General features: G+C 34.1%; 3 protein-coding genes across 3 annotated transcripts; 2 read left to right on the forward strand and 1 right to left on the reverse strand.

Moving 5' to 3' along the window:
• The first annotated feature begins 20,133 nt into the window (after positions 1-20,133).
• On the forward strand, positions 20,134-23,743 carry LOC136229807 (beta-glucosidase 12-like). Its single transcript, XM_066018696.1, has 13 exons — positions 20,134-20,301; positions 20,407-20,476; positions 20,574-20,632; positions 20,707-20,782; positions 20,883-20,960; positions 21,752-21,839; positions 21,945-22,194; positions 22,501-22,616; positions 22,723-22,937; positions 23,010-23,047; positions 23,213-23,309; positions 23,384-23,486; positions 23,563-23,743. The coding sequence occupies exons 1-13, from the start codon at positions 20,134-20,136 to the stop codon at positions 23,741-23,743; spliced, it is 1,539 nt and encodes a 512-aa protein (XP_065874768.1).
• Positions 23,744-26,043: 2,300 nt separating this feature from the next.
• On the forward strand, positions 26,044-32,282 carry LOC136229808 (beta-glucosidase 12-like). The gene is made up of 16 exons (XM_066018697.1): positions 26,044-26,211; positions 26,317-26,386; positions 26,484-26,542; positions 26,617-26,692; positions 26,793-26,870; positions 27,668-27,755; positions 27,861-28,110; positions 28,417-28,532; positions 28,639-28,853; positions 28,926-28,963; positions 29,129-29,225; positions 29,300-29,402; positions 29,479-29,655; positions 31,762-31,864; positions 31,951-32,114; positions 32,174-32,282. The coding sequence occupies exons 1-16, from the start codon at positions 26,044-26,046 to the stop codon at positions 32,280-32,282; spliced, it is 1,911 nt and encodes a 636-aa protein (XP_065874769.1).
• Positions 32,283-33,982: 1,700 nt separating this feature from the next.
• Positions 33,983-41,309, reverse strand: LOC136229809 (cyanogenic beta-glucosidase-like). The gene is made up of 15 exons (XM_066018698.1): positions 41,142-41,309; positions 40,967-41,036; positions 40,811-40,869; positions 40,661-40,736; positions 40,484-40,561; positions 39,600-39,687; positions 39,245-39,494; positions 38,822-38,937; positions 38,501-38,715; positions 38,296-38,333; positions 38,034-38,130; positions 37,857-37,959; positions 34,736-34,985; positions 34,313-34,428; positions 33,983-34,205 (listed from the first exon to the last, which is right to left on the reverse strand). Exons 1-15 carry the CDS (start codon positions 41,307-41,309, stop codon positions 33,983-33,985), a joined length of 1,947 nt encoding a protein of 648 aa, XP_065874770.1.
• Positions 41,310-72,089: the final 30,780 nt, after the last annotated feature.

The following is a 72,089-nucleotide window of genomic DNA, read 5'->3' on the forward strand; positions in this document are numbered from 1 at the left end:
TGTGAACTATAGATGACAAAATTCATGATCGAGAAAGACCATTTGATGAATTATTTCTCAAATTGACCTAACTTGTCAATGTTAGGAGTAAAATTGTTTGTGTCTGACTACATTCCGGATAAAATTGTACCATTTTAGACGTTAGAGGAAAAATTACTTCTGACTGTAAATGTTAAGGGTATTTTTGCACCTTATCTCTTTTATTTAATGTTTTAGCCAATCAAACAATTTCAATTATTAATTTGCGCTTTACTTATAAGCAGTAAATTACATTTTTAGTATCTGAACTTTAGTATGTTTACACATAGATACTTCTAATTTATTTTTCACTTAAAAAATATTTCTTGAAATACTAGTAATACACTTTTATTTTATTTTTATTTTTCAAAAAATATGTTCTCGCCATCTCTTTCTCTATGTTCCGATCTAATTTTAGTAAAATATAATTCAAATATTTTAATATGTACAAAAAAAAATATTATTTTCAAAAAAGATATAAAAAATAATAAATATATAAAAAGTGCATTTTTTCACATCAATTGCAACACTTTATAAATAGTGTTCCAAAATACAAGGGTCAAATTAGTTTAACATGTTTATTGCAACACGTTATAAATAGTGTTGCAAAAGATCAAATTAAATCATATAAATTGCAACACTTTTGAGGCAACACATGTATTTAGGGTTGCAATAGACCATCTATGGTGTAGTGTCTCCACCAAAGACTTATGTTCTTCCAAATGTCAAGGAGAAGCCTATTGTTGTCCTGTAAACAGACTCTAACAAGTGCACTAGATACAAATAATAAAGTGATAAGTGAGTATCGTCTCCACAGGGATTGTGATACAAATAAATATGGGAAATCGTTGCTAAACAGTGTGTGTTATAAAAGTGCCTTCCTTTATGGTTGTTTGTTTGATATTGGTTGTTAAATGACTCAGGCAGAATACTCAATCAAGGAAATAAGGTTACTTTTCAAAGATTAAGGGAAGAGAACATGCTTTACATGACCGAACACGGTGTGCTACATCTTACAACATTCGATGAATAAAAGATAATGCCAACGAAGCCAAAGTATCAGTTTTTAAGTGAGTTTAAGTCAACTGTCGTGTGTTCTCAAACTCCTAAGATTTACTAACATCTTTAGCGTCCTAAAGATACGCTCTTTCTAGCATTAAGAACAAAACTGCATCTCTAGATGAGAAAACCCTCGACACAACCTTCTAACTTGTCAGCTTCGGAGTTGGGAGATCAATAGAGATATCGGTGAAGATGAAAGCAGTGTCCTAACATTCATCTAACACATACATACATGCTTACGCAAGAAAGTTAAATCCTCATTGATCACAACATTGGCAAAATACTAAATATTCATAAAAACGTTGTAAAACTTACATCACCGGGCCGGCCATGCCATGCCCGTTCAAAATGTCTACTCACTCATATCGAGCAGTGAGCAGAAGAAGATTCTTGTTACAGCTTGAGACTCCATGAGAGCTCTCTTCTCCTTCTATTCTACTTGTTAAAAAAACTAAAACTAAGAAAATATCCGATCCCTAAAACCTTCTCTGCTTTTCCTATTTAAAGGGAAAAGACCGAGACTGTTCAAAATTGGTACAACTTTCGTACCCTTTTTATAAACAAAGTCAACTACTTACTACAATTAAAATAAACTAAAAAATGATTAACTTTTAGATTAACCCTTGAACACTTAAGGGGGTGAGACTTCAAATCATCATGCTTCTTTGGGCAATCCCATCACCACACACTTTCACCTGCTTTTTCTGCCGCTTTCCTTTCACTGCCACCAACGATCTATCGCTGTCCGTCATTGGATAATCCGGCGTTTAACTGCTGGACACAAGTAAGGCTCCACTCCTCATTGGCATTAGCGAAACAAGCTGTTTCCAGCGAGTTTAGCATTTTTCTTTGCTTATCTGCACAAGGACATTAATTAGCCCTTATTTCTTACAAAATGATATAAAAAATACCCGAATTCCCTTATAAATTATCTGTTAAACTTAGTCAATTTCATGCCTAACAAATACCCCCAAATTGAACCTTTGCTTGTCCTCAAGCAACAAATTGTAAGAAGAGATCAGAAAAAGGTTTAGGAATGAAATTAGTTTAATGAATGAGAACGACGAGTAAAGAAACATAGAACGCTTGGCATTATTAGGAGATGAACAGATGCATGTTAAGGTTTCATCGAAGAGTAAAAGCTTGTTTTAAAAGTTGTGTCCTTTTTGCTCAAGAAATTCCTCAAATCTTAAAATTTAGACTTCCTCTTTCACAAAGAGTTACCAACAGCCAGACATGCCTCACTAAGGAATGGAATAATTCACTCACTCTCGCATGGCATCTTTTTGGCATAGGAAAACAAATGCGATTTCACTCCTCAGCTCAGACACCACACCCTTAGGGTGCGAGTTTGCCTATTGGTCCCGAGTCAATGGGTCAAAGTTCCTCCTGACATAGTCCAAAGGACTTTATAAAGGTTGTAATGTTAGGCTTGGGCTCTGGTTTGACAGTGAAAAGCTATTTCAGTGTATGAATTCTGTCTTTTTGCACTTTATTTAACATTCGCAGCCTATAATGATTGCTGTTTACACATACTTTATCTACACAAACTGTTCCCTCATAACCCAGTACTCTTCTGACTATTAATAAAGGTTCCTTCCTCCCCACATTATATTCCCTAGTTCATTCAATCTTTTCCTTAAGCGATGTTTGCTCAATTGCTTATATTCGCATAACTTAAGCACATGAATTTTATTTTAAACAATTGGCAATTCAAGGCATAAGACAGAACTCAAGGTATTTTAGAGTTAAGTGAAGGGAGAGGGCTATTATTTGTGGTTATTCAGAAAGAGCAGGTTATGGCTCGACTTGGTTATCCTAATAATTGGGGTGCATAGCACAGGTGCCTTTTGTGTAGCGGAGGGAATAACTAAATGCCTTTTTCCTCCTATGAAATTCAGAACCAATCACCGTTTCATCAGGGCACCAAGGCAAATTCTCCCTAAAGATAGTAAGTGCTGGCCCACTCAAAAAACAATGCATACCATGGATGCATTATAAGGCTCAAATTCTCACTATTTTCGGGGAAAATTGCAGTAAGGCCATGATTACTAATTTTAACAGAGGAATTAAAGATTTCAAAATTTTTGGAACTTCCTGAATTAGAGAACACGAAGTACAAACAAGCAATTAACACAACCTAACACCAAAAAGCATGCACAGTCTGCTCTATGATTCCTACATAACACCAAGCAATTCTCTAGATGGAACAAACATAAGCGGAAAGAAAACAATGGAAGCAGACAATAATTACCAAGGATATGCACAAGGATTCTCAAGGGATGTTTGTTCTACATCAAATCACTAAATTAAATCAACCGATTTACAACATTTATCATGTTATTTCCGCATAAATTGTGATGCACACAACACAATCCCCACCCCCAAAAGAAAACAAAACATTGTCCTCAATGTTAATAATCACGGCAGCAGATTGTACAAGATAGGCGGACCAAAACATGATAGAGTAAGGGTGTTAGAGGTTACCAGATGCTAGGACAGCGAATATTTGGTCAGATCAGGCGTGATGGGAAAGAGAGGAGTTAACCTCTCTATCCACAGGGGCAGGAATACCCTCCTCCTTCGAGGAGGCGGCAGCGTTAGCCTTAACATTGGCACTGGCAGGTGTTTCGGGCACTTGTCTTACCGGACTTTTCACAGAGAAACCAGAGGGACTTTCTTTGGCATGCTCCTCAATGCAAAGGCTCTTGAGCATATCGATCTCACCCTGTTGCGATGCGTACTTTTGCTCCATGGCGAATATCATTTCGCGGTTTGCCAGATTCTGGGCAAACAGGGCATTGAATCGATCCATCACATCCTCGCAGGTCATCTTTGCACATTTCTTATAAAAGTCCAAGTCTTTCGGCTTCTCGACTTGCTCGGAATCTGACGACACTAATAGGGTAGGCTCGCTTTTCCTTTTCCGGCTCTCAGTCTGCCGAGATGTAACAAAATTAGACATCTAGACCCACTTCCCGTTCACAATTTTTCCGAATAACATCTTTTGGAGGCTCTTGAGATCAATTGGGTCAGGGTGATTCACAATCGTGAGACGAGAGTGGTCTTCAGGTTTAAAAACCCCGATTGACTCCGCAATTCTGGTGACAATGCTTCCACAACAGATGATTGACGAGTTTTTCTTGGAAAAAGCGCTGATGTACTCGCCAAACCAGAATCCCAAATTCATTCTCGGTCCAACTGCCATACTCCACAACGCGGTGAGATCTGCATGTGGCATGGTGGCTTGGTTTTCCCGGGCGAAGATTGTACCAGAGATCAACTTGTGCAAATACCGAACAGCGTAATCATCGATATTGGACGCCTTGGTCGAACTGCCGTCATAATGTTTCTGTCTTGAAAGTGATTCCCAGAAGGCCACAGGGTCGAAAACATTAGGCGTTGTGGTGAATGCCTCTTTATAGCTCTCGGATTCTAGATCGTCATCGTCGGCAGCACCAAGCATCTGGTTGAACAAGTTAAGCGAAGGCCTTTGGGAGTGACCCATGAGCCTGAAGCTAAATTTTCCCTCTTCGTCAGGTTCGGTTATCTCAGCGTTGTGCTTAAAGGTTGCCAAGAACTCGAGTGTTAGTTCCCGATAGGCCGGTTCCGTCATTTCAAAGAAACATTGAAAATGACCAGACTTCATGAGGGTGCGTACACGATCCTCGAGCTTTAGCCTTTTTAGGGATTCCCAGCAAACTGTTCGGATGGGTCCGAACTGAAGTTTCGCTAGCTCATCATAGTACGCTTAAACAGAGGCGTCTTTGAACTGGGAGAGTTTCTTGACCAGCTTCTCATCTGGGACAAACGCCATAGTGCACGGTTCTGCCATTTTTTCCTTTGCTTTTTCTTTCTTGGAAGAACCCTCAATTTTCATGTTTTTGCCCGAGCCTCGGGTTCTCATTTCGCTTTCAAGTTTAAGTAGGGTTTTCCAGTGGTATAGGGCACAGATCATGAAGTGCCTTTGTGAAAAGAAATCTCAAAGAAAAGAAAGAAATATGGTGATAGACGGACTGAACTGAGATAAAGCATCTTTAAGTAGGGGAAACGAGGCGTCTTCTTGCCAATCTGTCAGTTTGAGGCCGAATCAAAGTCGGCCACCTGGACAAATTGGCAGAAAGGCGCGTATTTTTGAATCAGAATGAGGGTAGATGAACGGTCAAGATTTTATTTTAGCATTTATATCCCCCCAACCGTTCAATCTTATCGAGGAGAAAAACAGGCGGTATGATTGCCTATTTGGCATAGGAGTGGACGTTCCACTTTTCCTAGCTTTAATAACAAATTCCTACCGCCCAAATTTCTACGATTTTCCCTTTCCCTACAACACAGGTACAATTGTACTACCTCACCCTTGGAAGGATTTTTAGGTTTTACAATTGTGCTTAGGCAGAAATTACTCAAGATGAAGTCAACTTCAAACACACTTTACACAAGAGAAACAAAATAAAAATAAAAAGTAAAGATAAAAATCAATAAAATGCAACGTTACTTGCGCTACAATTGGTGTTTGTAGCGGACACCCTGTTCTCTTGCTTTTACTGTCCTGGGGGATTCTGGAAATGAACAGTATCGATCTTCCTTGTGTGATCGTTCTCTAAATATGGTTTTAATCTTTGTCCGTTCACCTTAAAAGGATCACCCCCATATTTGAAAATTTCAACAGCTCCATGTGCAAATACATGGTTCACAATGAATGGTCCTGACCATCTTGACTTGAGCTTTCCCGGAAAGAGCCACAATCGTGAATTGAAAAGAAGGACGTCTTGTCCTTCATGGAACACCTTGTTCATGAGCTTTTTATCGTGCCACTGCTTGGTTCTGGCTTTGTAATTCACCGCATTTTCGTATGAGAACAGCCTGAATTCCTCCATTTCGCTCAGCTGTAAACTTCTCTGTTCACCAACAGCCTGTGTCTCAAAATTTAAAAATGTTAACGCCCAAAATGCGCGGTGTTCCATTTCCACCGGCAAGTGACAAGATTTCCCGTATAACAACCGAAAAGGAGACATTCCAATCGGTGTTTTATAAGCAGTATGATATGCCCATAGAGCATCATCGAGCTTGTTTGCCCAATCCTTTCGAGAGTTGCCAACGGTTTTCTCTAAGATTCTTTTTATTTCTCTATTGGAGATCTCCACCTGTCCACTGGTTTGTGGATGGTATGGTGTGGCAACCCTGTGTGAGACTCCAAGTTTTCCCATTAATTTTTCAAATTTCTCATTACAGAAGTGGGTCCCTTGATCACTGATGATCACTCACGGGACCCCGAATCTGGCGAACAGTCTTTTCAGAAATTTGACTACCACACGGGCGTCATTGGTGGGACTTGCTATTGCTTCGACCCATTTGCTCATATAATCCACAGCCACTAGGACGTATTTATTCCTTTGGGAAGTTGGGAATGGTCCCATAAAATCTATGCCCCAGATGTCAAAAATTTCGCACACAACTATGTTGTTTAGGGGCATAGCATTTCGATCTGAAATGTTTCCCGTTCGTTGGCACTCATTGCAAGTTCCAACGAATGCATTAGCATCCTTAAAAAGAGTGGGCCAGAAAAAACCTGATTGGAGAACCTTTGTCGCGGTACGGCTTGCACTATGGTGTCCTCCTGCTTCGCGGTTATGACAGTGGCTGAGAACATCCTGTCCCTCTTCTTGCGATATGCATCTTCGAATGATTTGGTCCGCGCACAACCTGAAAGGTAAGGGTCATCCCAAAAATAATATTTGATTTCGGAGAAAAACTTCCTTTTTTGATTTGTGGATAGGTTGTGTGGTTTGAGCGAAGTTGCAAGGTAATTAGCTATATCGGTGAACCATGGCGCAGACTGTGCCGCATACAGATGCTCGTCAGGAAACCTTTCCACGATTTCTATTTGTTCAACCCTGCCTTTGTGATCTATCATTGACAAATGATCTGCAGCAACATTCTCCGTTCCCTTTTTATCCTTAATTTCCAAATCGAACTCCTGAAGTAATAGCAACCATCGGATCAACCTTGGCTTAGCATCTTGTTTCGCGAACAAGTATCGCAACGCTGCGTGATCTGTGTGAACAATCACCCTGGATAAAACCAAGTAGGGCCTGAACTTATCGAAAGCATACACAACCGCCAGAAGTTCCTTCTCGGTAGTTGTATAGTTTTGCTGGGCCACGTTCAATGTTTTGCTGGCATAGTAAATAGGTCGAAACCTCTTCTCAATCCTCTGTCCAAGAACAGCTCCTACACAAGTGTCGCTTGCGTCGCACATTATTTCAAAAGGTTGCTCCCAATCTGGTCCTGCTAGTATAGGTGAGTTAATCAGCTTAGTCTTTAAGAGCTCAAAGGCCTTCAAACAGTCTGCATTGAAAGAGAACTCAGCTTCCTTATGGAGTAGGGCTGACAATGGGAGTGCTATCTTTGAAAAATCTTTTATAAACCGGCGATAAAACCCTGCGTGCCCCAAAAAACTTCTCACATCTTTGACGTTCGCAGGCACAGCCAGCTTCTCGATTACTTCCACTTTTGCCTTGTCTACTTCCATCCCTTTCTCAAAAATTTTATGCCCTAGGACAATTCCTCCATTGACCATGAAGTGGCACTTTTCCCAGTTCAAGACTAAATTAGTCTCCTTGCACCGCGTGAGCACCGCTTCAAGGTTGATTAGACAGCTATCGAATGAACTTCCATAGACCGAGAAGTCATCCATAAAAATTTCCACAGTCCGCTCCACCATGTCATGAAAAATTGACATCATACATCTCTGAAAAGTGGCAGGAGCGTTGCACAGTCCGAAAGGCATCCTTTTGTAAGCATAAGTCCCATATGGACATGTGAATGTGGTTTTCTCTTGGTCATCGCAATAAATTGCGATTTGGTTGTATCCTGAATACCCATCAAGAAAACAATAGAATGCATAGCCCGCTAGTCGTTCTAACATCTGGTCAATGAAGGGTAAGGGGAAGTGGTCCTTCCTTGTGGCTTCATTAAGCTTTCTGTAGTCGACGCAAACTCTCCACCCTGTTATTGTTCTTGTGGGTACTAGCTCGTCCTTTTCATTTAGGACTACGGTTGTTCCGCCTTTCTTTGGCACAACGTGGACAGGGCTTGTCCACACACTATCAGATATTGGGTAGATAATGCCAGCATCGAGAAGTTTGATCACCTCCTTTCTCACAACCTCCTTCATGTGGGGATTTAGCCTACGTTGCGGCTGAACAGTTGGTCGGTGGTCCTTTTCCATCAAGATTCTATGAACACAGACTGTCGGGCTAATTCCTTTTATGTCATCAATTTTCCATGCTATGGCAGCCTTGTTTCTTCGCAAGACCGCCATTAGTTGCGCCTTTTGGTCAGGAGTTAATTTTGATGATATGATGATAGGACTTCCGCTGGGTGGTTCCAGGAAAGCATACTCAAGATGTTCAGGCAACGGCTTCAATTCTGGTTTAGACACAGGCACAGTGGGTACCTCTGGTGGTTCTTGATGAGTTGGAACAGCATGATCTAACGGAGGTGTCGGAAAGTTGCTTTTAATGGAACAGCCTGTTCCTTCGCATATGTTCACCTCTCTCCCCAATAAAGTTTCTAATGTGTCATGTTCCTGCAAAGTAGTAAGACTCTGAAAATCATCTAAGAAACAGCAAGTGTCATCATTATTATTCGCACGCCTCATTGCTTCATTCATTTTAAATATCACTTCATCACCACTTATCCTTAAGAATAACTTTCCCTCTCCTACATCTACCAATGCTTTTCCTGTTGCTAGAAATGGTCTTCCTAGGATAATAGGGACATGCAAATCTTCATCAATGTCCATTATAATGAAATCAACGGGCAAAATGAATTTTCCTACTTGGACTAACACGTCTTCTACTACTCCCCTAGGATAGCATACAGAACGATCAACTAATTGAATAGACATACGAGTGGGTTGTGGTTCTCCTAACCCGAGTTGTGCATATACAGAATATGGCATTAGGTTTATGCTAGCTCCTAGGTCGCAAAGTGCATTTTCAATAGTTAGCTTCCCAATTGAACAAGGAATCGAAAAACTCCCTGGATCTTTTAGCTTCTTTGGAAGCTGCTGCTTGTTCTGGAGTATGGACGAACAGTCTCTATTGAGTTGTATCATGGAAATGTTCTCCAGTTTCTTCTTGTTCGACAAGATATCTTTGAGGAATTTTGCGTATGTCGGCCTCTGTGCCAGTGCTTCCACAAAAGGTATGTTGATATGCAATTTCCTCAAAGTGTCCAACACTTTAGAATTCTGCTCCTCCAACTTCTTATTGATCAGCCGTGTTGGATATGGCACCGGTGGGACATACGGTTGTGGTGGTTTACAAGCCCTTTCCTCCTCTTGATTTGGCTTACTTGCTTGGTTATCCTTCCTCGTTTCTTTATTAGCAGGAACAGCTTGTTCCAGTTCCCCTTCAGCCTCTTTGGATGTTTCTGCACGCTCAGCATCTTTGTTAGATAAAACAACTGGTTGAGTTTCCTTACCAGACCTCAAGGTGATTGCCATGACGTCGCCTTTAGGATTTGGCTCAGTATTGCTCAGCATTATTCCTTTTCCTTTTGATGTGGACGCGGTGATCTGGTGGACTTGTGTTTCCAGATTCTTGATCGATGCCTGCGTCTGTTTCATGAACTGCATCATCATTGTTTTCATATCTCATCTTCATAAACCCAATCACAATTAGAATCCTTAATGGCCTCAATTCTATTTCTCTGCCTTCTGATCAAGGTAGAAAGATGGAAGTACCTGGTATTACGATCCCCATCTCTAATCCAGGACTTCCGAGACTTCTAGAACCAAAGGAACTCCTCCTGCCTAAGCACAGCCTCCAGCTCCTTCTAAAGGGTTCTGAGGAGGCCCTCTAGGCTGTGATCAAACCTCCCCTCCAACCTGCGTTGAATGCCCTCCATCCTCTTTAATAACTTGTTCTTCCTTCTAATAATATGCCCAAAGACGTTTCTATTCCACCCCTACACATTATTCCTGAACCCTTCAGCAGCTTGCAGGACATTCGAATGAGGTTTCCAATTCTCGTGAACGAACTCTTTGAACTTAGGATGGGACTCCCAAGCCAACTGATACCGGAATGGTCTCTTACCCCTAGGACGCTTTCCCCTCAAAAGTTTAAACAAAATAGGACAATGATCCGAATGACGGAACGAGAGGTTCAACACAGAACACTCAAGGAAAGAAGTCTGAGCTAAAACATTAGCGTAGACTTTATCCAACCGAACAAAGGTATTATTACACTTCCAAGTGAATTTATGACCAGAAGCCCCCAGATCGGAAAGCCCACATAAATCCATACTATTCTTGTGGTGAAGGCAGCGATTGACATAATGATTGGAACCCCCTCTCTGATCACTCATAAAGGCGATATCATTAAAGTCACCCGCCATAAACCAGGGCTCAGAAATGCTGACACTCATAGAGTAGAGAACCTCCCAGAGCCGTTTTCGATTAGATAAGATAGGGTCAGCATACACAAGGGTAATAAAAAAAGGAGTATTGCCGAAGATACTCACTTTACAATGAATAAACTGCTTATCCATGCTAAGAACATCAAAATGAATCTGCTCTGGCCTCCAGAAAAGCCAAATCCCACCAGCTCGGTCAGTTGCCTCCGATCTAACATAGTACCAGTTTTTAAAATTCTTAACCACCTCATCTGCTTTATCTCCACTAATCTTAGTTTCCAAAAGAGCAAAACAAGATGGATTAAACTGTTTAATAAGATCATTAATATGGATACGGGTAGCCTTGCTAGCCGCACCCCTAACATTCCAACATAACAAATCCATTAAAAGGAGGACAACTGACCACACCCCCACCTCTAAGCCAGGTATTTACTAGGGGCTCCTGAGAGCCTTGCCGAGGTACCCGCAGGCCCCCTCTTCTCTGGAAAAGCCATAGTGTTTAGGGCACTTTTTTGCTTTCCTTTAAGCTTTTTCATACTAGTTTTGTTAACTCCCATAGATTTCCCAATCCCAGGATCACTACCAAGAACAGGAATACTAACCTCATTTGATTTCTTCATCCTTCGAGCTGCAAGGGTCAGGGTCCCCCCCTAGGCTTCATCTTTAGAGACAAAAAGCGGGTTAATAGATTCAACCACCTTCTCGACTGGATCCACAGACTCCAAACCTGGCATGCTCTTATCCATATGATTCTCATCCTGGTCCGACTCTTGAACTTCCTCAATCATCAGGGCCCCAAATCTAGAACCAGACATGACCGCTGAGGATGCCCCAGTCTCCTCCCTAGCTTTGAGGATAGGTGTTAGGGATGAAATTGACTAAGTTTAACAGATAATTTATAAGGGAATTCGGGTATTTTTTTATATCATTTTGTAAGAAATAAGGGCTAATTAATGTCCTTGTGCAGATAAGCAAAGAAAAATGCTAAACTCGCTGGAAACAGCTTGTTTCGCTAATGCCAATGAGGAGTGGAGCCTTACTTATGTCCAGCGGTTAAACGCCGGATTATCCAATGACGGACAACGACAGATCGTTGGTGGCAGTGAAAGGAAAGCGGCAGAAAAAGCAGGTGAAAGTGTGTGGCGATGGGATTGCCCAAAGAAGCATGATGATTTGAAGTCTCACCCTCTTGAGTGTTCAAGGGTTAATCTAAAAGTTAATCATTTTTTAGTTTATTTTAATTGTAGTAAGTAGTTGACTTTGTTTGTAAAAAGGGTACGAAAGTTGTACCAATTTTGAACAGTCTCGGTCTTTTCCCTTTAAATAGAAAAGCAGAGAAGGTTTTAGGGATCGGATATTTTCTTAGTTTTAGTTTTTTTTAACAAGTAGAATAGAAGGAGAAGAGAGCTCTCATGGAGTCTCAAGCTGTAACAAGAATCTTCTTCTGCTCACTGCTCGATATGAGTGAGTAGACATTTTGAACGGGCATGGCATGGCCGGCCCGGTGATGTAAGTTTTACAACGTTTGAATATTTAGTATTTTGCCAATGTTGTTATCAATGAGGATTTAACTTTCTTGCGTAAGCATGTATGTATGTGTTAGATGAATGTTAGGACACTGCTTTCATCTTCACCGATATCTCTATTGATCTCCCAACTTCGAAGCTGACAAGTTAGAAGGTTGTGTCGAGGGTTTTCTCATCTAGAAATGCAGTTTTGTTCTTAATGCTAGAAAGAACGTATCTTTAGGATGCTAAAGATGTTAGTAAATCTTAGGAGTTTGAGAACACACGACAGTTGACTCAAACTCACTTAAAAACTGATACTTTGGCTTCGTTGGCATTATCTTTTATTCATCGAATGTTGTAAGATGTAGCACACCGTGTTCGGTCATGTAAAGCCTGTTCTCTTCCCTTAATCTTTGAAAAGTAACCTTATTTCCTTGATTGAGTATTCTGCCTGAGTCATTTAACAACCAATATCAAACAAACAACCATAAAGGAAGGCACTTTTATAACACACACTGTTTAGCAATGATTTCCCATATTTATTTGTATCACAATCCCTGTGGAGACGATACTCACTTATCACTTTATTACTTGTATCTAGTGCACTTGCTAGAGTCTGTTTACAGGACAACAAGTTTTTGGCGCCGTTGCCGGGGATTGAGAGCAACAAATTTATAGCTGAAATTTCTGTAAAACAGGGTGTTTTTAATCTGTGTGTTAAGGCGTGCAGGAATAAAAAGGTCATCTTTCCGTTTATGCGTAGAGCTGCACCTCCTATTTTTCCTATCGATCTTGAATTAGAGAGAACGTGTAGATGAAACAGAGCGGGAGCTCGACGTGCTAGACAAAGAGAAAGGCAAAGAGGGAGAAGAATGGCTGGAAGGGAAGGACCAGAACAACAAGTTCCACCAAACCAAGAAGAAGAAGGAGAAAATAATAACCCTCCTGTTATGAGAATCAGAGACTACTCTAGGCTAACTACCGAGGGACACTCATCGTGTATCGTATTGCCCAACGAGGGAAACAACATGTTCGAAGTAAAAGGGTCCATGATACAAATGATCCAAGCCTCGGTGCAATTTAATGGGTTTCAATCTGAAGATCCTAATGGGCATCTTCAAGAATTCATTACCTTGTGCAACACATTCAGGTCGAACAGAGGTGTCTCTGATGATGTGATCAGATTAAAGCTGTTCCCTTTTTCACTAAGGGATAAAGCAAAAACATGGCTGCAGAATTTACAGCCTGGAACGATCACGAGTTGGGAAGAAATGGCACGAGCTTTTCTAATGAAGTATTTTCCGCCTCGACAAGCCATTAAGCTACGAAATGAAGTGTCACGCTTCATACAGGACGAAGATGAGTCGTTGGCAGAAGCATGGGAAAGATACAAGGAGCTGCTCAGAAGGGTGCCAAATCATGGTATCCCCATGTGGATGCAAATGCAAAATTTTTACAATGGCGCAACCAACGTTTACAAAATCCAGATCGAATCTATCGCGAATGGTAACCCGGAAGATCTAGAGCCACAAGCTTTATATGACCTAATAGAGAAAGTGGTCAGCACGAGTTACAACTGGCATTCGTCACGAAGTGAAGGAAAAAGGACAGGAAACGAGGATGTCGTTTCAAAACTAACAAGCCAAGTAGAACAGCTTACCCGGCAGCTGGGAAAGATAAATGTCTCGTCCATTCACAATGAACCGCCATTTAGTGAACCACCATTCAATGAAAGTTGTGGTTTTTACGGAGGAGCTCATTTCAATATCAACTGTCCTGGAGTTAAGCAAGGAAAAGGCACACGGGCTGAATGCGACTACGCAGAGTACAATCAGAGGAATCAGCCCAACCGTTATTCTAACACTTACAACTCGGAAACGAGGAACCATCCAAATTTTGGATGGACAGGCCAACCGGACCAGCAAGGACAGTATCAAGATCAGCCGAGGTATCAACAACAGCAAGGAGGACATTACCAAAGACAACCTCAGCAGCATTATAAGCAACCTGTGCCACAAAAGGAAGAAATCTTTTAAATCGGGAATCAAAGCCACGTAGTTCTACCTATTTTAGGTAGTTCTCTTAACTTGTGAATTCGTTTTAACTTATTGACACGTTGATTGATTCGCTAATAACTTAATTGTATATTTCACTTTATTATTATATAATTTAATATATATAAATCACTTTAGCAAAACGAATCAAATCGAATAACGCTTTATCAAAACGAATCAAATCGAATAACGTTTTATCAAAACGAATCAAATCGAACAACGTTTTATCAAAACGAATCAAATCGAATAAACCGCTTTAACAAACCAACTCGTAATCAAATAAACATTTTATCAAACCAACTCGTAATCAAATAAATCGCTTAAACAAATCAACTCGTAATCAAACAAACGTAAAACATTATAATTCAAATCATCAAACATTATCAAAACGTAATACAAAATTTACGTGTGTGTCCATCCTCGAATTCCATCCGTGTAGCTTATCATAATATCCATCATATCAATAATCGAGATATCTCATTCATATCTCGCCTTGCCTAATGTTAGGACTACCAGCCGTGCACTCTGGCCATACTACCTTTAGGTATGGTCTTACAACTTACAACTCCTACCCCAGGCAATCCTAGATGGACAAAACCATTTTTCTATCAAAATATCACAAACTCATAAAAATCACATTTGGACTTCGATCCAAAATAATAACAACAATAATCGTAACAACTTTCTCAATTCAGAAACGATTCGTAAGAAATCATCAAATTCCTTTTATCAATCCAATTTTCAAAGTACCATGATAATAATAATTATTCTTCAAATAAGCAAAATTCAGAGTATTCATTTATTTCAAATAATCGAAATCCAAAATATATAAATAGTTAAACAATTTAATCAAAGTATTCAAAGTAACTCAAATATTATATAAATAATTTTAAACTAAACACTTTTATCAAACCGTTTATGTTTGTTACCGAAATTATAACGCGTATCGTTAACTGAGTATCGTTATTTTAGACCGAATATACCATTAGTCACATTATATGGTCATACGTCTATTCGTACTAATTTTTATCCTCAAATTCGTTGTAATTGTCTGAATATAAATATTCGAATTTCGACCATTTAAATTGGCAACGTTAATTCCGACCGAAAGTTCAGTTAGACTCACTAATTTTATATTCAAATTCTTATACAAATTTTATATTCGACTCGATACCGACTCTATTTGGAAAATATCCATATTAGTCCTTCCATTTTCAAGATATTTTAATTCTAACTATTAAAGTTGCTTAAAATATTTTATTGCTATAATTTAAAATAATCGAAATTTTCTTATCGGATTATTTTCGGTTATCACCGGAATAGTATCGTGTAACTCAAACCGGTATAGTTATTTTAGACCGACGTAGTCTATTAATACCGAATTTCACGTTATTGAATCTAAAGGACAACTATTCTAAAATTTATATTTTTATTGGTAATTGATAGACGCTAAATAATTCTATTAAATTTTGACGAAACTATCGAAACCGAACTTACTCAAAATCATACCTAGAGCACTTGAAAATAATTTAGATATAAAATATAGTTATTTAGATATAAAATACAGTTACCGAAATATCGTCGTTGGTTACCGAAAATTCATCGGTGCGATCCATTGATAGCTGATCCAATTTCGGTATGATCCGTCGACAGCTGATCCGAAATGTCATCGGAATATCGCATCGACAAGGTTGATAAAAATATTCCTTCTTAAACCTTTCTCTCCATAATTCATAAGATTAACAAAATTGTGCACCAAAAACTCCATTTGCTATTTATTCCTCTCTTAAAATCAAATAAATTCATTTGAACCAAAAAACTAGTTGAACATATATAAATTGAATTTTTGTATAAAACAAATTCATATCCAAAACATAATATCTTTTTAATTTTCACTAAAAAAAACAAACTTTCATTCCCCTTTTTTTTAAATACGCCCAAAATCCCCCAAAAATATATATAGAAAAATTCCCCTTCATTAATATGTGTTCTACCCTATACATATACAATCCATAAAACAAATATCCTATACCTTAAGTATACATGTGGCAATTTAAAAACAAGTTAGTAAGCCATGTGTCAACATTATATTAAAAATACCATGATGTAGGACACATGGTTCACACTTGTTAAAAATGTATATATATAATATATTTCTAATTTATTCTTATGACACATGTTTCACACTTGGCATTAAAAGGATTGACACATTAGATTAGTCATCCTTATATTCATGACACATATTGGCCCCTTTACCAACAATATATATTACAATTATAATAATTATTATTAATATATATAATTGGAAATTATGACTTTTTTTTTTGGTAGAAGGAAATTATGACTTATTACTCATTGCTATTCTATTTTAAATCTTTTTAATATTTATCCTCCATCAAAATTGAAGTAACCTTTCTTCTATTTATATATACATTATTATTATTATTATTTTAAACATGAAATAGGAAGTTTAATAAATGTATGTTTAATTTATCAAAAAATTTCCATTTAATTGGTCATGTTTTTACGTTATTATAATTTGTTTAACAACTAACATCTTAAAAGCTAATTTTACTTTACAATTTAGTATTCTATACCACTAATAATAATAATAATAATAATAAACTATCTGATTAATAATGCATACTCATGATCTAGTTATTAATTTAAAATAAGGTTCTTCTAAATTACAAGCTTTTGGATTCTCTTAATTTACACCTAAAAACATTAAATTAAACCCGATAAATTAAACCCGATAGTATAATTAAATTCGTAATTAATTAATATATAAAAATTAGATTATAATATATTGAAGATTAGAATTTTAGACACGGACGTTACCTTAAAACCCTTTGATTCTCATAACTGTCGGTTAAAAAAAAGTATAAAACCTTTTGACCCAATATATTGTTGAAGCTTGTAAAATGGATAAACTTAAAGAATAATTTTTATTGGGACTAAATCGTAAGAAATCCCGCTTCGACCCAAGAATTAAAGTTTGTCAGAATAATGTTTTACATTTTCTGAAATTTTTTGAGAATTTTCTGGGCACTTTTTTTCTTGCCCGAAAACGCTCACCCGGATTCCGTTCATCGGAATTTTGAAGCACGTTGGGAAGTGATGAAAAAGTATATGTCCATAGTCAAACTACCTTTTCAGGAAGGAAAGCCCGAAGGTTGTAGTCTTAAAGTTCAATGAATCCCTAGGGAGGAGAGTCCTTAAATAGGCTCATATCAACTAGAAACTTTAGCATAAAGCTTAACTAACTGGACACATGAACTAATGAGCATTCTAGACTCCAAAGATATGCTCCTTTTCCAAATAACACACCGAATCTTATGAAAAAGTAAAAATGGAATGGCTCTAAAGCCAATTAATTACTTACACGTGGAAAGGTACTCAATCTCAGGTATATTTTCAGATCTCTATATAAATAGCCCATTGACAAACGCCACAAGGTATGCATTCATTCTTCAAACACATACTGTTTTCAAATTTACTTCCTTAAAGTAGATCACTGAGTTGAGCGGCCCCTCCCTGACTTTTGTTGATTGTTTTAGGTCTTTTCAAGTCCGATCGTGATCATCGTGTGGATTGAGAGACATCACTAATAGACGAATAGAGCTAATATTATCATATTTTACTACAATTCTAATTCATATGGTTATAAATTAAAATAAATGATGCTTTAAAGGCTTGGTCCATGAGATGAATTCGTATTAGCAAAGAGTTTTCTAAATAGTAAAACATAAATTAATAAGCATAATAAAGTATTCCTGTTAATATGGGTTTTCCTAAGAATAATGTCTAATTGCATCATTCAGTTTATTTTAGCTTCTTCTAATGACAATCAACCTTCTTTTATTTCCTCATATTTCACTCAATTGAACAATTTTTGAGAAGAAATGGCTTTTACCTTCTTGTACATATGGTGAAGCTAGTTATGTCAATGAGCAATGTTTCAAAACTATTACCTATCTAAATTGGTTAAAGAGTGGTTTCAAGAAGAAAATAATTTAGCTAAAGCATGAGATTTTGTCTTTCTTATAATGAAAATAGTAATGACACATGTGAAAGATCAACTAATGGAAAACGAGAATGGGGGATGTTCTAAAAAGAATTGCAAAAGTACTTCAGAAGGAAATATGTCTAGGAGATTCAAACTAGAATATATATGGTGTGGCCTGTGTGTCAGCCACGTGTTTTGTCCAAAAATCAATTTTTTTTACTATTTAGAAAACTCTTTGCTAATACGAATTCATCTCATGGACCAAGCCTTTAAAGCATCATTTATTTTAATTTATAACCATATGAATTAGAACTGTAGTAAAATATGATAATATTATCTCTATTAGTCTATTAGTGTTATCTCTCAATCCACACGATGATCGCGATCGGACTTGAAAAGACCTAAAACAATCAACAAACAGTTAGGGATGGGCCGCTCAACTCAGTGATCTACTTTAAGGAAGTAAATTTGAAAACAGTATGTGTTTGAAGAATGAATGCATTTTTTGTGGCGTTTGTCAATGGGCTATTTATAGAGATCTGAAAATATACCTGAGATTGAGTACCTTTCCACGTCTAAGTAATTAATTGGGTTTAGAGCCATTCCATTTTTACTTTTTCATAAGATTCGGTGTGTTATTTGGAAAAGGAGCATATCTTTAGAGTCCAGAATGCTCATTAGTTCATGTGTCCAGTTTGTTAAGCTTTATGCTAAAGTTTCTAGTTGATATGAGCCTATTTAAGGACTCTCCTCCCTAGGGATTCATTGAACTTTAAGACTACAACCTTCGGGCTTTCCTTCCTGCAAAGGTAGTTTGACCATGGACATATACTTTTTCATCACCTCCCAACGTGCTTCAAAATTCCGGTGAACGGAATCCGGGTGGGCGTTTTCTGGCGAGAAAACAAATGCCCAAGAAAATTCTAAAACAATTCCAGAAAATGTAAAACATTATTCCGAGAAACTTTAATTCTTGGGTCGAAGCGGGATTTCTTACGATTTAGTCCCAATAAAAATTGTTCTTTAAGTTTATCCATTTTACAGGCTTCAACAATATATTGGGTCAAAAGGTTTTATATTTTTTATAACCGACAGTTATGAGAATCAAAGAGTTTTAAGCTTTTTGTAACCGATGATGGGTATAATGAACATTAATCTTCTTTTAATTAGAGGGTTTTAAGCTTTGTAATAGATATGAGAATCAAAAGGTTTTAAATTTTTTGTAACCGACAAATATGGAATGAAATGATTTGAAGTTTCTTTATAACCGATAAATATGGGAAGGGTTGTATGATTTTAGTAACCGACGATGGAGGGGATGAACATTAATCTACTTAAAAAAATTAAGATTTTTTATTTTATTTTTTTACCTGTAATTTTATATCTAGTGTGATATTTTGTCATCAACTGTGTGTTTCACTATAATAGATTTTATAATTTCGACTCATCTATTGCTGACATGATATGTTCACATAATATGTTTTGCACTGAACTTTTATATATAGATAGAGATATGCGTTAGGGGCATAAGATTATGTACAAATTATTTAATGTTTTTAATAATGACGATCTATAAAAATGCATCTAAAAAATTGTTGGTATATGTGTGTGTGTGTTTTTCTTTGTAGTGATTTGGAGAACATTAATGAGGAAAGTTTTTTTAAGTTTTTGCCAAATTAAATATTTAGTTATTAATGAGAAATATTTAATAAGGGGTTTTATGTATCCACATTATATTTATAAAAGAAATGCTTTTAATGAAGAATTTATTGTATCATCATTATTATTTTTCTTATTATAGAATAGTTTTGTTGTAATATTGTAATTAATTTTTTGCATAGAAACTGAAACCATGTCTATAATGTTAGTTGTTACAACTTACGATAGACTTCCACTAATTGTGTATATAAGCATATACATTAACAATAATAAACATCAGTTGAGGTTTTCACTTGTTATAAAAAGAAACACATTCTTCAACATCTTCTACACGAACAAAATGTTTATTATTGTTAATGTATATGCTTATATACACAATTAGTGGAAGTACACGAACAAAATGTTTGATTTTGAAATTGAATTCAACAAGAAAATTGGATGTATTGTTTACATAATTACCCATTTACTAGTTTCCACTATAGCTTGTGGGAATAAAAATAATATTTCAATTAATCGAGCAAGTTTTCCTGCATCCTTTGACTTTGGTATAGGATCATCTGCTTATCAGGTATATAACTAATTATAATATTCATTTTTTTAAACCAAATATTCATTTTATTAAGATGTCATTATGTATTACTCTACATAAGTTTAATATTTTTTTATTGAATAGTATGAAGGTGCAACAACTAAAGACGGGAGAGGACCATGCATATGGGATACCTTCATTAAAAAATCCTCAGGTTTCATATGTTTTTAATCAAACCTAAACTGCTCAAAATTTATGATTATTTAAAAAATGTATATATTTTTTTAATATAAAATTTGGATATGGTGCAGGTTCTGTAGCTGATCATAGTAATGCTAGTATTACCACTGACCAGTATCATAGATACAAGGTAGATATGTTGTTTTTATATGTCATAAATATATTTCTTAATTAATCTAATAACATACATATATATTTCACCAGGAAGATGTGCGTATACTGAAAGACATAGGTTTTGATATTTATAGATTTTCCATCTCTTGGTCTAGAGTTTTACCTAGTAAGTTTACCGTTATATATTTTTATTTATTAGCTCTTTTGAAAAAAAAATAGTTACTTTTTCTAACTTTATTTCTCTTATATTTTGTACAATAATTTAGAAGGAGGGCGACGTGGAGGAGTAAATAAAAAAGGCATCAACCACTATAATAAACTCATTAATCACCTATTATCAAAAGGTTTAATAGCAATGTCCCTTTCCCTTATTAATATATTTTATTTACTTTGCAATTTTAAATAAGTAATACATTACTAATTTTAAAGCCTAATATTTTGGTTAGTTCTAGGAAACAATTTCTATTTCCAGTTTGTGTATTAAAAAATCAAAATAGTTTCTTTTTGTAGTAATCATTATTATATATCGAATTAGTGCAAAATATTTTATTACTAAAGATTATTATATTTTAAAATTTTATTTAAATTCAACAATATAAATACATTATTGCGATAAGAATTATTATTTATAAAATTATTAAAAACTATAAATAGTAAAATATATGAAAACCAAAAGAACATAATATATATATATATATATACATACACACGTGGGAGTGACTAAGTAAAAAGCAAGAAAAAGAATTAAAATATATGTGAATAGTGGTCGTATAAAGTATAAAATGTATTAGAGCATAAAATATGACAAAAAATGTCTTATTTTCTAAATCCTCAATTGAGTAATTTATACAACTAAACAAAAAGTCATGTCTTTCGATTTCGTTGAAAAAGTTTCTTAGAAAATGGCCATCTTTTCCATAGCTAACAAACCTTAGCATGTGCTTTAATCTTTGATATATTTTCACTTTATTTGACAAATTTTGACACTTAAATTTTATAAATATTTTGCATAAAATATTAAGATAAACAAGAACTCATGTTTAAAGACTTTTCCATAAATTGACCTTTATTTCTTCCAAATGTCATTTAGAAGGAAACAAATATATTAAATAATGAATACTTGTTTATTTTGAAGGTATCAAACCGATTGTAACTCTATTCCATTGGGATCTTCCACAAGTTATAGAAGATCAATATCAAGGTTTTCTAAACCCTAAAATTATGTAAGTACAATTTTAAATATGTGTATGAGAAACGACTATTCATATTAATCTGCTTTAATTATTTGTGTGAGAACTCGTAATTCATGTTGTCCTATTATATGACAGTGATGATTTTCGTGATTATGCTGAGTTGTGCTTTAATACATTTGGCGATCGAGTAAAGCTTTGGGTCACTATAAATGAGCCAATGATGTATGCACAACAAGGTTATGCAAGTGCAACGTTTGCTCCAGGTAGATGTTCAAATCGTTCAAGATGCTCTGCAGGTGATTCCAGTGTTGAACCATACATAGTAGCACACCATCTACTCCTTGCTCATGCTGCCGCGGTCAAACTATATAAAGAAAAATATCAGGTGAAATCTATATTCATTCTGAATATTAATGTGTAAATAAAATAAATAATCATTTTTAAAATATAAATACTCGTAAAACTATAATTTTATAGCATAATTGATAATAATTTCCTTGTTGCCAAAAAAAATCCTTAGAATGCAAGCATAAAGAGAAATCATAAAATAAATAATCCATTGTACGAGACTCTACTAATAACATCTTAATTAGTTAAGTTATGGAAACCTAACATGCTTAATAGACTCACAAACATAAAATGATAAAATATTTATTAATTTATTTAATTTCTTTCAATTAAAACTTTGTAGATTTCGCAAAAAGGTCAAATTGGAATTTCACTAAATACTAACTGGATGGTGCCATACTCAAATTCACAAAAAGACCAACTAGCAACAGATCGAGGTTTTGCTTTTACATATGGTTGGTATGTATTTATTTATTTTTATTTATGTTTGAATTTATATAAATATGGATATGTATATCAAAATAAAATAAAATGGAACTGAATTTACTTTTTTGTTCTGTTGAAGGTTTATGGAGCCACTATATTCTGGATCTTACCCACTAGAAATGATTGTTAATGTGGGAAAAAGATTATCAAATTTTACTAAGGAGGAAACCAATACGATTAAAGGATCTTATGATTTCATCGGAATCAATTACTATACTGCGAGATATATTGCTGATACTCCTTGTCGAACTCAAAATTTGAACTACATCACTGACTCTTGTATCGATATTAAAAGTATGTAAATCAACTTTTTTCTTCACTAAAATTACCTTATTATTTTCTAATCAAAGAAATTACTTACTTTAGGTGAACGAAATGGAATTCCAATTGGTCCTCATATAGAGGTATAATTTATAAATTAATATAAAACTTAAGTATCATAAAGTGACTTTTTTATTTATCATGCTACTCTTTATTTCTTGAAATATTTTTATTAGAATTTTAAATATTGTTATCATTTAATTATGTAGAGAGTAATTAAAGTTCCTAAATCTAATTTAATTGAACAGGGTACTTGGATGTATATCTATCCAGAAGGGCTTCAATATTATCTACTTTACATCAGAAACAAGTACAATGACCCTGTAATCTATATTACAGAGAATGGTAAAAAACAACTACACACATAAGAATAATAAACAATTATTTCATATTCTTACATTTATTTTGTTTTGTATTAGGAGTTGCTGAGCATAAAGATAACACAAGTTCTATTTTGGAAGATGATAAAGTGAGAATAGAATATTTTCATAGTCATCTAAGTCGCACTCTTGAAGCAATAAGGTGAGTATTATAAATTACAAAAAAAAACAATAATGGTGATTTTGTTGATAAAAAAATGAATTGATGACTTGAACAGGCTTGGAGTAAACGTAAAGGGGTACATAGCATGGTCGTTTTTAGACAATTTTGAGTGGACAGCTGGCTACACAGCCAAATCTGGAATAGTTAATGTTGACTTCAAAAATGGATTCAAAAGATACCCAAAACAATCATCATTTTGGTTCAAAAAATTTCTTACTGTTACTAGTATAGAGTAGCTTACGTGGCTCTCTTCTTTTACTTGTTCAATGTACACAACATAAATTAATAAGCATAATAAAGTATTCCTGTTAATATGGGTTTTCCTAAGGATAATGTCTAATTGCATCATTCAGTTTATTTTAGCTTCTTCTAATGACAATCAACCTTCTTTTATTTCCTCATATTTCACTCAATTGAACAAATTTTGAGAAGAAATGGCCTTTACCTTCCTGTACATATGGTGAAGCTAGTTATGTCAATGAGTAATGTTTCAAAACTATTACCTATCTAAATTGGTTAAAGAGTGGTTTCAAGAAGAAAATAATTTAGCTAAAGCATGAGATTTTGTCTTTCTTATAATGAAAATAGTAATGACATATGTGAAAGTACAACTAATGGAAAACGAGAATGGGGGATGTTCTAAAAAGAATTGCAAAAGTACTTCAGAAGGAAATATGTCTAGGAGATTCAAACTAGAATATATATGGTGTGGCCGGTGTGTCAGCCACGTGTTTTGTCCAAAAATCAATTTTTTTTACTATTTAGAAAACTCTTTGCTAATACGAATTCATCTCATGGACCAAGCCTTTAAAGCATCATTTATTTTAATTTATAACCATATGAATTAGAACTGTAGTAAAATATGATAATATTATCTCTATTAGTCTATTAGTGTTATCTCTCAATCCACACGATGATCGCGATCGGACTTGAAAAGACCTAAAACAATCAACAAACAGTTAGGGATGGGCCGCTCAACTCAGTGATCTACTTTAAGGAAGTAAATTTGAAAACAGTATGTGTTTGAAGAATGAATGCATTTTTTGTGGCGTTTGTCAATGGGCTATTTATAGAGATCTGAAAATATACCTGAGATTGAGTACCTTTCCACGTCTAAGTAATTAATTGGCTTTAGAGCCATTCCATTTTTACTTTTTCATAAGATTCGGTGTGTTATTTGGAAAAGGAGCATATCTTTGGAGTCCAGAATGCTCATTAGTTCATGTGTCCAGTTTGTTAAGCTTTATGCTAAAGTTTCTAGTTGATATGAGCCTATTTAAGGAATCTCCTCCCTAGGGATTCATTGAACTTTAAGACTACAACCTTCGGGCTTTCCTTCCTGCAAAGGTAGTTTGACCATGGACATATACTTTTTCATCACCTCCCAACGTGCTTCAAAATTCCGGTGAACGGAATCCGGGTGGGCGTTTTCTGGCGAGAAAACAAATGCCCAGAAAATTCTAAAACAATTCCAGAAAATGTAAAACATTATTCCGAGAAACTTTAATTCTTGGGTCGAAGCGGGATTTCTTACGATTTAGTCCCAATAAAAATTGTTCTTTAAGTTTATCCATTTTACAGGCTTCAACAATATATTGGGTCAAAAGGTTTTATATTTTTTATAACCGACAGTTATGAGAATCAAAGAGTTTTAAGCTTTTTGTAACCGATGATGGGTATAATGAACATTAATCTTCTTTTAATTAGAGGGTTTTAAGCTTTGTAACAGATATGAGAATCAAAACGTTTTAAATTTTTTGTAACCGACAAATATGGAATGAAATGATTTGAAGTTTCTTTATAACCGATAAATATGGGAAGGGTTGTATGATTTTAGTAACCGACGATGGAGGGGATGACCATTAATCTACTTAAAAAAATTAAGATTTTTTTTTTATTTTTTTACCTGTAATTTTATATCTAGTGTGATATTTTGTCATCAACTGTGTGTTTCACTATAATAGATTTTATAATTTCGACTCATCTATTGCTGACATGATATGTTCACATAATATGTTTTGCACTGAACTTTTATATATAGATAGAGATATGCGTTAGGGGCATAAGATTATGTACAAATTATTTAATGTTTTTAATAATGACGATCTATAAAAATGCATCTAAAAAATTGTTGGTATATGTGTGTGTGTGTTTTTCTTTGTAGTGATTTGGAGAACATTAATGAGGAAAGTTTTTTTTAAGTTTTTGCCAAATTAAATATTTAGTTATTAATGAGAAATATTTAATAAGGGGTTTTATGTATCCACATTATATTTATAAAAGAAATGCTTTTAATGAAGAATTTATTGTATCATCATTATTATTTTTCTTATTATAGAATAGTTTTGTTGTAATATTGTAATTAATTTTTTGCATAGAAACTGAAACCATGTCTATAATGTTAGTTGTTACAACTTACGATAGACTTCCACTAATTGTGTATATAAGCATATACATTAACAATAATAAACATCAGTTGAGGTTTTCACTTGTTATAAAAAGAAACACATTCTTCAACATCTTCTACACGAACAAAATGTTTGATTTTGAAATTGAATTCAACAAGAAAATTGGATGTCTTGTTTACATAATTACCCATTTACTAGTTTCCACTATAGCTTGTGGGAATGAAAATAATATTTCAATTAATCGAGCAAGTTTTCCTGCATCCTTTGACTTTGGTATAGGATCATCTGCTTATCAGGTATATAACTAATTATAATATTCATTTTTTTAAACCAAATATTCATTTTATTAAGATGTCATTATGTATTACTCTACATAAGTTTAATATTTTTTTATTGAATAGTATGAAGGTGCAACAACTAAAGACGGGAGAGGACCATGCATATGGGATACCTTCATTAAAAAATCCTCAGGTTTCATATGTTTTTAATCAAACCTAAACTGCTCAAAATTTATGATTATTTAAAAAATGTATATATTTTTTTAATATAAAATTTGGATATGGTGCAGGTTCTGTAGCTGATCATAGTAATGCTAGTATTACCACTGACCAGTATCATAGATACAAGGTAGATATGTTGTTTTTATATGTCATAAATATATTTCTTAATTAATCTAATAACATACATATATATTTTACCAGGAAGATGTGCGTATACTGAAAGACATAGGTTTTGATATTTATAGATTTTCCATCTCTTGGTCTAGAGTTTTACCTAGTAAGTTTACCGTTATATATTTTTATTTATTAGCTCTTTTGAAAAAAAAATAGTTACTTTTTCTAACTTTATTTCTCTTATATTTTGTACAATAATTTAGAAGGAGGGCGACGTGGAGGAGTAAATAAAAAAGGCATCAACCACTATAATAAACTCATTAATCACCTATTATCAAAAGGTTTAATAGCAATGTCCCTTTCCCTTATTAATATATTTTATTTACTTTGCAATTTTAAATAAGTAATACATTACTAATTTTAAAGCCTAATATTTTGGTTAGTTCTAGGAAACAATTTCTATTTCCAGTTTGTGTATTAAAAAATCAAAATAGTTTCTTTTTGTAGTAATCATTATTATATATCGAATTAGTGCAAAATATTTTATTACTAAAGATTATTATATTTTAAAATTTTATTTAAATTCAACAATATAAATACATTATTGCGATAAGAATTATTATTTATAAAATTATTAAAAACTATAAATAGTAAAATATATGAAAACCAAAAGAACATAATATATATATATATATATATATATACATACACACGTGGGAGTGACTAAGTAAAAAGCAAGAAAAAGAATTAAAATATATGTGAATAGTGGTCGTATAAAGTATAAAATGTATTAGAGCATAAAATATGACAAAAAAGGTCTTATTTTCTAAATCCTCAATTGAGTAATTTATACAACTAAACAAAAAGTCATGTCTTTCGATTTGGTTGAAAAAGTTTCTTAGAAAATGGCCATCTTTTCCATAGCTAACAAACCTTAGCATGTGCTTTAATCTTTGATATATTTTCACTTTATTTGACAAATTTTGACACTTAAATTTTATAAATATTTTGCATAAAATATTAAGATAAACAAGAACTCATGTTTAAAGACTTTTCCATAAATTGACCTTTATTTCTTCCAAATGTCATTTAGAAGGAAACAAATATATTAAATAATGAATACTTGTTTATTTTGAAGGTATCAAACCGATTGTAACTCTATTCCATTGGGATCTTCCACAAGTTATAGAAGATCAATATCAAGGTTTTCTAAACCCTAAAATTATGTAAGTACAATTTTAAATATGTGTATGAGAAACGACTATTCATATTAATCTGCTTTAATTATTTGTGTGAGAACTCGTAATTCATATTGTCCTATTATATGACAGTGATGATTTTCGTGATTATGCTGAGTTGTGCTTTAATACATTTGGCGATCGAGTAAAGCTTTGGGTCACTATAAATGAGCCAATGATGTATGCACAACAAGGTTATGCAAGTGCAACGTTTGCTCCAGGTAGATGTTCAAATCGTTCAAGATGCTCTGCAGGTGATTCCAGTGTTGAACCATACATAGTAGCACACCATCTACTCCTTGCTCATGCTGCCGCGGTCAAACTATATAAAGAAAAATATCAGGTGAAATCTATATTCATTCTGAATATTAATGTGTAAATAAAATAAATAATCATTTTTAAAATATAAATACTCGTAAAACTATAATTTTATAGCATAATTGATAATAATTTCCTTGTTGCCAAAAAAAATCCTTAGAATGCAAGCATAAAGAGAAATCATAAAATAAATAATCCATTGTACGAGACTCTACTAATAACATCTTAATTAGTTAAGTTATGGAAACCTAACATGCTTAATAGACTCACAAACATAAAATGATAAAATATTTATTAATTTATTTAATTTCTTTCAATTAAAACTTTGTAGATTTCGCAAAAAGGTCAAATTGGAATTTCACTAAATACTAACTGGATGGTGCCATACTCAAATTCACAAAAAGACCAACTAGCAACAGATCGAGGTTTTGCTTTTACATATGGTTGGTATGTATTTATTTATTTTTATTTATGTTTGAATTTATATAAATATGGATATGTATATCAAAATAAAATAAAATGGAACTGAATTTACTTTTTTGTTCTGTTGAAGGTGTATGGAGCCACTATATTCTGGATCTTACCCACTAGAAATGATTGTTAATGTGGGAAAAAGATTATCAAATTTTACTAAGGAGGAAACCAATACGATTAAAGGATCTTATGATTTCATCGGAATCAATTACTATACTGCGAGATATATTGCTGATACTCCTTGTCGAACTCAAAATTTGAACTACATCACTGACTCTTGTATCGATATTAAAAGTATGTAAATCAACTTTTTTCTTCACTAAAATTACCTTATTATTTTCTAATCAAAGAAATTACTTACTTTAGGTGAACGAAATGGAATTCCAATTGGTCCTCATATAGAGGTATAATTTATAAATTAATATAAAACTTAAGTATCATAAAGTGACTTTTTTATTTATCATGCTACTCTTTATTTCTTGAAATATTTTTATTAGAATTTTAAATATTGTTATCATTTAATTATGTAGAGAGTAATTAAAGTTCCTAAATCTAATTTAATTGAACAGGGTACTTGGATGTATATCTATCCAGAAGGGCTTCAATATTATCTACTTTACATCAGAAACAAGTACAATGACCCTGTAATCTATATTACAGAGAATGGTAAAAAACAACTACACACATAAGAATAATAAACAATTATTTCATATTCTTACATTTATTTTGTTTTGTATTAGGAGTTGCTGAGCATAAAGATAACACAAGTTCTATTTTGGAAGATGATAAAGTGAGAATAGAATATTTTCATAGTCATCTAAGTCGCACTCTTGAAGCAATAAGGTGAGTATTATAAATTACAAAAAAAAACAATAATGGTGATTTTGTTGATAAAAAAATGAATTGATGACTTGAACAGGCTTGGAGTAAACGTAAAGGGGTACATAGCATGGTCGTTTTTAGACAATTTTGAGTGGACAGCTGGCTACACAGCCAAATCTGGAATAGTTAATGTTGACTTCAAAAATGGATTCAAAAGATACCCAAAACAATCATCATTTTGGTTCAAAAAATTTCTTACTGTTACTAGTATAGAGTAGCTTACGTGGCTCTCTTCTTTTACTTGTTCAATGTACACAACATAAATTAATAAGCATAATAAAGTATTCCTGTTAATATGGGTTTTCCTAAGGATAATGTCTAATTGCATCATTCAGTTTATTTTAGCTTCTTCTAATGACAATCAACCTTCTTTTATTTCCTCATATTTCACTCAATTGAACAAATTTTGAGAAGAAATGGCCTTTACCTTCCTGTACATATGGTGAAGCTAGTTATGTCAATGAGTAATGTTTCAAAACTATTACCTATCTAAATTGGTTAAAGAGTGGTTTCAAGAAGAAAATAATTTAGCTAAAGCATGAGATTTTGTCTTTCTTATAATGAAAATAGTAATGACATATGTGAAAGTACAACTAATGGAAAACGAGAATGGGGGATGTTCTAAAAAGAATTGCAAAAGTACTTCAGAAGGAAATATGTCTAGGAGATTCAAACTAGAATATATATGGTGTGGCCGGTGTGTCAGCCACGTGTTTTGTCCAAAAATCATTTTTTTACTATTTAGAAAACTCTTTGCTAATACGAATTCATCTCATGGACCAAGCCTTTAAAGCATCATTTATTTTAATTTATAACCATATGAATTAGAACTGTAGTAAAATATGATAATATTATCTCTATTAGTCTATTAGTGATGTCTCTCAATCCACACGATAATCGCGATCGGACTTGAAAAGACCTAAAACAATCAACAAACAGTTAGGGAGGGGCCGCTCAACTCAGTGATCTACTTTAAGGAAGTAAATTTGACAACAGTATGTGTTTGAAGAATGAATGCATTTTTTGTGGCGTTTGTCAATGGGCTATTTATAGAGATCTGAAAATATACCTGAGATTGAGTACCTTTCCACGTCTAAGTAATTAATTGGCTTTAGAGCCATTCCATTTTTACTTTTTCATAAGATTCGGTGTGTTATTTGGAAAAGGAGCATATCTTTAGAGTCATTAGTTCATGTGTCCAGTTTGTTAAGCTTTATGCTAAAGTTTCTAGTTGATATGAGCCTATTTAAGGACTCTCCTCCCTAGGGATTCATTGAACTTTAAGACTACAACCTTCGGGCTTTCCTTCCTGCAAAGGTAGTTTGACCATGGACATATACTTTTTCATCACCTCCCAACGTGCTTTAAAATTCCGGTGAACGGAATCCGGGTGGGCGTTTTCTGGCGAGAAAACAAATGCCCAGAAAATTCTAAAACAATTCCAGAAAATGTAAAACATTATTCCGAGAAACTTTAATTCTTGGGTCGAAGCGGGATTTCTTACGATTTAGTCCCAATAAAAATTGTTCTTTAAGTTTATCCATTTTACAGTCTTCAACAATATATTGGGTCAAAAGGTTTTATATTTTTTATAACCGACAGTTATGAGAATCAAATGGTTTTAAGCTTTTTGTAACCGATGATGGGTATAATGAACATTAATCTTCTTTTAATTAGAGGGTTTTAAGGTTTGTAACAGATATGAGAATCAAAAGGTTTTAAATTTTTTGTAACCGACAAATATGGAATGAAATGATTTGAAGTTTCTTTATAACCGATAAATATGGGAAGGGTTGTATGATTTTTGTAACCGACGATGGAGGGGATGAACATGAATCTACTTAAAAAAATTAAGATTTTTTTATTTTTTTACCTGTAATTTTTATATCTAGTGTGATATTTTGTTATCAACTGTGTGTTTCACTATAATAGATTTTATAATTTTTATAACTCATCTATTGCTGACATGGTATGTTCACATAATATGTTTTGAACTCAACTTTTATATATAGATAGAGATATGCGTTACTTCTTTGTCTTACTTTTATTTCCATTCTTCTTCTTTACTTTTTTTTTCTTTTCTTCCTCATGTTTGTCTTTCTCTATCTCCATCCGACGAAAGTGATATTGGCAGCCGTAACTGCTCCGGCCTTGTCGTAGTGATCTCCGGTAGCAAATATGGGCAAGCTTTTCCTTTTCCAACAATAACATTTTTTAATTGTCCTGTTGAAATTAGCTTAAGATTACATATACATTGTTGTTTAATTTTAATTTACTGATTGTATGAATGGTTTGTTAATTATTGAATTTATCTGTGCAGAAGATGGAATTTCAATCATAAAGGAAGCATTCAATCGAGAAATACATTTTTAGACACTTCCGATTTTTATGGACCCCTTGCTAATGAACTCTTACTTGCCAAGGTATATATCTCTCTAAATATTTGTTCTGTTATGTTGTGTTCTGTTTCGAGAGATATGTGTATAAATTAACAATTGATGTATTTCAGGCACTGAAGCACTTGTCGAGAGAAAGAATCCAGTTAGCTACAAAATTTGGTGTTGTTATGAAGGGCTCAAGTTTTGTGAATGCTTCGATCAATGGCAAACCTGAATATTTTCGGGCTTGCTGTGAGGCTAGTTTGAAGAGTCTTGATGTGGAATATACACTACAGTATAGTACCAATTGAGCAAATTGTATGTATAATGTGAATATGGACATTGTGGCTATAGTTGGCGGATCGGGGATCTGAAGAAGATAGTGGAAGAAGGAAAAATAAAGTACACAGGACTATCTGAAGCAAGTCCTGATACAATAAGGAGAGCACATGTTGTTCATTGAAATTATTGAAATAGAAATACTGATTAATTAGATCCAAATTTATTATGTTATTTAATTAATTGTTGCTCATTTTTTGGATTCACTGTTTAGTTGAGGTAGATAATTTCAATGAAGCCAATGGCTTCAAGGGTTTATAAGGTTGTTAAGAAGAGAGGTGATTAATAGAATATATTTGTAAAAGAGAATGTTTAGATATTTTAATGTTGTCTGTATTGATGTTTTAAAGTTATTTACTAATAAACAATTATTTAACAAAAAACAAAGTAGTATTCTCAATTTTTATATTTAGTTTATTTTATTTATAATTAAACTATTGTTAAAATAATGAATAAATTTAAATACATTATCGTATGCTATGTTAATTTTTGTATGTATATAAAAAGTGGATATATAGAAAGTGTGAAAACAATTATTATAACTAAACTCATAAATGAAACTAAATTAGTAATTATTCAAATAAAAATATTATTATAAATTTATATACGTTACAATAATAATTATCACAAACTGTGTTTTCAGTGACAATTAATTAAAGTTGTCACACCATTTTAGTTTTTATTAAAAGACTATTCGTGACAATATAGTGTGTTTGTGACAATATTTTATTTGTTCGGTTACAAGAAAAGTTACAATTAAAATTAATGTGACAATAAATTTATTATCACAAAAAATAATAATTTTTGTGACAATATTTTATTGTCATATTTATCAAAAAAGTATTAGCAACGGAGTTTTACGTGACAACCCCCATGACAACTACTTATTGTCACATAAACTTTTATGTGACACTTTCTCAAGAGTTAGTGACAATAATTATTGTCACAAACAACCTGATTTCTTGTAGTGCACTGAACCGTTTTTATCAAACGAATTAACCAAGTCTAATACGACTGTTTTACAAAACGAATTAACCCAAGGTCTAACACGCCTCTTTTATTAAAGAACCGTTTTAATTAAAATTTTGTAGTCCCACATTAATAATAATGCATTTAAGATAAATTTTCAGCATCCTACCTTTTACTAATAATATCATTTTGAAACTATAATATAAATAAATAATTGTTTATAGTCATTTTGCTTAATAACAATATTTTTCTTTATAGTACTTAATTATGTGAAACTACTTATATTGTAATTATATAAGCACAAGAAATGTTGCCTGTTTCTCTTTTTTTTCTACTCGTGAAAACTACTCTCCAAAATTCTTAATAAGCTGACTCGGATTAAAAAGGATACTTAATTTCAAGACAAACATAGTATTTTGCGGCTAGCATCAGATCCAAACACAAGAATAACTCACAACCAAGAACCAACTCAATTACTGTAGCAACTCATGTTATTAAACAAAGAAAACCATGTTCCTAATCTGAAAGAAAAAAAATATCCCAGAAAATCAGTAGAGGAGGTCATCTTCCTCCTTCATCCTATTTCAATCCGAACCCCAAACAGAAAACCTGAAAAACCCGCGCTCTCGGTTCGATCAAAGAACTCAGATCAATTACTATACTGCGAGATATAAATTGGTCCAATTGGTCCTCATGATAAATAAAAAAGTCACTTTATGATACTTAAGGTTTATATTAATTTATAAATTATACCTCTATATGAGGACCAATTGGAATTCCATTTCGTTCACCTAATGTAAGTAATTTCTTTGATTAGAAAATAATAAGGTAATTTTAGTGAAGAAAAAAGTTGATTTACATACTTTTAATATCGATGCAAGCGTCAGTGATGTAGTTCAAATTTTGAGTTCGACAAGGAGTATCAGCAATATATCTCGCAGTATAGTAATTGATTCCGATGAAATCATAAGATCCTTTAATCGTATTGGATTCCTCCTTTGTAAAATTTGGTAATCTTTTTCCCACATTAACAATCATTTCTAATAGGTAAGATCCAGAATATAGTGGCTCCATAAACCTTCAACAGAACAAAAAAAGTAAATTCAGTTCCATTTTATTTTATTTTGATATACATATCCATATTTATATATATTCAAACATAAATAAAAATAAATACATACATACCAACCATATGTAAAAGCAAAACCTCGATCTGTTGCCAGTTGGTCTTTTTGTGAATTTGAGTATGGCACCATCCAGTTAGTATTTAGTGAAATTCCAATTTGACCTTTTTGCGAAATCTACAAAGTTTTAATTGAAAGAAATTAAATAAATTAATAAATATTTTATCATTTTATGTTTGTGAGTCTATTAAGCATGTTAGGTTTCCATAACTTAAATAATTAAGATGTTATTAGTAGAGTCTCGTACAATGGATTATTTATTTTATGATTTCGCTTTATGCATGAATTCTAAGGATTTTTTTTGGCAAACAAGGAAATTATTATCAATTATGCTATAAAATTATAGTTTTACGAGTATTTATATTTTAAAAATGATTATTTATTTTATTTACATATTAATATTCAGAATGAATATAGATTTCACCTGATATTTTTCTTTATATAGTTTGACCGCGGCAGCATGAGCAAGGAGTAGATGGTGTGCTACTATGTATGGTTCAACACTAGAATCACCTGCAGAGCATCTTGAACGATTTGAACATCTACCTGGAGCAAACGTTGCACTTGCATAACCTTGTTGTGCATACATCATTGGCTCATTTATAGTGACCCAAAGCTTTACTCGATCGCCAAATGTATTAAAGCACAACTCAGGATAATCACGAAAATCATCACTGACATATAATAGGACAATATGAATTACGAGTTCTCACACAAATAATTAAAGCAGATTAATATGAATAGTCGTTTCTCATACACATAGTTAAAATTGTGCTTACATAATTTTAGGGTTTAGAAAACCTTGATATTGATCTTCTATAACTTGTGGAAGATCCCAATGGAATAGAGTTACAATAGGTTTGATACCTTCAAAATAAACAAGTATTCATTATTTAATATATTTGTTTCCTTCTAAATGACATTTGGAAGAAATAAAGGTCAATTTATGGAAAAGTCTTTAAACATGAGTTCTTGTTTATCTTAATATTTTGTTCGTGTAGAAGATGTTGAAGAATGTGTTTCTTTTTATAACAAGTGAAAACCTCAACTGATGTTTATTATTGTTAATGTATATGCTTATATACACAATTAGTGGAAGTCTACCATAAGTTGTAACAACTAACATTATAGACATGGTTTCAGTTTCTATGCAAAAAATTAATTACAATATTACAACAAAACTATTTTATAATAAGAAAAATAATAATGATGATACAATAAATTCTTCATTAAAAGCATTTCTTTTATAAATATAATGTGGATACATAAAACCCCTTATTAAATATTTCTCATTAATAACTAAATATTTAATTTGCCAAAACTTAAAAAAACTTTCCTCATTAATGTTCTCCAAATCACTACAAAGAAAAACACACACACATATACCAACAATTTTTTAGATGCATTTTTATAGATCGTCATTATTAAAAACATTAAATAATTTGTACATAATCTTATGCCCCTAACGCATATCTCTATCTATATATAAAAGTTCAGTTCAAAACATATTATGTGAACATATCATGTCAGCAATAGATGAGTTGTAAAAATTATAAAATCTATTATAGTGAAACACAAAGTTGATAACAAAATATTACACTAGATATAAAAATTACAGGTAAAAAAATAAAAAAATCTTAATTTTTTTAAGTAGATTAATGTTCATCCCCTCCATCGTCGGTTACAAAAATCATACAACCCTTCCCATATTTATCGGTTATAAAGAAACTTCAAATCATTTCATTCCATATTTGTCGGTTACAAAAAAAATTAAAACCTTTTGATTCTCATATCTGTTACAAAGCTTAAAACCCTCTAATTAAAAGAAGATTAATGTTCATTACACCCATCATCGGTTACAAAAAGCTTAAAACCCCTTAATTCTCATAACTGTCGGTTATAAAAAGTATAAAACCTTTTGACCCAATATATTGTTGAAGCTTGTAAAATGTATAAACTTAAAGAACAATTTTTATTGGGACTAAATCGTAAGAAATCCCGCTTCGACCCAAGAATTAAAGTTTCTCTGAATAATGTTTTACATTTTCTGGAATTTTTTTAGAATTTTCTGGGCACTTGTTTTCTCGCCTGAAAACCCCCACCCGGATTCCGTTCACCGGAATTTTGAAGCACGTTGGGAGGTGATGAAAAAGTATATGTCCATGGTCAAACTACCTTTGCAAGAAGGAAAGCCCGAAGGTTGTAGTCTTAAAGTTCAATGAATCCCTAGGGAGGAGAGTCCTTAAATAGGCTCATATCAACTAGAAACTTTAGCATAAAGCTTAACTAACTGGACACATGAACTAATGAGCATTCTGGACTCCAAAGATATGCTAATTTTGCAAATAACACACCGGATCTTATGAAAAAGTAAAAATGGAATGGCTCTAAAGCCAATTAATTACTTAGACGTGGAAATGTACTCAATCTCAGGTATATTTTCAGATCTCTATAAATAGCCCATTGACAAACGCCACAAGGTATGCATTCATTCTTCAAACACATACTGTTTTCAAATTTACTTCCTTAAAGTAGATCACTGAGTTGAGCGGCCCCTCCCTAACTGTTTGTTGATTGTTTTAGGTCTTTTCAAGTCCGATCGTGATCATCGTGTGGATTGAGAGACATCACTAATAGACTAATAGAGATAATATTATCATATTTTACTACAGTTCTAATTCATATGGTTATAAATTAAAATAAATGATGCTTTAAAGGCTTGGTCCATGAGATGAATTCGTATTAGCAAAGAGTTTTCTAAATAGTAAAAAAAAATTGATTTTTGGACAAAACACGTGGCTGACACACCGGCCACACCATATATATTCTAGTTTGAATCTCCTAGACATATTTCCTTCTGAAGTACTTTTGCAATTCTTTTTAGAACATCCCCCATTCTCGTTTTCCATTAGTTGTACTTTCACATATGTCATTACTATTTTCATTATAAGAAAGACAAAATCTCATGCTTTAGCTAAATTATTTTCTTCTTGAAACCACTCTTTAACCAATTTAGATAGGTAATAGTTTTGAAACATTACTCATTGACATAACTAGCTTCACCATATGTACAGGAAGGTAAAGGCCATTTCTTCTCAAAATTTGTTCAATTGAGTGAAATATGAGGAAATAAAAGAAGGTTGATTGTCATTAGAAGAAGCTAAAATAAACTGAATGATGCAATTAGACATTATCCTTAGGAAAACCCATATTAACAGGAATACTTTATTATGCTTATTAATTTATGTTGTGTACATTGAACAAGTAAAAGAAGAGAGCCACGTAAGCTACTCTATACTAGTAACAATAAGAAATTTTTTGAACCAAAATGATGATTGTTTTGGGTATCTTTTGAATCCATTTTTGAAGTCAACATGAACTATTCCAGATTTGGCTGTGTAGCCAGCTGTCCACTCAAAATTGTCTAAAAACGACCATGCTATGTACCCCTTTACGTTTACTCCAAGCCTGTTCAAGTCATCAATTCATTTTTTTATCAACAAAATCACCATTATTGTTTTTTTTTTGTAATTTATAATACTCACCTTATTGCTTCAAGAGTGCAACTTAGATGACTATGAAAATATTCTATTCTCACTTTATCATCTTCCAAAATAGAACTTGTGTTATCTTTATGCTCAGCAACTCCTAATACAAAACAAAATAAATGTAAGAATATGAAATAATTGTTTATTATTCTTATGTGTGTAGTTGTTTTTTACCATTCTCTGTAATATAGATTACAGGGTCATTGTACTTGTTTCTGATGTAAAGTAGATAATATTGAAGCCCTTCTGGATAGATATACATCCAAGTACCCTGTTCAATTAAATTAGATTTAGGAACTTTAATTACTCTCTACATAATTAAATGATAACAATATTTAAAATTCTTATAAAAATATTTCAAGAAATAAAGAGTAGCATGATAAATAAAAAAGTCACTTTATGATACTTAAGTTTTATATTAATTTATAAATTATACCTCTATATGAGGACCAATTGGAATTCCATTTCGTTCACCTAAAGTAAGTAATTTCTTTGATTAGAAAATAATAAGGTAATTTTAGTGAAGAAAAAAGTTGATTTACATACTTTTAATATCGATACAAGAGTCAGTGATGTAAGTAATTTCTTTGATTAGAAAATAATAAGGTAATTTTAGTGAAGAAAAAAGTTGATTTACATACTTTTAATATCGATACAAGAGTCAGTGATGTAGTTCAAATTTTGAGTTCGACAAGGAGTATCAGCAATATATCTCGCAGTATAGTAATTGATTCCGATGAAATCATAAGATCCTTTAATCGTATTGGTTTCCTCCTTAGTAAAATTTGGTAATATTTTTCCCACATTAACAATCATTTCTAGTGGGTAAGATCCAGAATATAGTGGCTCCATAAACCTTCAACAGAACAAAAAAGTAAATTCAGTTCCATTTTATTTTATTTTGATATACATATCCATATTTATATAAATTCAAACATAAATAAAAATAAATAAATACATACCAACCATATGTAAAAGCAAAACCTCGATCTGTTGCTAGTTGGTCTTTTTGTGAATTTGAGTATGGCACCATCCAGTTAGTATTTAGTGAAATTCCAATTTGACCTTTTTGCGAAATCTACAAAGTTTTAATTGAAAGAAATTAAATAAATTAATAAATATTTTATCATTTTATGTTTGTGAGTCTATTAAGCATGTTAGGTTTCCATAACTTAACTAATTAAGATGTTATTAGTAGAGTCTCGTACAATGGATTATTTATTTTATGATTTCTCTTTATGCTTGCATTCTAAGGATTTTTTTTGGGAAACAAGGAAATTATTATCAATTATGCTATAAAATTATAGTTTTACGAGTATTTATATTTTAAAAATGATTATTTATTTTATTTACACATTAATATTCAGAATGAATATAGATTTCACCTGATATTTTTCTTTATATAGTTTGACCGCGGCAGCATGAGCAAGGAGTAGATGGTGTGCTACTATGTATGGTTCAACACTAGAATCACTTGCAGAGCATCTTGAACGATTTGAACATCTACCTGAAGCAAACGTTGCACTTGCATAACCTTGTTGTGTATACATCATTGGCTCATTTATAGTGACCCAAAGCTTTACTCGATCGCCAAATGTATTAAAGCACAACTCAACATAATCACGAAAATCATCACTGTCATATAATAGGACAATATGAATTACGAGTTCTCACACAAATAATTAAAGCAGATTAATATGAATAGTCGTTTCTCATACACATATTTAAAATTGTACTTACATAATTTTAGGGTTTAGAAAACCTTGATATTGATCTTCTATAACTTGTGGAAGATCGCAATGGAATAGAGTTACAATCGGTTTGATACCTTCAAAATAAACAAGTATTCATTATTTAATATATTTGTTTCCTTCTAAATGACATTTGGAAGAAATAAAGGTCAATTTATGGAAAAGTCTTTAAACATGAGTTCTTGTTTATCTTAATATTTTATGCAAAATATTTATAAAATTTAAGTGTCAAAATTTGTCAAATAAAGTGAAAATATATTAAAGATTAAAGCACAGTCTAAGGTTTGTTAGCTATGGAAAAGATGGCCATTTTCTAAGAAATTTTTTCAACGAAATCGAAAGACATGACTTTTTGTTTAGTTGTATAAATTACTCAATTGAGGATTTAGAAAATAAGACTTTTTTTGTCATATTTTATGCTCTAATACATTTTATACTTTATACGACCACTATTCACATATATTTTAATTCTTTTTCTTGCTTTTTACTTAGTTACTCCCACGTGTGTATGTATATATATATATTATGTTCTTTTGGTTTTCATATATTTTACAATTTATAGTTTTTAATAATTTTATAAATAATAATTCTTATCACAATAATGTATTTATATTCTTGAATTTAAAGAAAATTTTAAAATATAATAATCTTTAGTAAAAAAATATTTTGCACTAATTCGATATATAATAATGATTACTACAAAAAGAAATGAAAAAGAAACTATTTTGATTTTTTAATACACAAACTGGAAATAGAAATTGTTTCCTAGAACTAACCAAAATATTAGGCTTTAAAATTAGTAATGTATTACTTATTTAAAATTGCAAAGTAAATAAAATATATTAATAAGGGAAAGGGACATTGCTATTAAACCTTTTGATAATAGGTGATTAATGAGTTTATTATAGTGGTTGATGCCTTTTTTATTTACTCCTCCACGTCGCCCTCCTTCTAAATTATTGTACAAAATATAAGAGAAATAAAGTTAGAAAAGTAACTATTTTTTTTTCAAAAGAGCTAATAAATAAAAATATATAACGGTAAACTTACTAGGTAAAACTCTAGACCAAGAGATGGAAAATCTATAAATATCAAAACCTATGTCTTTCAGTATACGCACATCTTCCTAGTGAAATATACATGTATGTTATTAGATTAGTTAAGAAATATATTTATGACGTATAAAAACAACATATCTACCTTGTATCTATGATACTGGTCAGTGGTAATACTAGCATTACTGTGGTCAGCTACAGAACCTGCACCATATCCAAATTTTATATTAAAAAAATATATACATTTTTTAAATAATCATAAAGTTTGAGCAGTTTAGGTTTGATTAAAAACATATGAAACCTGAGGATTTTTTAATGAAGGTATCCCATATGCATGGTCCTCTCCCATCTTTAGTTGTTGCACATTCATACTATTCAATAAAAAAATATTAAACTTATGTGGAGTAATACATAATGACATCTTAATAAAATGAATATTTGGTTTAAAAAAATGAATATTATAATTAGTTAAATACCTGATAAGCAGATGATCCTATCCCAAAGTCAAAGGATGCAGGAAAACTTGCTCGATTAATTGAAATATTATTTTCATTCCCACAAGCTATAGTGGAAACTAGTAAATGGGTAATTATGTAAACAAGACATCCAATTTTCTTGTTGAATTCAATTTCAAAATCAAACATTTTGTTCGTGTAGAAGATGTTGAAGAATGTGTTTCTTTTTATAACAAGTGAAAAGCTCAACTGATGTTTATTATTGTTAATGTATATGCTTATATACACAATTAGTGGAAGTCTATCGTAAGTTGTAACAACTAACATTATAGACATGGTTTCAGTTTCTATGCAAAAAATTAATTACAATATTACAATAAAACTATTCTATAATAAGAAAAATAATAATGTTGATACACTAAATTCTTCATTAAAAGCATTTCTTTTATAAATATAACGTGGATACATAAAACCCCTTATTAAATATTTCTCATTAATAACTAAATATTTAATTTGGCAAAAACTTAAAAAACTTTCCTCATTAATGTTCTCCAAATCACTACAAAGAAAAACACACACACATATACCAACAATTTTTTAGATGCATTTTTATAGATCGTCATTATTAAAAACATTAAATAATTTGTACATAATCTTATGCCCCTAACGCATATCTCTATCTATATATAAAAGTTCAGTGCAAAACATATTATGTGAACATATCATGTCAGCAATAGATGAGTTGTAAAAATTATAAAATCTATTATAGTGAAACACACAGTTGATAACAAAATATCACACTAGATATAAAATTACAGGTAAAAAAATAAAAAAATCTTAATTTTTTTAAGTAGATTAATGTTCATCCCCTCCATCGTCGGTTACAAAAATCATACAACTCTTCCCATATTTATCGGTTATAAAGAAACTTCAAATCATTTCATTCTATATTTGTCGGTTACAAAAAATTTAAAACCTTTTGATTCTCATATCTGTTACAAAGCTTAAAACCCTCTAATTAAAAGAAGATTAATGTTCATTATACCCATCATCGGTTACAAAAAGCTTAAAACTCTTTGATTCTCATAACTGTCGGTTATAAAAAGTATAAAACCTTTTGACCCAATATATTGTTGAAGCTTGTAAAATGGATAAACTTAAAGAACAATTTTTATTGGGACTAAATCGTAAGAAATCCCGCTTCGACCCAAGAATTAAAGTTTCTCGGAATAATGTTTTACATTTTCTGGAATTTTTTTAGAATTTTCTGGGCACTTGTTTTCTCGCCAGAAAACGCCCACCCGGATTCCGTTCACCGGAATTTTGAAGCACGTTGGGAGGTGATGAAAAAGTATATGTCCATGGTCAAACAACCTTTGCAGGAAGGAAAGCCCGAAGGTTGTAGTCTTAAAGTTCAATGAATCCCTAGGGAGGAGAGTCCTTAAATAGGCTCATATCAACTAGAAACTTTAGCATAAAGCTTAACTAACTGGACACATGAACTAATGAGCATTATGGACTCCAAAGATATGCTAATTTTGCAAATAACACACCGGATCTTATGAAAAAGTAAAAATGGAATGGCTCTAAAGCCAATTAATTACTTAGACGTGGAAATGTACTCAATCTCAGGTATATTTTCAGATCTCTATAAATAGCCCATTGACAAACGCCACAAGGTATGCATTCATTCTTCAAACACATACTGTTTTCAAATTTAGTTCCTTAAAGTAGATCACTGAGTTGAGCGTGTTGGTCCCTTGTTTAGTTGCAAGTATAGTTCCAAGGGGGGGGGGGGGGTTAGGAACTATTTAAACTTTTTTGCAATTTAGGCAGACTTCTTTTTCTAAAAAAAGTTGAACAGCGGCGCTGAGTAAACAGTAATGTACTGGCTTAGTCAATAGGTGACTAGGTCAGTTTCTTAGCTTGAGTCAGGAGATAGCACTTAGAGTCTATTCCTGAGCTCAGACGTTCAACGCGCATAACTCAACTTGACCTCTTTACTTGGTCAGTTTTGATTATTTAAAGCAAGCAATATAAATAAGGAGTTAAGGTAAGAAATACTTCACTCAGCAGATTTATCCAGGTTCGGCTTCTTCTAAGCCTACGTCCTATCCCCGGAACACGTTCCGAGATTTCAAATACTCTACTGAGCTCTTTAAAGGTAGAGCCTTAAACCTTTTACAATATCAGCAATTGAGTATGACAAGAGTACCTTCCTCTATACTTCTACTCAATCCTAATCTCTCAGCTGAGTACTTAAAACCGAGTACTCAGCCTCTCCTTTCTATCTCTAGAAATGATAAGTGTTTTGTCCTAATACAAAGATGTGCTAAGACACTTTAGACGATTTACAATCACTCTAGACTTTGACACAGATATGAGAAATGTAGTGTAAGAATTTTGCTTTGCTTCTTGCGTGCAGAACTTGTAGAGATTTGGTCAGTGTAATGGCTTGATCAAGTTCTCTTGATTGTGAAGCTTGTGATGGCACTATTTATAGAGATGTCTGGGCGTCGGTCATTTCGAATTTCGAAATAACCATTGGAGGGAAACGGCTATGTGTCGTTGTCATCCTGACTTGCTCAGAGCTATCGGCCAATCAAAATCGTGTATTTTCTGTCCTCGGTCAGCTCAGTAGATGGTCTCTCCTTTTATGGTAAAGTCAACTGGACAGTATACTGTGTCATCTGAACTTTGCCAAAAGAGGAAACACTTTGTCTGGAAGTTTTCCTTTGCCAGCTGCTGTCTCGTACGTTTTGTCGAGACGACTCAGCAGCTTCATTGTGAAGTTGTTCCCGAAGGTCTTCTAGATCCTTCCGTTTGCTGAGTTGCGTTTTCGTTCAAAAACGGCAACGTCTTGACATACGCGGGCCGAGTGTACTGAGTTGTTTGACTTGGGCCTTGGCTTCCGTATTGGGCTTGGGCCTTTCGATTCTTATGTCTTATAGTATTTTAACTCAACATTGAACAAACACATTAGTAGAATTAAATCAAAGCATTTAAACTTAGTGTGTTTAGAATATGTATATATATTATACTTAAACAATTTTGTCAAATCAAAATTATGTGGAAAGGTGTTTCAACAAACTCCCCCATTTTGATGTTGGCAAAACTATTCAGCAAGGAACTCAGTATGAGCTCCCCCATGATAGTTGACCTAATATACTTTAGCAAGCTCCCCCGTAAGGGTTGAGCTACTGACTTAGTTTTACTTAAAACATTTAAGGATTTAAATGAGTAAGTCTAAGGTCAATTTTTAGGTATAGGTCAGCTATATCACATATTCTATTTACTCAGTGTTAAGCGAAAGTTTTAGACATATAGAGCGCGCTGAGTAATTTGTTGTTCAATGAGTTCTTATCAGAATGTTTCATAAGTACATAGGTTAATGCCACACATGTTATCAGCATATCATTTATTCAATAAATATTATACAAATGAAGATACATAATAACTCAGTACTTAATAGCATATATCATAACTCAGTATTGGAATAAGAAAAATAAGTATGATATATATTGAAAGAAGTCAGCAAGTACATAGTAAAAGAAATAACCTAGACAAATAGATTACACTGATATGGCCTAAGTTATGCTAGCCTATCTATTTCTTCTTCTTGCCCTGTGACTGACTTCGCTCGTACTGACGTCGCTCATGCTGAGCTCTGGCAGCTTGCGCTTTCTCCCCCGTTTTGTCAACTTCAGGGAGCTTGAACGCATCGGTTAAGACAGCACGAGAAAGTTCTTGTGAAAGCTCTTTTAGTTTGTCAGCACTTTCATTTACGCCATCAATGATGGCAACTCCATCAGCTGATACTTCGACTGGTACGCGAAGATCAGCAGCACTGAGCATATTTACACTGAAAGCTTGAGCTTTTGCTTGCCAGATGAGAGCTTCAGAGAGGCCAACAAAGACTTGGTGGAAAGTTTTCAAGAGAGCTGAGTCATAATGATGACGCTGGATATTATTATGACGGATGTGATTGAAGGATTGCTATGCGAGAGATAGCAACTCATTCTGATTCAAAGCGTCAGTATCCATCTCTTGCTTGTTGAGGTTAAGTAGCCTGATGGTCTCACCGATTTGCTCGACTGAGCACTGACTATAAGACACCATTTGCTCATTTGTCTTAAGTTGCTCAGTATGAAGCTGAGCAAAAAGCATATTGAGTTCTGAGGAAGTGGCGTAGTCAGTGTTTACAGCAGACAACTTCTGAACTTGTTGATGGAGAGAGTTCAGATATTGAATTGTTGACAGCTGTATCTCTGCCAACTTGGCAAGTGAATCCTGCTTAGCTTGCTGGGCTTGGAATGACAAGACGACATTCAGCAGATCCTTGAGTCCTTTGACTTCGTTGAGAAGTAGAGTGACCTGGGAGAGCTGAGTTGTCTCAGGAATTGAAGATCCAGCAGCAGGTGAAGCGGAATGTTGAAGATCGTGGATGAGTGCTTGCACTGAGTTAATGAGCTTTTTGCCGGACTCAGTGGCATCCCGATGTACATCAGTATGACCAGAAGAAAGTGGAGTGAAAGGAGTACCCTGGTCAGTGACTGGATGAGTTGGCTCAATCTGCACTTGAGTTGAAGGAATTGTTGATTGATCAGCAGAGAGGTTGTTGATGGAAGACACAACTCGAACACTGTCTGTGCTGACAGCAGAAGGATGGGGAGTCAGCACCATGCTTGAGGAGACAGCATGGACAGTGGTTGGTTCAACGTGACTTGTTGAAGTGGTTGAAGTGGTATGGTCGGCATGTTCCTGTTGAGAAGAAACAGAGGCTTGTTTTTCCAACGGCGTTGTAGTAGAGGAAGTTGATGGCCGTTTGAAGAACTTTAGTTGAACAGTAGAAGGGTCCTTTGTTGTCTTAGAGAGGACAAGTTCAGGAATAGATGGTGATTGCACAGGAAGTTCACTGACCATCACTTCACTGGCCTTAACCAGCTTTCGCCTTCTACGTGGTGGAGTGGTATGATGAGCAGGTTCTTCTGAGTGAGTAGGAGTAGGTTCCTTTTCCTCAGTATGGGTCTGGTCAGCTTGATCAACTTGCTCAACTTGCTCAACTCCAGCAGCTAACTCAGTGTCAGTTTGCACATTTCCATAAGCTAACCCAGTGTTCGCATCCTCAGCTTCAATTTCGCTGGAAGTTTCTTCTGAATCCTCAGCGTCATCCTGACCGCTGGTTTCTTCTTCTTCCTCATCCTCCTCAGAACTATCTCCGTCAAGTTCTTCCTCAACTTGGGAGATGAAGTGGTCATCTAACTGGACCTCAGTTTCCGTAGCATCAGTACCTTGGCATTGAGTGAAATGAGAATCACCCGGTACAATGAAGTCGGTCGGTATAACGTCCAGAGGTGCAAGTGTTGAAGTCTTTTGCTTCTTCTGAGGTAGTTCAGCAGCTTCCTCAGTTCCAGGCTCATCTTGCCTGGTTCTCTTCTCAGTTGACTTTCCAGCTGACCTCTGCCTTTTTGCAAGAGACTCACATTTGGTGACTCAGTAGATTTTCTCTTGCGAGAAGCTGGAGCCTTAGTTCTTCTCCCTTTCTTAGGCTCAGCAACGGTTTCCTCAGTTTGGCCAGCTTGGCCAGCAGCAGCAGCAGCAGCTTTTCCTTTCTTCAAGGGTTGCCCAAATTTCAGTGCCCTCAGCGAGGCAGCTGTGATCTCAGTTCCTTTGAAGGATTCCTCGCCTTCGAGATCAATCTTGTGGTCAAGAAGAATTCAAGTTATGAGTGACCCAAGCCTCAACGTACCCGTGCTGCGTAGGAACCCAGCAACTAAGAAGACCGGCATGTTGATGGGGGTGTACGTCAGCATGTGCCATATGAAGCACTGTTCAAAGTTTGTTGCTGATGTAGTGCAGTTGATCTTTGGGTAAATAAAATAGCTCAGCAGGTAGTGAGCCATCTTCTGGTGCTGTCCCATTGAGGATGCTGAGATCTCTCCTGAGTGACCCTCAGGTTTGCAGAAGGTATGGACGTAGTTGGTTTTGTCCTGATCTCCTGACTTCCTCAGCCTTACTCCCTCAGTTTTGAGCTGGAGGAGATTTCCTATGTACAGAGGGTTGATGAAGATGGTTTTTCCTCTTACTTTAGTGCTTAGGTAGTCGGCGGAGTCACTGGCAACCTTGAGGTTGTGGTACAACTCTCTTACCAGGTCAGGATATGTCTCATCTCTGACCGAGAACAGCCCAGTCCATTCGTTCTTAGAGATCCATTCGGCAAATGGTTGTTCATGTTGTATGAAATGCTCAGAGACCCATCTGGAGGGCTCAACCTTCCATTCGCGGACATTTTCGAAGACCTTGGAGTAGGTCCTGATCTTAACAGCTTTCCCTTTTCCAGAAGTTTGGCCAGTTTTACCCTTGCTCGGTGTAGAGGGGTTTTGTGAAGGTTCATCGGAGCTGGACTTTTGGTGGCCGGCACCGGAGACGTTGAAAGATAACTTAGTCATTCTTCGAAGATGGATGAATTTGAGAGAAAAGAAGTTCTAAGTGATTTCTTTGCCTTAAGAATTGATTAAGCGTAAAGAGTAAAAGATGGGGAAATACCCATAATTTATAGACGAAATGAACGGTGTGGATCTTAATCGAATCCATGTGTCAGTTTTGCCTTGGGATCATGTACCGACAGTGATCCTGGCATTTATGACACATTGCGGCGAATACGTCATTCTAGGCTATACGCGTGCTTTGCATTTATGCTAACGAATTAATTACTCAGTATTTAGAATGTCAAGCGTTTGATATTCTAAGTGGTCAGTGCATTATTTAAGGATGATTTTAAGTTTAAGTTCTAAACTAATTTACTCAGTGTGCAAGTTTACTCAGTATTGTATATTCAGTCACTTTCAATGAGGTACTCAGCAAACAATAAATCATTCAGCATGTAATTCACCCAGCATTCATATTCATTTAGCATAGGAATTTACTGAAGAGGATTAAACATACCAATTGCTTCTCTCAGTATGCTGAACTGCTCACGGGCCAGTGGCTTCGTGAAGATATCCGCAAGCTGTTCGTCCGTTGGAACAAAGGTCAGCTTGATCTCACCCTTGAGTACATGGTCTCTAATGAAGTGATGTCTGATGCTGACATGCTTCATTCTGCTGTGTTGAATTGGGTTCTTGGAAAGATCAATTGCACTTTTGTTGTCACATTTGACTTCAATTGTCTTCGTTTGAACACCATAATCTTCAAGTTGTTGCTTGATCCATAGGACTTGAGCAACACAATGACCAGCAGCAATGTACTCAGCTTCAGTGGTGGACAAGGCTATTGACGCCTGCTTTTTGCTGAACCAGGATACAAGACAGCTTCCTAAGAAGTGGCATCCTCCAGAGGTGCTTTTTCGTTCCAGCTTATCTCGTCCATAGTCAGCGTCAGTGTATCCGATGAGTGTAAAATCATGAGTATTTGGATACCACAAACCTGCGTTCACTGAGCTTTGCAAATATCTAAGGATTCTTTTTACAGCAATGTAATGAGATTCCTTAGGGTTAAGTAAAGTAGAGAGCCTATCATACCTCGATATAACTTGCTGTCTACTGACTTACCATTCTCATCAGCGCAGAGGACAGTGTCAGTGCCCATATGAGTGGATATTGGCTTGCAATTTTCCAAGTCATATTTCTTTAAGATCTCCTTGGCATATTTGGCTTGACTGATGAATATGCCATTCTTTCATTGTTTAATTTGAAGACCAAGGAAGAAGTTGAGTTCTCCCATCATAGACATTTCAAACTCAGTCTGCATTTGTTTGCTAAACTCCTTGCACATTGATTCGTTAGTTGCACCAAATATTATATCATCAACATAAATTTGGGCCAGCAGGGTATCTTTACCCTTTTTCTTAATGAATAAGGTTGTATCAGCTTTGCCCCTGACGTAATTTCTAGTCAGCAGGAAACTGGTCAGCCTCTCATACCAAGCACGTGGTGCTTGCTTGAGGCCGTACAGAGCCTTTTTGAGTTTGTAAACATGGTTTGGGAACTTAGGGTCCTCAAAACCTGGAGGTTGATTTACATAAACCTCCTCGTTTATAACTCCATTAAGAAATGCACTTTTGACATCCATTTGGAATAATTTAAAATTCATGTAAGATGCATATGCACATAATATTCTAATTGCCTCTAGCCTTGCCACTGGGGCAAAGGTCTCACCGTAGTCTATACCTTCTTACTGACTGTAGCCCTGAGCTACAAGCCTTGCTTTGTTCCTGACTACGTTTCCTTGTTCGTCCATCTTGTTCCTGAAGACCCATCTTGTTCTGATGGTCTTTTGACTCTTTGGATGAGGCACTAACTCCCATACATCATTTCTTCGAAATTGATCGAGCTCCTCTTGCATTGCGTTCATCCAGAATTCATCGTACTCAGCTTCAGCGAAATTCTTCGGTTCTTATACTGAGACGAAAGCAACATTGCTGAGGTACTTCCTGAGTTGATTCCTCGTCATCAGGGTATTCCCAGCAGAATCAAGGATTGCACTTTCGGAGTGCCCTCTTGGAATCCTTATTTCTTTGGGTAGATTTATGTCTTGTGCTGTTCCTATTTCAACAATCTCTGCAGAAGTAGATGGGTCAGTAAAAGTAATCTTAGGTTCACTCTTACTCTTGGTCAGCCTTTTCGTGAATGACTCAGTAGCTGGTTCTGGGTCAGCGATGGTTACTGAGTTTGGATCATCTTCGGTCAGTAGCTGGTATCTACCTGTAGGGTCAGTTTCATCGAACTCTACATGTATTGACTCTTCTAAAACTTGAGTTCGCTTATTAAAAACTATGTATGCTTTGCTGTTTGTTGAGTAGCCCAAAAAGATAGCCTCATCAGCTTTTGAATCAAACTTTGCTAAGTTATCTTTGGTATTTAAAATAAAACATCTACAGCCAAAGGCACGAAAGTATCCAATATTGGGCTTTCGTCCTTTCCAAAGTTCATAGGGGGTTTTCTTGAGTATAGGTCTAACTAGAGCCCTATTAAGAATGTAGCATGCTGTGTTAACAGCCTCTCCCCAAAAATACTTTGGAAGCCTATGCTCATCCAGCATTGTCCTGGCTATTTCAACCAGAGTTCTGTTCTTCCTTTCTACAACCCCATTTTGCTGATGTGTTCTAGGAGCAGAAAAATTGTGGTCAATGCCGCTGGCTTCACAGAATTCAACAAACTTTTGGTTTTTGAACTCTCCACCGTTATCACTACGGATATGAGCTAATTTTAGGTCTTTTTCATTTTCAATTTTTCTAACCAAATTTGAAAATGTCTCAAAAGTCTCATCTTTGCTGGTCAGCAAGATGACCCACGTATACCGAGAGAAGTCATCTACAATGACCAAGGAAAATCTTCTTCCACCCAGACTCAGCGGCTGGACTGGACCAAAGAGATCCAAGTGTAGCAACTCTAACGGACGTTTAGTTGAGACACTGTTTTTACTGTGAAAAGATTGTTTGGTTTGTTTTCCAGCTTGGCAAGCGTGACATAATTGATCTTTTTGAAATTTAAGTTCGGGCAGTCCCTCAACCAATTGCTTTCTTGCTAGTTTGACCAGGAGGTCCATGCTTACATGACCAAGTCTCGTGTGCCATAGCCAGGAATTTTCTTCCTTTGTTACTAAGCACACAGTTTTTGAAAACTTTTTCTCTAAGTCTAGCATAAAGACATTATCTATCCGAGGGGCAGTTAAAATTAACTCATTTGTTTTACCCTCGTATATTTTACATCCAGTAGCATCATATATAACTTTTCTCCCATTGTCACATAGCTGAGCTACGCTGAGTAAGTTATATTTGAGTCCGTTGACTAAGGAGACAGATTCAATAGTAGGATTACCTCCGATGGTTCCTGAGCCTACTATCTTACCCTTCTTGTTGTCTCCAAAACTTACGCTCCCTCCTCGTTTACGTTCAAACGTGATGAACTGAGTTTCATCACCCGTCATATGCCTTGAGCATGCGCTGTCAATATACCACATCTTTGACTTCTCGGCACATCTCAGGCTTACCTGCATTGTAACTAGTTACTTTTAGGTACCCAATTCTTTTTGGGTCCTGACTTGTTAGGTGCAACAGGTATAGCATCATACTTTATTTTATGGCGGCATACATGGACAGTATGGCCATTCTTTCCATAGAAGTCACAACTGACCTTCTGTTTAGGATTTTTTACTGACTTGTCAGCACCCCAGTGCTGAGCGTGCCAGCACACCTTAGTGGTGTGTCCTAACTTCCCACAAAAGTCACACTGGACTTTTCGCTGGGGATTCCATCTCTGCCGATTACCTTGGTACTGAGTTCTCAGAGGAATGTTATTTTTATTTGGAACCTTTAGTTGGTTCTGGATGGTTGTGACGTCCTTCCTCAGTTTCTTTGAAACTGTCTGGACTTCAGAGACATACTCATGCATGATCTTCATGTTATTATGCAGAGTCAAATTGTCCTGAAGAAGGTATCTGAGGTCACTCAGTTTGACCTCTTCCACTTCGTCACAGCGCCTGCTGAGTGCTCTAACTTTCTTATTACACTTCTTGACAAGTGTATAGAGATCACTCAGGGCATTAACCATATCGTTTCTGAGCTGGGGAAGAGAAATTACCTCATTTGATTGTTCCTCATCATCTGATGCGATGGATGGGTCAGCATGCTCAGAGACGCATGGCTCAGCAAGTTCGTCAGCCATGAAGCATATCTTCGCTGACTCGGTGGCCTCAGTTTCTGTGGATGAAGACTCATCGCTGTCGCTCCAAGTAGCCACCATTGCTTTCTTCCCACTTTTCTTGTCTTTCCTCAGTGTGGGGCAGTTTGACTTAATGTGGCCAGTTTGATGGCACTCAAAGCATGTAATGGGCTTTGAGCTGTCCTTTCTGTATTTGCTGTCACTTGAGTCAGCCTTATACTTATCAAACTTTCTGTAAGGCTTTTTAGAGTATTTGTCACTCTTCTTGAATAGCCTTTTCATCTTCCTTGTGAACATAGCCATCTCCTCATCATCAGTTGAACTCCCGTCAGTGGAGTCAGCTTTCATGACAAGTGACTTCTGCTTCTTGTCTTCAGATTTTTCCTTCACCTCAAAGTTTTTCATGGATATCTCATGGGTCAGCAATGAACCGATGAGTTCGTCATATTTGTAGGTGGTTAAATCCTGAGCTTCCTCAACTGCTGTCTTCTTTGCTTGCCAGTCCTTCGGAAGACTCCTGAGTATCTTTTTGACTTGTTCTTCCTCAGTGAAGATTTTCCCAAGTCTCTTGAGCTCATTTATGATGTTGGTGAACCTTGCGTTCATGTCTGAAATGCCCTCATCATTGTTCATCTCGAACAGCTCGTACAGTCTCATCTGCTGATTCACCTTGGATTCTTTCACTTTATTTGTTCCCTCGTAGGTGACTTCCAGCTTTTTCCAGATTTCTTGTGCCGACTCGCAACTTGAGATTTTGTTATATTCTGCAGCATCGAGCGCACAGTGAAGCATATTGATAGCCGAAGCATGGTTTTGAAGCTTTTTAAGATCATCCTCTGTCCATTTGGCCTCAGCTTTTATAACTGTTTGGCCAGCCATAACCTCGACAGGTACAAACGGGCCTTGGACTATAGATAGCCAGGCACTCATGTTTGTAGCCTGAATGAAGTTCTTCATCCTATTCTTCCAGAAGGTATAGTTTGACCCGAAGAATAGGGGAGGCCTAGTAATGGACAGCCCCTCAGGCAGTATTTGAGTTGTTTGGTTTCCAGGGAGAAACCGAGTGCTATTTTCTCCCATGGTAGGGATCAGCTCAAGGTTGTTAGACCTTTTAAACTGAGCTTTTTAGCTCTGATACCACTTGTTGGTCCCTTATTTAGTTGCAAGTATAGTTCCAAGGGGGGGTTAGGAACTATTTAAACTTTTTTGCAATTTAGGCAGACTTCTTTTTCTAAAAAAAGTTGAACAGCGGCGCTGAGTAAACAGTAAGGTACTGGCTTAGTCAACAGGTGACTAGGTCAATTTCTTAGCTTGAGTCAGGAGATAGCACTTAGAGTCTATTCCTGAGCTCAGACGTTCAACGCGCACAACTCAACTTGACCTCTTTACTTGGTCAGTTTTGATTATTTAAAGCAAGCAATATAAATAAGGAGTTAAGGTAAGAAATACTTCACTCAGCAGATTTATTCAGGTTCGGCTTCTTCTAAGCCTACGTCCTGTCCCCGGAACACGTTCCGAGATTTCAAATACTCTACTGAGCTCTTTAAAGGTAGAGCCTCAAACCTTTTACAATATCAGCAATTGAGTATGACAAGAGTACCTTCCTCTATACTTCTACTCAATCCTAATCTCTCAGCTGAGTACTTAAAACTGAGTACTCAGCCTCTCCTTTCTATCTCTAGAAATGATAAGTGTTTTGTCCTAATACAAAGATGTGCTAAGACACTTTAGACGATTTACAATCACTCTAGACTTTTACACAGATATGAGAAATGTAGTGTAAGAATTTTTCTTTGCTTCTTGCTTGCAGAACTTGTAAAGATTTGGTCAGCGTAATGGCTTGATCAAGTTCTCTTGATTGTGAAGCTTGTGATGGCACTATTTATAGAGATGTCTAGGCGTCGGTCATTTCGAATTTCGAAATAACCGTTGGAGGGAAACGGCTATGTGTCGTTGTCATCCTGACTTGCTCAGAGCTATCGGCCAATCACAATCGTGTATCTTCTGTCCTCGGTCAGCTCAGCAGATAGTCTCTCCTTTTATGGTAAAGTCAACTAGACAGTATACTGTGTCATCTGAACTTTGCCAAAAGAGGAAACACTTTGTCTGGAAGTTTTCCTTTGCCAGCAGCTGTCTCGTACGTTTTATCGAGACGACTCAGCAGCTTCATTGTGAAGTTGTTCCCGAAGGTCTTCTAGATCCTTCCGTTTGCTGAGTTGCGTTTTCGTTCAAAAACGGCAACGTCTTGACATACGCGGGCGGAGTGTACTGAGTTGTTTGACTTGGGCCTTGGCTTCCGTATTGGGCTTGGGCCTTTCGATTCTTATGTCTTATAGTATTTTAACTCAACATTGAACAAACACATTAGTAGAATTAAATCAAAGCATTTAAACTTAGTGTGTTTAGAATATGTATATATATTATACTTAAACAATTTTGTCAAATCAAAATTATGTGGAAAGGTGTTTCAACTGAGCGGCCCCTCCCTAACTGTTTGTTGATTGTTTTAGGTTTTTTCAAGTCTGATCGTGATCATCGTGTGGATTCAGAGACATCACTAATAGACTAATAGAGATAATATTATCATATTTTACTACAGTTCTAATTCATATGGTTATAAATTAAAATAAATGATGCTTTAAAGGCTTGGTCCATGAGATGAATTCGTATTAGCAAAGAGTTTTCTAAATAGTAAAAAAAAATTGATTTTTGGACAAAACACGTGGCTGACACACCGGCCACACCATATATATTCTAGTTTGAATCTCCTAGACATATTTCCTTCTGAAGTACTTTTGCAATTCTTTTTAGAACATCCCCCATTCTCGTTTTCCATTAGTTGATCTTTCACATATGTCATTACTATTTTCATTATAAGAAAGACAAAATCTCATGCTTTAGCTAAATTATTTTCTTCTTGAAACCACTCTTTAACCAATTTAGATAGGTAATAGTTTTGAAACATTGCTCATTGACATACCTAGCTTCACCATATGTACAAGAAGGTAAAGACCATTTCTTCTCAAAATTTGTTCAATTGAGTGAAATATGAGGAAATAAAAGAAGGTTGATTGTCATTAGAAGAAGCTAAAATAAACTGAATGGTGCAATTAGACATTATCCTTAGGAAAACCCATATTAACAGGAATACTTTATTATGCTTATTAATTTATGTTGTGTACATTGAACAAGTAAAAGAAGAGAGCCACGTAAGCTACTCTATACTAGTAACAGTAAGAAATTTTTTGAACCAAAATGATGATTGTTTTGGGTATCTTTTGAATCCATTTTTGAAGTCAACATGAACTATTCCAGATTTGGCTGTGTAGCCAGATGTGCACTCAAAATTGTCTAAAAACGACCATGCTATGTACCCTTTTACGTTTACTCCAAGCATGTTCAAGTCATCAATTCATTTTTTATCAACAAAATCACCATTATTGTTTTTTTTTTGTAATTTATAATACTCACCTTATTGCTTCAAGAGTGCAACTTAGATGACTATGAAAATATTCTATTCTCACTTTATCATCTTCCAAAATAGAACTTGTGTTATCTTTATGCTCAGCAACTCCTAATACAAAACAAAATAAATGTAAGAATATGAAATAATTGTTTATTATTCTTATGTGTGTAGTTGTTTTTTACCATTCTCTGTAATATAGATTACAGGGTCATTGTACTTGTTTCTGATGTAAAGTAGATAATATTGAAGCCCTTCTGGATAGATATACATCCAAGTACCCTGTTCAATTAAATTAGATTTAGGAACTTTAATTACTCTCTACATAATTAAATGATAACAATATTTAAAATTCTTATAAAAATATTTCAAGAAATAAAGAGTAGCATGATAAATAAAAAAGTCACTTTATGATACTTAAGTTTTATATTAATTTATAAATTATACCTCTATATGAGGACCAATTGGAATTCCATTTCGTTCACCTAAAGTAAGTAATTTCTTTGATTAGAAAATAATAAGGTAATTTTAGTGAAGAAAAAAGTTGATTTACATACTTTTAATATCGATACAAGAGTCAGTGATGTAGTTCAAATTTTGAGTTCGACAAGGAGTATCAGCAATATATCTCGCAGTATAGTAATTGATTCCGATGAAATCATAAGATCCTTTAATCGTATTGGTTTCCTCCTTAGTAAAATTTGGTAATATTTTTCCCACATTAACAATCATTTCTAGTGGGTAAGATCTAGAATATAGTGGCTCCATAAACCTTCAACAGAACAAAAAAGTAAATTCAGTTCCATTTTATTTTATTTTGATATACATATCCATATTTATATAAATTCAAACAAAAATAAAAATAAATAAATACATACCAACCATATGTAAAAGCAAAACCTCGATCTGTTGCTAGTTGGTCTTTTTGTGAATTTGAGTATGGCACCATCCAGTTAGTATTTAGTGAAATTCCAATTTGACCTTTTTGCGAAATCTACAAAGTTTTAATTGAAAGAAATTAAATAAATTAATAAATATTTTATCATTTTATGTTTGTGAGTCTATTAAGTATGTTAGGTTTCCATAACTTAACTAATTAAGATGTTATTAGTAGAGTCTCGTACAATGGATTATTTATTTTATGATTTCTCTTTATGCTTGCATTCTAAGGATTTTTTTTGGCAAACAAGGAAATTATTATCAATTATGCTATAAAATTATAGTTTTACGAGTATTTATATTTTAAAAATGATTATTTATTTTATTTACACATTAATATTCAGAATGAATATAGATTTCACTTGATATTTTTCTTTATATAGTTTGACCGCGGCAGCATGAGCAAGGAGTAGATGGTGTGCTACTATGTATGGTTCAACACTGGAATCACCTGCAGAGCATCTTGAACGATTTGAACATCTACCTGGAGCAAACGTTGCACTTGCATAACCTTGTTGTGCATACATCATTGGCTCATTTATAGTGACCCAAAGCTTTACTCGATCGCCAAATGTATTAAAGCACAACTCAGGATAATGACGAAATATATCACTATCATATAATAGGACAATATGAATTACGAGTTCTCACACAAATAATTAAAGTAGATTAATATGAATAGTCGTTTCTCATACACATATTTAAAATTGTACTTACATAATTTTAGGGTTTAGAAAACCTTGATATTGATCTTCTATAACTTGTGGAAGATCCCAATGGAATAGAGTTACAATCGGGTTGATACCTTCAAAATGAACAAGTATTCATTATTTAATATATTTGTTTCCTTCTAAATGACATTTGGAAGAAATAAAGGTCAATTTATGGAAAAGTCTTTAAACATGAGTTCTTGTTTATCTTAATATTTTATGCAAAATATTTATAAAATTTAAGTGTCAAAATTTGTCAAATAAAGTGAAAATATATCAAAGATTAAAGCACAGTCTAAGGTTTGTTAGCTATGGAAAAGATGGCCATTTTCTAAGAAATTTTTTCAACGAAATCGAAAGACATGACTTTTTGTTTAGTTGTATAAATTACTCAATTGAGGATTTAGAAAATAAGACTTTTTTTGTCATACTTTATGCTCTAATACATTTTATACTTTATACGACCACTATTCATATATATTTTAATTCTTTTTCTTGCTTTTTACTTAGTCACTCCCACGTGTGTATGTATATATATATTATGTTGTTTTGGTTTTCATATATTTTACTATTTATAGTTTTTAATAATTTTATAAATAATAATTCTTATCACAATAATGTATTTATATTGTTGAATTTAAAGAAAATTTTAAAATATAATAATCTTTAGTAAAAAAATATTTTGCACTAATTCGATATATAATAATGATTACTACAAAAAGAAATGAAAAAGAAACTATTTTGATTTTTTAATACACAAACTGGAAATAGAAATTGTTTCCTAGAACTAACCAAAATATTAGGCTTTAAAATTAGTAATGTATTACTTATTTAAAATTGTAAAGTAAATAAAATATATTAATAAGGGAAAGGGACATTGCTATTAAACCTTTTGATAATAGGTGATTAATGAGTTTATTATAGTGGTTGATGCCTTTTTTATTTACTCATCCACGTCGCCCTCTTTCTAAATTATTGTACCAAATATAAGAGAAATAAAGTTAGAAAAAGTAAGTATTTTTTTTTTCAAAAGAGCTAATAAATAAAAATATATAACGGTAAACTTACTAGGTAAAACTCTAGACCAAGAGATGGAAAATCTATAAATATCAAAACCTATGTCTTTCAGTATACGCACATCTTCCTGGTGAAATATACATGTATGTTATTAGATTAATTAAGAAATATATTTATGACGTATAAAAACAACATATCTACCTTGTATCTATGATACTGGTCAGTGGCAATACTAGCATTACTGTGGTCAGCTACAGAACCTGCACCATATCCAAATTTTATATTAAAAAAATATATACATTTTTAAATAATCATAAAGTTTGAGCAGTTTAGGTTTGATTAACAACATATGAAACCTGAGGATTTTTTAATGAAGGTATCCCATATGCATGGTCCTCTCCCGTCTTTAGTTGTTGCACCTTCATACTATTCAATAAAAAACTATTAAACTTATGTGGAGTAATACATAATGACATCTTAATAAAATGAATATTTGGTTTAAAAAAATGAATATTATAATTAGTTATATACCTGATAAGCAGATGATCCTATCCCAAAGTCAAAGGATGCAGGAAAACTTGCCCGATTAATTGAAATATTATCTTCATTCCCACAAGCTATAGTGGAAACTAGTAAATGGGTAATTATGTAAACAAGACATCCAATTTTCTTGTTGAATTCAATTTCAAAATCAAACATTTTGTTCGTGTAGAAGATGTTGAAGAATGTGAAAACCTCAACTGATGTTTATTATTGTTAATGTATACGTTTATATACACAATTAGTGGAAGTCTATCATAAGTTGTAACAACTAACATTATAGACATGGTTTCAGTTTCTATGCAAAAAATTAATTACAATATTACAACAAAACTATTCTATAATAAGAAAAATAATAATGATGATACAATAAATTCTTCATTAAAAGCATTTCTTTTATAAATATAATGTGGATACATAAAACCCCTTATTAAATATTTCTCATTAATAACTAAATATTTAATTTGGCAAAAACTTAAAAAACTTTTCTCATTAATGTTCTCCAAATCACTACAAAGAAAAACACACACACATATACCAACAATTTTTTAGATGCACTTTTTTAGATCGTCATTATTAAAAACATTAAATAATTTGTACATAATTTTGCCCCTAAACGCATATCTCTATCTATATATAAAAGTTCAGTGCAAAACATATTATGTGAACATATCATGTCAGCAATAGATGAGTTGTAAAAATTATAAAATCTATTATAGTGAAACACACAGTTGATAACAAAATATCTAGATATAAAATTACAGGTAAAAAAATAAAAAAATCTTAATTTTTTTTAAGTAGATTAATGTTCATCCCCTCCATCGTCGGTTACAAAAATCATACAACCCTTCCCATATTTATCGGTTATAAAGAAACTTCAAATCATTTCATTCCATATTTGTCGGTTACAAAAAATTTAAAACCTTTTGATTCTCATATCTGTTACAAAGCTTAAAACCCTCTAATTAAAAGAAGATTAATGTTCATTATACCCATCATCGGTTACAAAAAGCTTAAAACTCTTTGATTCTCATAACTGTCCGTTATAAAAAAGTATAAAACCTTTTGACCCAATATATTGTTGAAGCTTGTAAAATGGATAAACTTAAAGAACAATTTTTATTGGGACTAAATCGTAAGAAATCCCGCTTCGACCCAAGAATTAAAGTTTCTCGGAATAATGTTTTACATTTTCTGGAATTTTTTTAGAATTTTCTGAGCAATTATTTTCTCGCCAGAAAACGCCCACCCGGATTCCGTTCGCCAGAATTTTGAAGCACGTTGGGAGGTGATGAAAAAGTATATGTCCATGGTCAAACTACCTTTGCAGGAAGGAAAGCCCGAAGGTTGTAGTCTTAAAGTTCAATGAATCCCTAGGGAGGAGAGTCCTTAAATAGGCTCATATCAACTAGAAACTTTAGCATAAGGCTTAACTAACTGGATACATGAACTAATGAGCATTCTGGACTCCAAAAATCTTTTAATATGTCTAGGAGATTCAAACTAGAATATATATGGTGTGGCCGGTGTGTCAGCCACGTGTTTTGTCCAAAAATCAATTTTTTTTACTATTTAGAAAACTCTTTGCTAATACGAATTCATCTCATGGACCAAGCCTTTAAAGCATCATTTATTTTAATTTATAACCATATGAATTAGAACTGTAGTAAAATATGATAATATTATCTCTATTAGTCTCTTAGTGATGTCTCTCAATCCACACGATGATCACGATCGGACTTGAAAAGACCTAAAACAATCAACAAACATTTAAGGAGGGGCCGCTCAACTCAGTGATCTACTTTAAGGAAGTAAATTTGAAAACAGTATGTGTTTGAAGAATGAATGCATACCTTGTGGCGTTTGTCAATGGGCTATTTATAGAGATCTGAAAATATACCTGAGATTGAGTACCTTTCCACGTCTAAGTAATTAATTGGCTTTAGAGCCATTCCATTTTTACTTTTTCATAAGATTCGGTGTGTTATTTGGAAAAGGACTCTCCTCCCTAGGGATTCATTGAACTTTAAGGACTATTTAAGGACTCTCCTACCTGAGAATGAATGCTAAAGTTTTTAGTTGATATGAGCCTATTTAAGGACTCTCCTCCCTAGGGATTTATTGAACTTTAAGACTACAACCTTCGGGCTTTCCTTCTTGCAAAGGTAGTTTGACCATGGACATATACTTTTTCATCACCTCCCAACGTGCTTCAAAATTCCGGTGAACGGAATCCGGGTGGGCGTTTTCTGGCGAGAAAACAAGTGCCCAGAAAATTCTAAAAAAATTCCAGAAAATGTAAAACATTATTCCGAGAAACTTTAATTCTTGGGTCGAAGCGGGATTTCTTACGATTTAGTCCCAATAAAAATTGTTCTTTAAGTTTATCCATTTTACAGGTTCAACAATATATTGGGTCAAAAGGTTTTATACTTTTTATAACCGACAGTTATGAGAATCAAATGGTTTTAAGCTTTTTTTAACCGATGATGGTATAATGAACATTAATCTTCTTTTAATTAGACGGTTTTAAGGTTTGTAACAGATATGAGAATCAAAAGGTTTTAAATTTTTTGTAACCGACAAATATGGAATGAAATGATTTGAAGTTTCTTTATAACCGATAAATATGGGAAGGGTTGTATGATTTTTGTAAGCGACGATGGAGGGGATGAACATTAATCTACTTAAAAAAATTAAGATTTTTTTTATTTTTTTACCTGTAATTTTTATATCTAGTGTGATATTTTGTTATCAATTTTGTGTTTCACTATAATAGATTTTATAATTTTTACAACTGATCTATTGCTGACATGGTATGTTCACATAATATGTTTTGAACTCAACTTTTATATATAGATAGAGATATGCGTTAGGGGCATAAGATTATGTACAAATTATTTAATGTTTTTAATAATGACGATCTATAAAAATGCATCTAAAAAATTATTGGTATATGTGTGTGTGTTTTTCTTTGTAGTGATTTGGAGAACATTATGACGAAAGTTTTTTTAAGTTTTTGTCAAATTAAATATTTAGTTATTAATGAGAAATATTTAATAAGGGGTTTTATTTATCCGCATTATATTTATAAAAAAAATGCTTTTTTTTATGAAGGATTTATTGTATCATCATTATTTTTTTTCTTATTATAGAATAGTTTTGTTGTAATATTGTAATTAATTGTTTGCATAGAAACTGAAACCATGTCTATATTGTGGCAAATTATTAGAAGCACCGGGTTCTCCATGTCAAATGGAGGACTTTCCATACATATTTTGACACGTGTAACATGGACCCACACATGTTATAAGAGGTCCTATATTGTTAGTTGTTACAACTTACGATAGACTTCCACTAATTGTGTATATAAATGTGTACATTAACAATAATAAACATCAGTTGAGGTTTTCACTTGTTTTAAAAAGAAACACATTCTTCAACATCTTCTACACGAACGAAATATTTGATTTTGAAATTGAATTCAACAAGAAATTTGGATGTCTTGTTTACATAATTACCCATTTACTAGTTTCCTGTCACACCCGACCCTTAACGACATCGGGCCTGAAGGGAATATATCTTAAACCAATTTCTTAACAATTCGTAAGAAACTCTATCACAAATTATCTAAATTTTATTATTTATTTGGCTTGGACTTGATAACTCTATCGAGCTTCCTACGTATCCCAAACGCAACGTCATTTAAAATTTAAAATGGGAATCAAAGCCACGTAGTTCTTCTTAGATTTTACTACACACCATTTATTTTTCATTTACCCTTGTATCTCCATAACTTACTTGAAATGATAAATTGTTTATGCAATTCATTTTTCGAATTAAATTATTCACGGTATATACATATTTAACTCCATTCTCACTACTTATGTTCACTAGAATATATATATACGATTTTAATTTATTTATTTAAAGAATTTGTTACTGTTGGCGATATTTTCGAAATATCCCAATTTTCAACCTTGATACGCGTTTGCGGGGATTAAAAATGGTAAAAATAATGCGGGCGTACCGGAGAAGCTAATTCTCAAAGGATAAAATGGTAATTGAATACAGTAAATAAATAAAATGCGCCTAATTTACTTGAATTCTAAACGAAAAGCGATTGACGACCGTTACAAGAACTGAAAATAAAAACAACGGTCTTGGGCCCCGACGTTACTTGACAGGTCGGTCGGAAAAAACAATTTTTAAGATAAGTACTAAAAATAAAGGCAATAAAACGACACAAAGATATAAATTTTTTAATTTTCTTTTATATTTTTATTGATTTTGTAAATATTTTTCAATGTTTTTTGTATTACAAATAATAATAAAGCATGAAAATTAGAACTTAAAAAGAAATAATAACTTTAAAGCTAGAAACGCAAATAAGTCACAAAAACAAATATGTGCGGGATGAAATAAAATTAACCGATCTCTTTGATGCCGTTGGGATGCGTGAAATTGAGGATTGGACCTCCAGAAAATCGGCTCGGGGGCTGTAGCGTTGTCCGGGTAGTGCTGGGCGAATTTGAAGTAATTCGGAGAGTTTAGGGACTTGAGCAGAAATTTACCACCAAGTCAACAGCAAAATGGGACTAAATTGATGCTTTTGTGGGACTTTCGGGCTCAATTTCGGGAGCTGTAGAGGTCGAATTATAGCGAAACGAAGGCTAGTATTTAAAGTTAGTGTGCGAAGGAAGGGTTTAGAGCTGGAATTTCAGAAAAAAATCGAGTAAATGAGTCGGAATAAATTATTGAAAATTGGGCGACAGAATAATTGTTTGATGGTTGAAAAAACCAAAAGCTTGATTCTGTTTCGTGGAGGGTACTTTAGGGGCGATTTAGAAGGCTATAGGATGTCGTTTTTTACGAAATAAAAATTGAGAGTTCTAGAATTGATGTCAATAAAGAGATTAAAATTAATTTGGGCTAAAACGATAAGCTAACGAACTCTAAATAAAATTTGGAAAACGGCTCACCAGAAAGGTTGTTTGATGAATTTTTCAATGATGAAAAACTCAAAAGCTTGTTTCTGGGTCTTTTTAATCGATTGAGATCAATAAAAAGTTCCCAAATATGATTTGGAATAGGTGTGTAAACTAAGAATGACTCGAAAATGGGGTTTCGGTGATCTTGGTTTCACGGAAAATGCTTGAAGCTTCGAAGAACTTAACAATGGCGAAATTTGGTTTAGACTAAGAAAGCTTGAACCGAGGATTGGGTAATGATTCTACTGACTTAACTAAGAGATTGCAAAAAACGATTTGAGAATTGATTGATTAAACTAAGAGAATTTCGGATTTGAAGTTTCTGAGAATTGAAAGCTTTTTTTGAGGAACTGAAGATTAAAGAACTAATTCTGGGAATTGAGACCTTGTTTAGACTAAATAGATGCTAGAGAACGATTTCTACGAATCTAAGGATTGATAAAGAAGCCGATTTTGGCAGAGAATTTGAGAGAAAAATTTGAGTTGTCTGTGTTTGATTGAGTTTGATTGATTTTTGAGTGGGGTCTGGAATGAAAGGATTAGGCTCTATTTATAGGATTTTGAGCAACAAATTCCAAGTTAGTGGCCCTTATTTTTCTCAAACATGATCCTACTACCTTCCCATTAGTTGAAGAAAGAAAGTGGGTGAGTGGGGAGTTGGAAGAATGGAGATAATGCGTTGAATATGTCCTGGATGTGTTGGAAATGTTCAAACCCGTTTTTCAGCACCACTTCCCTTTGAAAAATTCTACCGGCTTCGTTTTAGCTCCGTTTTTGACATTCTGGAAAGATAACATCCCGAACTTTCTGAAAAAAATATAACTGCTTGATATCTTGCTGTTTCGGGGTCCGTTTTCATCGTCGAAGTTGCTAGACGGGTTGCTGAAAAATGGTGCAAATTTGCCCCTGATTTTTATTATTTATTTTTTTTCTTTTCTTTTTATTTCTGTTTTTTATAATAATATTTTGATACTATTTTCTATTTTTTGTCACATTTTTATTTTTTTGAGAGATGAATTTAATTAAAATAAAAAACTATAGAGTAAAAACTATAACCTATGCTAAAATACAAAATTTTTAATTAGCCCCCAACAATTGCCCCCCTATTTTATGTGTACAAGATTTGAAAATGAATTTTGCACATAAAATAAGTCTTTTATTATTATTTTTTTTTACCCGTCAGTACTGATTTTGTTGAAGCTGAAATTGTGCTCTTTGCAGCTTCCTCGTCATTTTCAGACATGATTTCTGCTGGTTGATGGCTCAGAAAGAAAATAAAGATCACCGAGGTAAATTTGTATGAAAATTGACGGTGTGTGATGGAATTGCTGGATGACTTGTTGAATTTTTCTTTGAATTACAAGACATGTCCATCTGCTGCTGCATTTTCTAATATTGGAATCTTGATTTTTTGCTTGCTTCGGCTTTGACTGATATGCTTCGCTGCTGCTGAAATTTTCATCAATCACGCCATGTTTGTTGATGCTGAATAAGCTCGTGTCTGCCTCTATTTTCCTTCGTAACTAGGATCAATTTGCAATCTGTTTTTTTTCTCATTTAAACAAAATAGCTGCTGCCATTTTATTTAAATAGTATAAAAATTGATCTTGAGTTGAGCTTATTCCTGAAAAATGTTGAAGTTGAATCCGATTTATATCCATATAGATTTGTTGCTTACTGAAATTGGTTTAACTCCGTCTATGAATTCGCGACTTCACTTCCGTTGTTAATAAACTTCTTTGAGCTACTGATTGGCGGAAATAAATTGAATTATCACTTCTTTTTCTCAAGAATCATGATTGGCCAATATCCGTCTTGAACCTCTTGAGCTTGGAGTTGAGAATCCATTTGATGATATGGATATATTGTACATGACGGAACCTTCCCCCCGATGTCTTCGAGCTTGGATGCCATCGGTGATGCACATGTTGTTGTCTCGTATTTGATGAGGACAAAAACTGAGTGAGTGGACGATGGATCGGGTGGAAAATGCTACATTGAGCTTTTTTGTCTCGATTGCTTTTTTTTTATATATATATCTCACAGCTCTTTTATTCTTTTTTAATTTTTTGGGACATGTAGACGGACTTTTATTGTTTTTCTTCATTTTTATTTTTCTTTTCATTTATGTCTTTTATCATTTCGTTTTTTACACATTTTTTTTTGAAATGGATGATTTATTACCTCTAAGCACGCTAAAAATATCAATGATGCTAATTAACAACTTAAAAGAAAAACTAAAATGTAAAATGATGCAAAAACGGAAGAAAACAAAAAATAAAAGGCACCTCGTACCTTATCGCATCTTTATTTTTTCTATAGCGGCTGATGCTACCGCTTTGTCCTTCGGCTGTGACAAAATCATTAAACCTCTTTGATGAGAGGTTCATTGCTAACCGACATATGGTAAGACACAATGGTGCTCGTCTTGAAGATGCTCTTCACTTGATTGGCGCATGACTTGGTTTTTCCTTTAGTCTTGATCTTGATTGGACCAATGCTATCTTCGTATAATCGAGACTCCACCATATCCGAATGTGTCTCAATAGGTTTTTCATTTGCCCGAATCACCTCAACGTCATCCCCTTTCCAAAGTAGTAAAAGTTGGTGCAAAGATGATAGAATGCATGAGTTAGAGTGAATCCAATCTCGACCGAGCAAAGCTTGATAACTTGCTGTAGAGCTCACCATAAAAAATGCCGTCGTAGTGGTTTGGGTACCGATGGTAAGTTGCACAGGTAAAACCCCATAGGTTTTAGCAATTTCGCCGGTAAAAGCTGAGACGGAAATTTCTGACGTCATTATGTCGCCTACGGATTTCCCGAGAGCTAATGCCATATTTAATGGCATAATGTTAACGGCTGATCCATTATCAACTAGAACCCTCGACAATGGCTTGCCATCAATATGTGCTTTGACATAAAAAGGCTTGATGTGTTGTGTCATCTTTGAAGTGGGTTTATCAAAATAATCTCGTTTCATTCCATCTTCCGATGAAGCTTGTGTTGTAACACTACTTTGTCGTTCTTCTTGGACTTCATTCCTTTCATCCTTTGGATCTTCACTTTTGAAATTTATTGGTAAAATCAAAGAAGTAGCCGCACATCCAACTTGGATCAAAAGGTCTCTCACACGAATTTCCACTTTTTTCTTTTCTTTTATTTTTTCTTTCGAAATGTTGCTAGAATCGACACTAGACAACTCCATTTCATTTTTCCTTCTTTTTTCTGCCTCTCTCTTTCTTATTCTTCTTTTTGCATTTTTTGAGAGAGGTTGTGGAAATTTTTTATGTCGGTTGATGAACCATTTTTCGAGGGGAACTTGAGCCAGTGGAGTAACGAAGCGTGATCGGCCTTGGTTTGCGCCACTTTTATTTTTATTTATTGGCTTTCGTTTTCTCCGTGGCTTTTCTTTCTCCTTGGCGATTGGCAAAGTGCCCTTTGGTACCCAAATTTGTTTTGTCTTTGGATGGTCGAGGCGCCCTTTTCTCTGAATCAAGGTGTTGCTATGGACATTATGCTTAAGAGGTGGCATCTCGATGGAAGTTGCATTTATGATTGTAGCGGCTGGAAATGGATCATCATCAATCAACATGCTCTCTTTCTTTTCAGGAAATTTAAGCACGTCCTTGTTTATTCTATCCTGCACCACATTCTTAAAAATAAAGCAAGATTGTATGTCGTGGCTCCAACTATCATGATATTTACAGTAAGTTTTTCCATTGGTGTCATCTCTCGATGGAATAATGTGTCCATGTGGTAAGGTGATAAAACCCTCTTTTAGCAAATAATCAAACAATTCTCCAGTTTTAGAAACATCAAATGTGTATTGCACATTTGTATTTCGTCTAACCACTTCGGGAGCTTTTGGAATTTTTGCTAGCATTGGACAAATGCGAGATCCTGTTCTAGTTAGTTCGGCTATAGCTACCTCATGTGCCTCATTGGTTTCTATATCCTGATGGTAACTACCTATAGAGTTTTTCTTCCTACGATTATCCTCACGTATTAATTCTTCATATTCTGACACTTTAGCAACAAGTTCGTAATAGTCACAAAAATCAATGTTTTTTGTATTACAAATAATAATAAAGCATGAAAATTAGAACTTAAAAAGAAATAATAACTTTAAAGCTAGAAACGCAAATAAGTCACAAAAACAAATATGTGCGGGATGAAATAAAATTAACCGATCTCTTTGATGCCGTTGGGATGCGTGAAATTGAGGATTGGACCTCCAGAAAATCGGCTCGGGGGCTGTAGCGTTGTCCGGGTAGTGCTGGGCGAATTTGAAGTAATTCGGAGAGTTTAGGGACTTGAGCAGAAATTTACCACCAAGTCAACAGCAAAATGGGACTAAATTGATGCTTTTGTGGGACTTTCGGGCTCAATTTCGGGAGCTGTAGAGGTCGAATTATAGCGAAACGAAGGCTAGTATTTAAAGTTAGTGTGCGAAGGAAGGGTTTAGAGCTGGAATTTCAGAAAAAAATCGAGTAAATGAGTCGGAATAAATTATTGAAAATTGGGCGACAGAATAATTGTTTGATGGTTGAAAAAACCAAAAGCTTGATTCTGTTTCGTGGAGGGTACTTTAGGGGCGATTTAGAAGGCTATAGGATGTCGTTTTTTACGAAATAAAAATTGAGAGTTCTAGAATTGATGTCAATAAAGAGATTAAAATTAATTTGGGCTAAAACGATAAGCTAACGAACTCTAAATAAAATTTGGAAAACGGCTCACCAGAAAGGTTGTTTGATGAATTTTTCAATGATGAAAAACTCAAAAGCTTGTTTCTGGGTCTTTTTAATCGATTGAGATCAATAAAAAGTTCCCAAATATGATTTGGAATAGGTGTGTAAACTAAGAATGACTCGAAAATGGGGTTTCGGTGATCTTGGTTTCACGGAAAATGCTTGAAGCTTCGAAGAACTTAACAATGGCGAAATTTGGTTTAGACTAAGAAAGCTTGAACCGAGGATTGGGTAATGATTCTACTGACTTAACTAAGAGATTGCAAAAAACGATTTGAGAATTGATTGATTAAACTAAGAGAATTTCGGATTTGAAGTTTCTGAGAATTGAAAGCTTTTTTTGAGGAACTGAAGATTAAAGAACTAATTCTGGAAATTGAGACCTTGTTTAGACTAAATAGATGCTAGAGAACGATTTCTACGAATCTAAGGATTGATAAAGAAGCCGATTTTGGCAGAGAATTTGAGAGAAAAATTTGAGTTGTCTGTGTTTGATTGAGTTTGATTGATTTTTGAGTGGGGTCTGGAATGAAAGGATTAGGCTCTATTTATAGGATTTTGAGCAACAAATTCCAAGTTAGTGGCCCTTATTTTTCTCAAACATGATCCTACTACCTTCCCATTAGTTGAAGAAAGAAAGTGGGTGAGTGGGGAGTTGGAAGAATGGAGATAATGCGTTGAATATGTCCTGGATGTGTTGGAAATGTTCAAACCCGTTTTTCAGCACCAGTTCCCTTTGAAAAATTCTACCGGCTTCGTTTTAGCTCCGTTTTTGACATTCTGGAAAGATAACATCCCGAACTTTCTGAAAAAAATATAACTGCTTGATATCTTGCTGTTTCGGGGTCCGTTTTCATCGTCGAAGTTGCTAGACGGGTTGCTGAAAAATGGTGCAAATTTGCCCCTGATTTTTATTATTTATTTTTTTTCTTTTCTTTTTATTTCTGTTTTTTATAATAATATTTTGATACTATTTTCTATTTTTTGTCACATTTTTATTTTTTTGAGAGATGAATTTAATTAAAATAAAAAACTATAGAGTAAAAACTATAACCTATGCTAAAATACAAAATTTTTAATTAGCCCCCAACAATTGCCCCCCTATTTTATGTGTACAAGATTTGAAAATGAATTTTGCACATAAAATAAGTCTTTTATTATTATTTTTTTTTACCCGTCAGTACTGATTTTGTTGAAGCTGAAATTGTGCTCTTTGCAGCTTCCTCGTCATTTTCAGACATGATTTCTGCTGGTTGATGGCTCAGAAAGAAAATAAAGATCACCGAGGTAAATTTGTATGAAAATTGACGGTGTGTGATGGAATTGCTGGATGACTTGTTGAATTTTTCTTTGAATTACAAGACATGTCCATCTGCTGCTGCATTTTCTAATATTGGAATCTTGATTTTTTGCTTGCTTCGGCTTTGACTGATATGCTTCGCTGCTGCTGAAATTTTCATCAATCACGCCATGTTTGTTGATGCTGAATAAGCTCGTGTCTGCCTCTATTTTCCTTCGTAACTAGGATCAATTTGCAATCTGTTTTTTTTCTCATTTAAACAAAATAGCTGCTGCCATTTTATTTAAATAGTATAAAAATTGATCTTGAGTTGAGCTTATTCCTGAAAAATGTTGAAGTTGAATCCGATTTATATCCATATAGATTTGTTGCTTACTGAAATTGGTTTAACTCCGTCTATGAATTCGCGACTTCACTTCCGTTGTTAATAAACTTCTTTGAGCTACTGATTGGCGGAAATAAATTGAATTATCACTTCTTTTTCTCAAGAATCATGATTGGCCAATATCCGTCTTGAACCTCTTGAGCTTGGAGTTGAGAATCCATTTGATGATATGGATATATTGTACATGACGGAACCTTCCCCCCGATGTCTTCGAGCTTGGATGCCATCGGTGATGCACATGTTGTTGTCTCGTATTTGATGAGGACAAAAACTGAGTGAGTGGACGATGGATCGGGTGGAAAATGCTACATTGAGCTTTTTTGTCTCGATTGCTTTTTTTTTATATATATATCTCACAGCTCTTTTATTCTTTTTTAATTTTTTGGGACATGTAGACGGACTTTTATTGTTTTTCTTCATTTTTATTTTTCTTTTCATTTATGTCTTTTATCATTTCGTTTTTTACACATTTTTTTTTGAAATGGATGATTTATTACCTCTAAGCACGCTAAAAATATCAATGATGCTAATTAACAACTTAAAAGAAAAACTAAAATGTAAAATGATGCAAAAACGGAAGAAAACAAAAAATAAAAGGCACCTCGTACCTTATCGCATCTTTATTTTTTCTATAGCGGCTGATGCTACCGCTTTGTCCTTCGGCTGTGACAAAATCATTAAACCTCTTTGATGAGAGGTTCATTGCTAACCGACATATGGTAAGACACAATGGTGCTCGTCTTGAAGATGCTCTTCACTTGATTGGCGCATGACTTGGTTTTTCCTTTAGTCTTGATCTTGATTGGACCAATGCTATCTTCGTATAATCGAGACTCCACCATATCCGAATGTGTCTCAATAGGTTTTTCATTTGCCCGAATCACCTCAACGTCATCCCCTTTCCAAAGTAGTAAAAGTTGGTGCAAAGATGATAGAATGCATGAGTTAGAGTGAATCCAATCTCGACCGAGCAAAGCTTGATAACTTGCTGTAGAGCTCACCATAAAAAATGCCGTCGTAGTGGTTTGGGTACCGATGGTAAGTTGCACAGGTAAAACCCCATAGGTTTTAGCAATTTCGCCGGTAAAAGCTGAGACGGAAATTTCTGACGTCATTATGTCGCCTACGGATTTCCCGAGAGCTAATGCCATATTTAATGGCATAATGTTAACGGCTGATCCATTATCAACTAGAACCCTCGACAATGGCTTGCCATCAATATGTGCTTTGACATAAAAAGGCTTGATGTGTTGTGTCATCTTTGAAGTGGGTTTATCAAAATAATCTCGTTTCATTCCATCTTCCGATGAAGCTTGTGTTGTAACACTACTTTGTCGTTCTTCTTGGACTTCATTCCTTTCATCCTTTGGATCTTCACTTTTGAAATTTATTGGTAAAATCAAAGAAGTAGCCGCACATCCAACTTGGATCAAAAGGTCTCTCACACGAATTTCCACTTTTTTCTTTTCTTTTATTTTTTCTTTCGAAATGTTGCTAGAATCGACACTAGACAACTCCATTTCATTTTTCCTTCTTTTTTCTGCCTCTCTCTTTCTTATTCTTCTTTTTGCATTTTTTGAGAGAGGTTGTGGAAATTTTTTATGTCGGTTGATGAACCATTTTTCGAGGGGAACTTGAGCCAGTGGAGTAACGAAGCGTGATCGGCCTTGGTTTGCGCCACTTTTATTTTTATTTATTGGCTTTCGTTTTCTCCGTGGCTTTTCTTTCTCCTTGGCGATTGGCAAAGTGCCCTTTGGTACCCAAATTTGTTTTGTCTTTGGATGGTCGAGGCGCCCTTTTCTCTGAATCAAGGTGTTGCTATGGACATTATGCTTAAGAGGTGGCATCTCGATGGAAGTTGCATTTATGATTGTAGCGGCTGGAAATGGATCATCATCAATCAACATGCTCTCTTTCTTTTCAGGAAATTTAAGCACGTCCTTGTTTATTCTATCCTGCACCACATTCTTAAAAATAAAGCAAGATTGTATGTCGTGGCTCCAACTATCATGATATTTACAGTAAGTTTTTCCATTGGTGTCATCTCTCGATGGAATAATGTGTCCATGTGGTAAGGTGATAAAACCCTCTTTTAGCAAATAATCAAACAATTCTCCAGTTTTAGAAACATCAAATGTGTATTGCACATTTGTATTTCGTCTAACCACTTCGGGAGCTTTTGGAATTTTTGCTAGCATTGGACAAATGCGAGA

The sequence above is a fragment of the Euphorbia lathyris genome, chromosome 5 (assembly GCF_963576675.1).
Source record: "Euphorbia lathyris chromosome 5, ddEupLath1.1, whole genome shotgun sequence".
Taxonomy (NCBI): Eukaryota; Viridiplantae; Streptophyta; class Magnoliopsida; order Malpighiales; family Euphorbiaceae; genus Euphorbia; species Euphorbia lathyris.

Bases quoted from the DNA above. Each gene is read 5' to 3' on its own strand.
- LOC136229807 (XM_066018696.1), top strand. From the start codon at position 20,134: ATGTTTGATTTTGAAATTGAATTCAACAAGAAAATTGGATGTATTGTT. The intron at 20,477-20,573 runs GTTTCATATGTT...GATATGGTGCAG, and splicing joins CTTCATTAAAAAATCCTCAG to GTTCTGTAGCTGATCATAGT. The intron at 23,048-23,212 runs GTATAATTTATA...TTAATTGAACAG, and splicing joins CAATTGGTCCTCATATAGAG to GGTACTTGGATGTATATCTA.
- LOC136229809 (XM_066018698.1), bottom strand. From the start codon at position 41,309: ATGTTTGATTTTGAAATTGAATTCAACAAGAAAATTGGATGTCTTGTT. The intron at 38,938-39,244 runs GTGAAATCTATA...AAAACTTTGTAG, and splicing joins TATATAAAGAAAAATATCAG to ATTTCGCAAAAAGGTCAAAT. The intron at 38,131-38,295 runs GTATAATTTATA...TTAATTGAACAG, and splicing joins CAATTGGTCCTCATATAGAG to GGTACTTGGATGTATATCTA.
- LOC136229808 (XM_066018697.1), top strand. From the start codon at position 26,044: ATGTTTGATTTTGAAATTGAATTCAACAAGAAAATTGGATGTCTTGTT. The intron at 26,212-26,316 runs GTATATAACTAA...TTTATTGAATAG, and splicing joins TAGGATCATCTGCTTATCAG to TATGAAGGTGCAACAACTAA. The intron at 28,964-29,128 runs GTATAATTTATA...TTAATTGAACAG, and splicing joins CAATTGGTCCTCATATAGAG to GGTACTTGGATGTATATCTA.